This window comes from Nuphar pumila, chromosome 1, assembly GCF_984573655.1.
Source record: "Nuphar pumila chromosome 1, dmNupPumi1.hap1.1, whole genome shotgun sequence".
Classification (NCBI taxonomy): Eukaryota; Viridiplantae; Streptophyta; class Magnoliopsida; order Nymphaeales; family Nymphaeaceae; genus Nuphar; species Nuphar pumila.
Window position 1 is genome coordinate 35,366,857 of NC_143249.1, and position 57,097 is coordinate 35,423,953.

General features: G+C 40.0%; 1 protein-coding gene across 1 annotated transcript; it reads left to right on the plus strand.

The window, feature by feature from the left end:
- Window positions 1-20,559: 20,559 nt before the first annotated feature.
- On the plus strand, window positions 20,560-29,732 carry LOC149848670 (transcription factor E2FB-like). The gene is made up of 14 exons (XM_090012140.1): window positions 20,560-20,960; window positions 25,898-26,084; window positions 26,189-26,248; window positions 26,348-26,433; window positions 26,548-26,636; window positions 26,755-26,809; window positions 27,641-27,693; window positions 27,781-27,831; window positions 27,932-27,980; window positions 28,074-28,139; window positions 28,234-28,310; window positions 28,407-28,638; window positions 29,009-29,072; window positions 29,146-29,732. The coding sequence occupies exons 1-14, from the start codon at window positions 20,706-20,708 to the stop codon at window positions 29,289-29,291; spliced, it is 1,470 nt and encodes a 489-aa protein (XP_089868266.1). The 5' UTR covers window positions 20,560-20,705; the 3' UTR covers window positions 29,292-29,732.
- The last annotated feature ends 27,365 nt before the right edge of the window (window positions 29,733-57,097 follow it).

Below are 57,097 nucleotides of genomic sequence, written 5' to 3' on the forward strand. Positions count from 1 at the left end.
TAAAATATTTTTGCAAAAACCTTCTTCAAAAATGATTTTCGCGTATCTTTAACCAAAATCTAGGTAAAAGACAAATTTACAACATCAAGATCTATGGAGAAACACTAAAAAACATCATTCTATACTCATTATATATGCTAAACAATTCAATAAAATATAGTTCTAATTATTCACACGATTTTTGCTTTTTAGGGTTTTAAAACTAGTCTTTTCCAAATCATTTTCTTAAAATCGATCTTTCAAAACACCGTTTTGGGTTTTCAATTTTTTTTTCATGTAGATTTAATAACCATATATGTTCTAGGCATAAATTACATATATATCCAAGCTCAAGATCAAAAGAAGGGTATGTTAATGTATCTCGAATTCAAACACCATGAAATTAGAAATTTTCTACCGAAAACGTGTTTCTCACAACGATACTATCGCTTTTCTTCCACTCGCATCTCGCTCCAGGCTAGTTTAGATGTTCAGCAAGGTAGTTTCAGGTCTCTAATAGAGGTTTGAACTACCTCAAAGGTTAGGAGGAAGAAGAAGATGTGAGGAAGAAGAAATAAAATATACACTTCAATAGGGAGAGGGATAAAGAACTAACCTTATTAGTCCTCGTCATAAGGACATCTATTTATAGATGAGCTTAGGCAAGAGTCTCATATCTAATATATAAGGTTAATATATATTAATATTCTTTATTAATAAAACAAAAAAATAAATTATGAGTTTTGTCTCATTAGATTTTGAAATTAATTAAGCTAGAGAAGAAGGATGAAGACTTCTTACCCTGTTTAGATTCTAGTGATATAGTAATCTTTCAGGAGGCCTATAAACCAAAAGATTCAATAGAATTCAATGTTTAAATAGTCGATTCGATAGTCCTCAAAACTTATATCATCGTGGTGGTATTAGATTTAATCGTACACACATGGATCAACAAGAAAATTTAGTCGACACTGAAAAATATTAATTTTCAACATACAATTAAGTATAAACTTCAGTCAATGATAAAACACCTAAATCAACAACAATTTGGGTGCATAGATAGTCGATTTTGATGCCCTCAAAATGAGAAACATCAAGGTTGACTCTAATTTAATAGGTGAGCCACTAATCGACCAGAGTTTTTGTTGAAACAATAATGATGTCGTTTAAAGTGTCTCATCCTATGGGTCTAATCCAATGAGATTAGATCCAAAATATCTTAAGGTATATTTAATCCAGTCTATCCCTAAATTAATGGATTGAATCTAAAATATAGTCTAATTAATTTTAAATAACTAAATTATGAACCTTGTTCAAGTTGAAAAACCCAAAATAGAGGCTAGTCAATTTTAAAAATTACATTTTTTTTAACAAACCCATAACTAAAATCACCAAATCTGATCTCCTATGAGATCTATGACTCATAACATGCCTAACTAGAGTGCTAGTTAAATTTAAACTCTTGAATTTTACCTAAATTTAACCTGATTTTAACTTTAATTTAACTTGAAGTTCACTTAAATTTAAAAGTTAAAATAAAATTTGCAAGTGTTACAGGCACACACTCATTATCGTCTGCCGCTATATTGTCGTTGACCTTAATCTGTTGGCTCTCGGAGTAGGCTACCTCATCTTCATCTCTCTCTCTCTCTCTCTCTCTTCCTTCTGATTCTTGTTGGTGTTTTGATGGAGGGGAAAGCAGGGGAAGATGAGAAGAAGAAATTGACCTCCACTACGACAAAGGCAATAAGATCGAACAAGAAAGGAGGAGGAGATTTCCTCTGTCGGGAGGTCACCGATCTCCGGCAAACCTTTGCTACCTATATATAAGGGGTGGAGGAGTCCGACAAAGTCTCTACTATCAAGATACGATGGTGGAGCTCAAATCAAAGTGCAACAATGCTACCATAGGATGGCCGAATGGTGGAGCACCGACGAGTAACCAGAGATGATGGACCCCCCCCCCCCCCCCTCAGGCGGTTATGTCAGAACCGCCGGCAATGGCGGTGGAACCTACAAAAGAAGAGGGGAGAAAAGGAAAAAAAGAGGGAGAAGAGAGGGTGGTTAGGGTTTAGAAACATTGAGAACCCTTCCTTTTTAACACAATTTTACTTTTATGCCCTTTTACTTTTTCATTAATATTTTTTATATCCTCTTAAAGGGGATTACCAAACAACCCCTGCTCTTTCTAGTTTATTCAATTAGTGCCCTATGTTTTACAGAACAGAGGCCTTTGTTTTTGAAAAAATTCAGAAACAATCTCTCTTTGGAAAATATCTGAGACAAGGCTGTTGTCTCTGGTTGCTCCAAAACAACTCTCAATTTTTTTCTAAATTACAGAAAAGTACTTGAAATTTTCTTTAAACCATTTTTTTTAATATTTTGTTTTCAGGGTTTTGTTTTGTTATTTATGCCCAGAACTATCTTCTAATATTTCTGATTTTGTAGAAAAGTGTTTTAGGCTTTTGGAAAACCTCATTGTACTTTATCCAGACAAGTTTGGATCTATTATTTGATTCATGGATTATTTGAATGAGTTTGATAGTTGGATAAGGTAATTTTCATAGAATTTACATATATTAAATTTCTTTGTGATCCAAAAACTCATGATTTGTTTGGTTTTCTTGGATCCAGCTATAATCTAGATTAGATCTCTATCTTGGTATGGGAGAGGGAGTTTTTAACATGCATGTATTTTTAATCCTTAAATATTATGTAATTGCAATTGTTTTTTAATATCTTTTATAATATAATTCATGTTTTGGATCATACTAATATTTTGAATCTAGTTGAACATGTATGGATTTGAATAGATTCAGTTGAATGTTTTTTATAAAACATCATTGAACATGCTTGCACTATTATTATACTTGAATCATCATTGAACATGTTTGCACTATCATTATACTTGAATGAGTCATTTTATGAGTTTTTTAGGTTATTTTGGATGTTGAGCAAATAATTCAACATAGATCAAGCATTGAGAACTAGTTTGAAATTATTGTTTGACTCAGAGCTTATAGTGTGATATGAACCTAGTTATGATTTGATACATGTATAATTTAAATAGTTCGTTATTATGTTTTCTTATTGGACGAATCTAGTGTTTGATCTAGATAAGTATAATGTTAGATGTATTGTATGGGTCTATATTTGATCCAGATTTTATGATGAATCTGGATAGTACTAAGCAAGATATTTGGACATAATAATATATTTTGTATGGGTTTTGCTTTGACTCAAATAGTTCCAGATAAGTATAATGTTAGATGTGTGGTGTTGATCCATTTAAATTTATATAAATTTGGATTATGGTCAAATTTCTTGTGATGCATATTTTGCATAAGTTATTTAGGCTTGCATGAGATGCATTTTTTTTATGGATTATGCTAAACTTGATGATAACATCTCATCAATTTTGGATATGGACTCATAAAAATCCAATAAATTTGGATATGATTTTTTTGAGTAGATCTAGTAATGGATCTGAACTTATATTTTGACATACTTATTATTTAAGTTGCTTATTATTATAACATTGAAGCCTTGAAAAATAAATGAGCCTATCATGTTTGGCATATCCATATTGGATTTGGATTTAAGGACTTAAGTTTTAATGACTTAATACACATATTGCTTAAATGCAAAGCATTGGAAAAGTGGGAGTTGCATTATAATTTTACACATGCATGTAAATATATTTCATTTTCATATGATAATAAATAATCTTCATAAGTCATGCTTCTTATGGATGAATGCATGAAGGGATATTTTTCGTACATTAGAAGCTTATGTATGATATGCAACATAATATTATTCATGTCTTAGTAATATTTATAACTACTTGGATCTGGATATACTAATTCAAAATAATATGAGAATTTAAGCATGTTGCATGTGATGATAATGCACATGGATAGTGAGAGTATTGACTATGTTAAAATTTTGAAATTTGTGAGTATTTGCTATGTTTGGCAAATCATATTGTATATGGATCCATAAGTTGATAAGTATTTCACTAGTGTGCATGATGATGTCCTATAATATGACTATGAAAGAGTCATAAGAACCCCATGACTAACTAAGAAAGTGGGATCCAATATGATGTGCTGATTTAAATATGGTATTGCACATTAAGGAATAATTTAAATTTTGCATGACGTGAAACCTATGTGGTTATGTGAAATCAGTGCATGAAAGGTTAATGTCATGACTAAGCCCATACTATATGTAAAAAGAATTATGATTTATATAAGAATGAAAAACCACATGAATATATGAAAAATAACCTATAGCATGTATGAAAAACATCATACTTGAAAATAAAGAAAAGTGCACATAACTATATAGAAAATAACCCATAGCATATGCAAAAACCTCATACTCATACTTGAACATGAATGATGAAAAGATCTGCATGACTATATGAGAAATAACCTGTAGTACGTGTGAAAGTCTTGTAGTTAAAAATTGAATGATGAAAAAATTCACATGATTATGTGAGAAATAACCCATAATATGTGAAAAAAACATCATTAATATAACACAAGCAATTGTGCAAGTTTATTTGATGCTTGTTTTATCATGAAGTGTTATATATATAATATATAATGCACTAGTTGTGATATAATATAGGTCTTAACCCTGTATGGACAAGTGAGAGATGTTGGATCCAAGAACTTGATTCAATATAAAAACCAAATTCAGTGTAGATCCAAATCTAGTATGACCATAATGTCTCATGTGTGAAACCCAATGAGACCACAAACATTATTGTGGGGCACATATCTCTTATAATACCCAACACAATTGAGAATCTAAGAGCTGCGATCTTAGTGGTAAACCACACATCTCATTAGATTCCCAACATGTTTGGGAATCTAAGGGAACTGTTATGTTGGGGAGGCTACATTTACCAGCCGTACACTCTGTAAGAGGGGTTAGGTTATCTCTTCAGAAGCAGGCCATTAATCACCATCACCATTCTGATCTTCATATATCACGTACTCCTCCCTCACTGTGCACACTAAGGTCCAAGAATTCCAACATTTCTTCACCAAATAAGCATGCATGCATGCATTTTCAAAGAGGAAGAAAAGTTTAGGGCACTAACTCTATATTCTCATTCATATTTTGCAATACATATAACCCATTTACAAAATAAAACAAGGGTTGAGAACAACCCATCCTTATAAACAAAAAGTAATGTCTTCCTAGGCAACTACTGACAAATGACCATAATGCCCTTTATAAGATGACTTGCTCTTTCATCACTCGCTCTCAAGTTGAGGAAAAAATATCATGCATCCCCAACTTGCTGCTTATGTTTTGCAGTCTCGATTTGTTTGCACCCTTAGTCAATATATCAACTAACTGAAAATGAATGTGAATATAAGAAAAGGAGTAAAAACTAGTTTCAAATTTCTCTCTTATAAAAGCTGGTTTCAGTATGTTGTGTCTTTTATGGTAAAGTGGATCTTTAAGTTATTTGGATGGTAGTTTTGTTGTCATAAAATAAAGAGACGGGTGAATTAGGTTCAATCTTCAAGTACGAAAGACCTTTACTAAAAGCCTTGAGCCATCACCCTGTATTGAGATTCTGCGTACTTGACTTGGACACAATAGTTTGTTTCTTGTTTTTTCATGAGACTAGGTTCTCACCTATGCACAGTAACCCGAGGTAGATCTTGTATATGTAAGTACTCCGGCCTAATCTGCATTCACATATCTTGAATATCGAAATGACCTATGTCACATAAGTGCGGGTGTGAGTGTGCAACATTGTAGTTTAAAAAAACTTGGGTGCGAGGTTGCAGGTATATATTATATGTATATCATGTGTATGTGCATATTTGTATTTGTATTTATGTATATACTATTTATGCATATGTATCGCGTGTACTTGCATAGATGCTAAATAAAAAATCTACCGTACATATGGTTGCTTAGTTTAAAAAAAAAATTGAATTCACTCATCCCATTATAGTCATGTGTCAGGAGATACACAGACGCATGCCGGACTGATATAAGAGTGTCAGATCAATAAATTTTTTTCTATTTTTACTGGGAGAAATCACCCTAGATGCAGAGACCTAGCCGCACTGGCTGAAGACCATGTTGGTGTAAAACTCTAAGAGCTTACCCTTCAACCCCAAAGAGTCGTCAAGCTTCGGCTTACTCAGGGGATGACACCCATGAGATTTGAACTTAAACTGTCCATCTAATAGTCTAGCCCCCATCCCACTGCACCAAACCCCTTGGATCTAAGTGTCCGATCAATATTACACCAAGTGAAAAATCATAAAACCCAAAAACCTTGTTCCTACCCGCCTCGCTTCGTCTAGCATTTCTTCTCTGGCGCATTTTTTGAGTAATTCCCGATGATCAGTGTGACATTTCTTTTTTGGCTCATTTACAGACGATCTTCAGCGGTCAGCGTGTCGTCGCGAAGATCTCTCTCTCTCTCTCTCTCATTTTTTTTCAGAAACAACTGTTTTTTTCCTGCCGGAAAAAGGGGTCAGCCTACTGGCCTCTTTTTAGAACCTTTTATTCACCAAGTCCCTCTTGGAGTTTTTTCATGTTGATGCAATAATATAAATTTGATTGTTATGGCAATGTGAAAGAGGGAGGAGTTTCTTGTTGGTGGTTGTTTCTCTAGGAATGAACCCAGTAAAGGGTTCGTATTGTGGATGCAGTTTTTATTAGCAAGAATCTTGGAGTTACTCTTGCTTTCAATGTTGGAGGTGCATGATATGGGGATGGTACTTGGTTTTCCCTGAAATTTTATTTTAAGAAAGAAAGGACAATTTTTTTCTTAGTTTCGTGGGGATGGTACTTGGTTTTCCCTGAAATTTTATTTTCACTTGTTAAACTTCTATTTCTTTGATGTGGGTGTGAAAGATTTCCATGAAAAATAACTCTTTCAGATTTTGTATTTACTGTTGAATTTTTTATTGCAATCATTAAGATGTTTAACAGTCTTTGATTCACATGGGTTTGATAGGCATTATTGAATTAGCATCTTAGTTAAAAGAGGTCGGGGTAGGCCTAGGAAGACATGAATGGAGATGATAGGAAAGGATATGAATGCTTTGAACCTCACCGAGGACATGACATTGCATAGAAATGATTGGAGGAGAAGGATTTTCTTTTTTGGTTCATATAGCCGACCCTTATTGTTTTGGGATGAAGGCGTAGTAGTAGTAGTTGTTATTGTATATATATAATGGATAATGGGGGCGCCGGGTCACAGGAGTGAGATTTCTCTCTATGGTTATCCGTATTTTTCTTTTTTGGTTTCTGTATATCAAACGAAAAATATTGCAAGAGGTAGAAGAATGAGAGGTGGTGAATAACGTGGGAATAACGATGGTGATAGAGTTGAAAGTAAAAAAAAATACTGAAACAGTAGAGAATTACGTGGTTCGGCTTGCTCCAGCCTACATCCACGAGAAAGGCAACTTTTTTTTTCATCCATTATCATATGAAGGAATATATGCAGTACAGGATAATCTCGCCTGAGTATTATTGCCATTATCCATACTATCATCACAATCTTTAGTATGGATGCATAAAGACTCTTCGGCATGAATTCTGGGATCATAAGATCCACAATTCAAGAAGATTTGTTGATCGTTATCATTTTTACCCTTATCATCTTCACGACGATCTGGTCCTGACTGTAGAGGTTGGATATTACGCCCCCTCAAATTAGGGGGTGGGGTCCATAAGCCTAATTTGACCCGAAATGGAGCAAAGAGTTGCTTAGTAAAGGGCTTAGTCAAAACATCTGCCACTTGGAGAGACGAAGGAACAAATTTAGTGACAAGTTGCTGTTGGGCGACTTTTTCACGGACGAAATGATAATCGATCTCTATGTGTTTCATCCGATGATGAAAAATAGGGTTGATAGTCATGTGTAAAGCGGACAAATTGTCGCAGAACAGAATGGGAGCATGCTTCATGTAAAGGCTGAGATCCTTGAGAAGAAATCCAATCCAAGTAAGTTCAGCGGTAGTGGAAGCCATGGCTCGATACTCGGCGTCGAAACTGGAGCGGGAGAGGGTGGGTTGCTTCTTGGAGCTCCAAGAAATGCAATTGCGCCCAAGATAAATACAATAGCCAGAAGTGGATCGTCGGGTCGTTTGACAACCGCCCCAATCCACATCCGAAAATCCATATAGATCCAAGAACGATTTAGAAAGTAGCCAAAGCCCAAAATGAATGGTGCCTTTGAGATAGCGCATAATGCGTTTCACCAACTGAAAATGATATGTGGTAGGTGCATGCATGTATTGGCAAACATAATTGACACTGTAAGATATGTCATGCCGGGTGAAGGTAAGGTATTGAAGGCTTCCAGCAATACCTTGATAAAAATGAACATCTTCAAAAGCAGTGTCAGTAGCTGGAGGTTGTGGGCGCCCCACCATAGGTGTGAAAATCGGCTTGCAATCTGACATTTTTGCCGTGGCAAGTATGGCATAAGAATATCTTGATTGGTCCAAGAAAAGGCCCTCGACAAATCTAGAAACTTGTATGCCCAAAAATGATGTAATTCATCCAAGTCTTTCATGAGAAAATAGTGACTTATACGGTCAATAACATTGCTGAGGAAAGAAGAATTACTGTCATTAATGACAATATCATCAACATATAATAAAAGAAAGATGCAGCCATGGTCATTTTGACAAATAGAGAGCGAGGAATCAGCTGCACTACAATAAAAACCCATATTGAAGAGGGCTGAACTGAATTTATCGAACCAGGCTCTTGAAGATTGCCGTAGACCAAAGAGAGCCTTTTTTAACTTACAAACTGTGTTGGGTTGAGAATGATCCGTAAAGCCCGGAGGTTGTTCCATAAAGACTGGTTCATCAAGAGACCCATGAAGAAAAGCATTTTTGATATCTAATTGTCGGATTGGCCAGTTGTGAGCTAAGGCAATAGAAAGGACGACTCAAATAGTGGTAGGCTTAATGATGGGGGAAAAGGTTTCTAGGAAATCAATTCAAGGGAGTTGAGTGAAACCTCTGGCAACAAGCCTTAAGGCGGTCAAGGGTTCCATCTGCCTTAAGTTTAGTCTTGAAAACCCATTTACAACCTACTATATTCATGTGAGGTTCTTTCTCAGCTAACGTCCAAGTTTTGGTTGAGGTTAAGGCTTGCATTTCTTCAAGCATGGCTTGATGCCATTCAGGGTCTTTTAGGGCCACTTTATATGACTTGGGTTCTTGAGGAACGACAAGTTCGGCTAGAAAATACTTAGGTTTGGGCTTAGAAATTCCATCTTTTGGCCGTGTAGTCATAGAATGAAAGTTAAGGGGAGCAGGCTGGTCGGTATTAGGAGGAGTGGGTTGAATATCAATGGTAGTAGTTTCATGGTCTCTTGAGGTAGAATCAATCTCATTGGAGAAGCCACCATGAATAAATTCATCAACAAGAGCTGAAACTTCTAAATATTGAGGTGTGGAGGCAGCTCGACAATCATAGGAAGTCGTTTGGGGAGTCTCAGTGTGATGTCCCAAAATCTGAGTACCATTAGAATCTGAAAACCAAGGCTCCAAATTCATGAGTTGAGTCTTAGATCCGCAACTATGAAAAGGGAAACAATATTCATCAAATAAAACATGTCAAACCCATCCAGTGGGAACATGGAGGCACCAATAGCCTTTGTAGTGCTTGCTATACCCAAGAAATATGCATGGCAGGGATCTTGGCTCAAGCTTATGAGCGGTGTAGTCCCGTAGGTGAGGAAAACATCTGCTCCCAAAAGTTCGCAAGTAATTATAGTCTGGTCGTTTCCCGAAAAGCTTTTCGTAGGGCGAAATCATGCTGAGAACCCGTGTTGGAACACGATTCAAAATCCAAACAGCAGTAGAGAAGCTTTCAACCCAGTATTTTAATGGAACATTAGCCCCAATCATCATAGACAAAGCAAGTTCAACTATAGATCTGTGGCACCACTCTACTCACCCATTTTGTTCAGGGTTTTTTGGGCAAGAGAAACTATGATGTATTCCATTTGTTTTAAGATATTGTTCAAAGGCTTTGCTAGTAAATTCACCTCCACCGTCTGATTGGAAAATTTTCATATTTTTCTCAAATCGATTTTTCACAAGTTGATGAAAATGTTGGAAACAAGTGAAAAAATCAGATTTCATCTTCAAAGGAAAAATCTATATATACAGAGTGCAATCATCGACAATGAGAACATAATAGCGATAACCATGGAAAGAAGCCTCCGGGGCAGGTCCCCACAAATCATAGTGCAACTTTTCAAATGGGCTATTACAAATAGAATCAGAAGGAGAAAAAGGAAGGCAAGTAGACTTCGCCATATCACATGCAAAGCAAAGAGTATTTTTGTAAGAATTATCGGTGCTAGATCTAACAGAAATCAAATTATTTTTACTAAGAAAATCCACTGTATCCATGCTGATGTGTCCCAGATGTTGGTGCCAGGTATCCCGATTTATCACATGTTGCCGACTTGAGAAATGAGCTTGTTGGAGGACCGGTTCCAGCACGTAGAGATCTTCCTGCCTACGCCCTATCGCCATCACAGATTTCGTTCTCCTGTCCTTTATCACAAACTGATTCTTATAAAATTCAAAAATTAAGTCAGAATCTGAAGTTAATTGGCTAACAGATAGAAGATTTTTCTTCATCTCGAGTAGGGGTGGCAAAATCTGACACGACCCGCCAACCCGCTTCTTAGCCGGGTTCGGGTTTGGCTTAAACGGGTTCGTGTCGTAAACGGGTCGACCCGCCTAACCCGTTTTTGGTCGGGTTCGTGTTAGGGGTATGCCAACCCGCCAACCCGGCTGACCCGTTTAATAAACGGGTTAGGCGGGCGGGTCAACCCGTTTACCCAAACCGACCCGCCAACCCGTTTATTAAATGGGTTAACCATGTCGTGTCGGGTTACCCGTTTAATAAATGGGTCGGGATCGTGTTTGCCACAACCGACCCATTTAATAAACGGGTCAGGTTCGTGTTGAGGTATGCTGACCCGCCAACCCGACCCGCCAACCTGCCAACCCGACCTGATTGCCACCCCTAATCTCAAGGACCACAAGAACATTACGAAGTTTAAGATTTTTGTTTCCAACGTTAATATCAAGACTTCCAACATGAGTAATTTTTAGCCTCTTACCATCTCCAAACATAATTTTTTGGGGTCCATTATAAGGAGTAAGTCTAGTTAACATACCTGAATCGGCAGTAATATGGGATGTTGCCCAAGTATTAGGAAACCAGACTGAATCCTGATTATCAGAGATTGAAAGTGCCGCCAAAGCTTGAGGAGCATCGTTTGCCTGGTAAGTGTGATTAAAACGATGAAAGCACTTCAATGCTGTGAAACATATTTGACAAACAACTCCTTTCTCCTTGCCATAATTTTTGTTGTTCTGGCGAGCGTTGGAAGTCCCAACATTATTGTTGGTTTAGTTCCATTGGCGAGGGGACTGATTCTGACCGATCTGAGTAAAGCCACTGAAAAATGTTGATTTTGATGTCCCCCTCGCTTGTTGTTGTAATATCGACCTTGTCGTTGAGCAAAAAATGTCACGTTTGGATTGACAGACTCAGGTGACTGCAGATTTTTGAAGGTTTCATTACTCTGAAGGAGTGCCACCACTTGCTTGTAAGAGGGAATGTGAGGTTTCATCATGGATGTGACGAATGCCTCATATGAAGATCCAAGACCATTAAGGAGAGAAAAAACCATATTCTTGTCATTGACGGGTTTGCCTATAGTTGCTAACTCATCGCATACACCTTTGAAGCTAGTGATGTATTCAGAGAGAGACTGAGTGCCTTTCTTGATAGACTGAAGCTTCTGTAAAAGGAAGCACTCTCGTTCTTGAGAGTCAAGGGCGAACGCCTCTTCAAGAGTGGTCCAAACCTGCACTGCAGTTTGAAGGCCAACTATGAACCCAAGGACTTCCACTTCCTCTGAAGGGCTCCCTCTGATCCAAGCGCGTCGAAGACGATCTGATGTTTTCCAAGTCCCATAATCAGGATTGAGGCTCTGAACTCCAGCAACATTAATAATATGTTGGAATGGAACAAGAGTGGTACCATCTATGAAGCCCTGTAAATCTTGGCTCTCAATGAGGCCAAGAATCTAGGTCTTCCAGTGCAGGTAATTAGAGTGGCCAAGTTTGATGGAGACAAAATTTGCAATGTTTAACGTTGCTGGATATGTGTACTTGCCACCAGACGTAGATGAAGATGCCATGAAGAAACCGAAGAAAAGTTCGGTTATAGCTATGATACCATAAAAAAATACTGAAACGATAGAGAATTACGTGGTTTGGCTTGCTCCAACCTACATCCACGAGAAAGGCAACTTTTTTTTCCATCCATTATCACATGAATGTTTACATTTATATGCGGTACATGATAATCTCGATTGAGTATTATTGCCACTATCCATACTATCATCATAATCTTCAGTGTGGATGCATACAGACTGTTTAGTGTGATTTTTGGGATCATAAGATCCACATTTTAAGGAGTTTTGTTGACCGTTATCATTATCATCTTCACGACGATCTGGTCCAAACTGAAGAGGTTTATATCTGGATATAATCCGTCACTAACTTTTCGTCGGCAAGTTAGCGACGGATTAAATTCTGTCGCAAACCATCGTCTAAATGAAATTGGTGACGGCTTGGTGATGAAAATAATTCGTCGCTAATTTAAAACAAAAAATTGAATTATGAAACTCGAGAAAAATTTCTCATAATACAATTCATATAACCTGCTTATAAAAAACAAATACATATACATGTGAAACAAAATTAACACAAGTTCTAAGTTAAACAATATAATACAGTCTTTGACAAGTTATAATTAATTAAAAGTACGTCAAAAAATTAAATACATGAAACTAATCATCGTCAAGATTCAGGGTATCATCCTCTTCATTTTGTCGATCTACCCCTCCCTCCATACCTCTGTCAGCTCCTCTACGCTAATCATCTCCAACATCCTACAAGAGAACCAAATTGTAAATATTTATAAACAAAATATAAACAAAATGCTCATATGTGTTATAAAACAGTAAAAAACTTGCATATTAATTCAATCATGCTCATATGTGTTCTAAGGCAGTAAAAAAACTTGCATATTGATTCAATCATGCTCATATGTGTTCTAAGACAGTAAAAAAACTTTATATGTTGCTGAAAAAAGCATGGTCAAGAAGTTAGATACACTTGGATCAAATAGTACCATAGTTTATTTTGTAGTTTGTTAGCCATCATTAATCATCATATCTTGCCACCACCATTTATTGGCTCTTATCAGTGATCGGTAGAACGATTGTTTTTTACTTTCCTAATGTTTTACCTCAGATCCTTCCCATTATAATCCAGACTGCTGCTCATATTTGTTTTAAGGCAGTAAAAAACCATGTATATGTGATTCGATCATGATCATATGTGTTCTAAGGCAATAAAAAAACTTGCATATTGATTCAATTATGCTCATATGAGTATTTTGTGGCAATGTGGGAAGAGCATCTTAAGAAAACACTCTCACGTATCGAAATATTAAAACTATAATCAAGTCTTTAGAATCACATTTCTTCAGTTGACCAAGATACCAACATTCAGTTTCTCACTACTTTTGGAAGCTTTGGCATTTTGGTGATTTAAGGAAAGTTTGTTACAACTAGAGGTTGAGTTGGTCTAAGGTTTTTTTCTGGTTAAGCAATAGCCAATGTTCTTTACTACGCAAATTGCAAGAAAAAACATTTCATATAATGAGGGCATAAGTTTTCATTATGCTATTAGTTAAGACTTCAGCGATGTATCTAGTATGGGCTCCACCTCTACAGTTTTGCTTCCTATTAATTAACAAGAACTTGTGTTAACAAAGAGAAAAAGAAGAGAAATAACATTTGGAAACAGTCAATACAAATTTTCCAACATAGAAATCTCACATTGCAAGTGAAATTGTAGTTTATTCATACCATTTATGTTATACACGACATCAAAATCTGTTGTTTCAAGTGTGGTTCTAACAAAATCACAATCCTGCCTATCTCCTTTCAAATAGAACACCTACATAGTCGAAAGAACAGTAAAATGAATAGCAAGTACATAGGTCTAAGTGAGATCTAATATATAAGATGGTTGGTTGAATTTATACAATAAATTTTACAGGACAATTTGACCTGCATATATTAAATGTCCATTATCAATATCACAAACTAAAGATACCTTGGATGAGAAGTCTACATACTCATGGCCTGGAAGTTGTTGGGTGGTAGGTGCCTTACCCCTCATAAACAAGGTGATATAAAACCATAGTTTAGATGTTTGATGAGAAAATTGACACCATTAAAGTTTGCCTTGGACAAAAAACAATTATCATATACAAATTAAGAGTGTGATTTTTTAGGGAGAGTTCTCTTCAAAGTGAAACTACAAAAGCATAAAGACATTTATAAAGAGAATGGGCAAGCTCTTAAAGCCAATACCCAAAGAAATACATTGTATTAGCAATAGGAATTTACCTTCAACAAGCATAAAGCACAATCGAGCAAGAACATAGAAAATAATACCCTGCTGTCAATCAAATAGGAAGTTGGCAATGAGGAACTCACAGGAACAACACTAGAACTGTAGGCCAATGCTAACAATGGCCAAAATGCTGCAACAAAAAAGAAGGGATAATGCTAGAAATAAATGTGAGAGCATGTCCCGTGATACAATACTTCAATAACAACAATAAGTGGAAAAATTTCAATACTTGATGACCCAGAGTAGTCTTGAAATTCAGAATCAAGCAACATTCCCTATGAATCTATTGAGGAATCAAGTACATAAATGTAGCTTCCTATTAGGGACTGACTACTAAATATAGTGAATCAATTGTTCGATCGTTGTCCCTTCACTTATGACTGTCACTATGAACTTGAACTAAAACTATGGAGGAATTTACTTGAAAATTTACAATGAAAGCACAATATGGAATGGTCAAAAGCCGATGAAGAACAAACTACTACTATATGATAAATACACTAAGCAATAGCTTAAAGCAAAAAGACGTCCTACAAACCTGACCAACATAGGTTTCTATAAAGCTTACATTACGAAAGATCATGCTAAATAAAATACAAGAAATTTAAGCCTCTTGTAGATCAAGGTACGAAACAAGGAACAATGTCTCCATTTTATTTTAATGCTAATGAATTTACCAAAGAACAAGCACAAATGAGAGGAAATTTACATTGTTCTAAATGTGAAGTTTTCAGGGAACGATCCTGGCAGTGCACACAAAATCCCGTCTGTATCCAGTTCAAGTGGTCTTCCAAAATTTTCAACAAGCAATCGCGCATTCTGAATAATTTTAGCTCCCGTACAAGTAACAACTCCAGCCATCTCCATAGAATACCATCTGGCACCCCTGTATAAATTTACACAAAACAATTGTTTAATCATTATCAGACAAATGATACAAAAGAGGAAAAATTAAAAAAAAAAACAATAAAACATAGCCGTCCATACTCAAAGGAGGATGAGTAAAAATGTGAAACTATAACAAAAACATGGATAGCCAATAGAGAATTCAAAACTCACTTGCGCATAACATATCCATAGAAGGAATTAAGTATACACTTGTGAGCCAACTGAAGTGAATCATATAAAATCACCATATCCTGCATCAACCAGAGAACAAAGGTAAAATTTACCAAATAGTCTAACATTTAGTTCATCTCAAAGTATTACACTCACTTGTGCCTCTTGTATCTGCAACAAGTTTCCCTTAGCCTTTGCCTCTGCGAGTTTTCCCTTCCAAAATTTATTAAAACCTTTGTATTCATATCTTCTATCTCGAAAACTAACCGGTGCAAAAGAAAAGGTAAGTATACAGGTCCCTAATGTAAGAGATCAATATTTTGACACCATTTGCACCCAAACAAAGTTGGTTGGTTACTGAAAATCATAAAATCAGACGTATTTTATAATGATACACAAGAACTAATACTATGTAATAAGTAAGCAGCAAATCAACACCCATTATGACAGCCATGTTAAAATAAGTTAGTGAAGATTGTATCATTTCGAAGCACATTCAAGACATATACAGTAATGTAAAGATGGCCAAACTCACTAATTCGTTTGAGTATTTCTGGTTGCACACCTCAGTGATACTGTGATAGGATAATAAAAAAATTATATCAACAAAAGTGAAGAAAAAAATTTAGAACTCGTCAAAAAAAAGAATCTGACATTGAAATTAAATGGCGGTCCCATTCCCGCATAATAGAAAATGGCTTGAAATGACGAAAAGAAATGAAAGGAGGGGAAAATAGTAAAAAGACTAAAAAAATGAGAAAATTGACCAACGAAACTCAATGGAAACCATAGGGTAAAAATGAAGAAACGAAACCATGAAAGCCAAAAAAATAATGAAGAACGCAGTGGTGAATGAAACCCTAACCGAGAAACTGAAAAGCTGCAGAGAAAGAGAGAAGCTTACTTCAACTCACCGCTGGACGATATCCAAGACCTCATAAACAGGGAATTCCTCCTCGGATTCACGAAGATCGAGGTGTTTCACACACACGGTTCCTCCCCTTTGGCTTTGACTACCATCTCCACGCTCTCAGCCAGCGTCCGCCTCATCATGACCGACTCTGACTCCTCCTCCCTGAACGCTACCTTCCTGCGCCTAGACCCGTCTTGCCTCAGTGAAAGGCAAGCCTGGTCCTCGCGGCACCGGAAGGCGGACGAGAACCAAAAAGGCCAGAACCGAAAGAGGAAAAAGAGCCAGAAGAACATGGTCTGAACCACAAGGAGAGCTCGCCGAAGGGATTGCCGAGAGAAGACAGCCTACCGGAGTTTGCGGAAGACGGGGATGATGCGGCCGCTAGATAATGGCAACGATACACTTGCAGCCAGAAATACTCAAGCTCACCTGTTCAACAGGCATTTGTGGCAGAAATGAATGCGCAACGACTTGTTTGAACACACATTCTTGCATCCGACACTGAAGTCCATGGTCTTCTGCCGGCACTGCAACCCGAAAACCCCAAATTTAGCCCCAGAACTAACTTGAAAGTATAAAACAGAAACCACACAGAGAGAATGAGGGAGAGGGAGAGACTTGGTGGTGAGGACGCCGCCCGACTTGGTGCTGCCACCGGCGGAGGGGTCGTCGCCGTCGTCGAAGATGATGTGGATGACAATGGTGTCGACCTGGGGGAGGAGGGAGGCGAAGCGCCTAAGCACTCTATAACGAGAGAGAGAGAGGGAGGAAGAATTTAGTGCCCTAATTTGGCATTTTTAATAAAAAAGTAGCGACAGAATTAACGAGAAAAACTTTCTATCATCAAATCCGTCGCTAATTAGCGACGAAATATTTTTGCCGCTTATCCGTCACTAAGTTGCAACAGATATTGAGATGAAATTTTTTTTGTCGCCAATCTGTCGCTACTTAGCGACGAAAGTTTTTTCGTCCCTAAGTTCGCAAATATTTCGAAAGTTAGCGACGGATAGTTTTCTCTCGTTAATTCATCGCAAATTTGCGATGAAGAAAATCCATCTCTAATCACGATTTTTCTTGTAGTGGAATAACAGCCGCGATGGAGTTTGAGATGTAGTACAGGAATAAGGGGATAATTAAAATGATGAAATTGATGAATCAAGGAGTGAACAATGCCAAGTGCACTTTTTATAATAAGAAGAGAACAATGTTTGGTTTCTCTCTAAAACCTCCAGCATTTCATGATCAACAAAAAGATCACGAGCATACATCACATCCAAACCAAACAGAACAATAACTCCGGCAATTCAAAACCCAACAAACGAGAAATTAAAAAATAAACCGAATGAATGAACAATCGTTTGGAAGAGAAAAATGAGAAGAAGAAAAAAGGGAATGAGAGATTTCACCTTGGCATTGAGGATTCTTGAAAATAATCAGAGGGTGCTCTCATTCCAGTCATTCTCGACCGTCCACAGTGCTCGTTCAGTCGACTGCACAAACAGGGCAAGGATCAGGCAGCCACTGACGAAGATGAGGGAGCCGGTCAACCGGCCGCTGCCGGCGATGAGAAAGAGAGGGGTCGGCCGCCTGCGTCGAGGCGTCTGCTTCTTTTCTTTTTCTTTTTTTGTTCTCCCTAGCCTGTTTAAAAACAGGTTCGAACCAAAAAGATCTCGCGTCCTCAGCGTCCAATGTTTGTTAAAAAAATGTAATTTTCATATTTTTCGTTCACCACACATCAGAATTAGTTTCTTGAATCCGATTCAGTAGAGTAAGCAAGGCTGTAATAATAATCAGATCCAGATTCAGTATAGCTTTACGTGCAAACCTTAATCCATATCATAACCGAATCCAAAACCAACGGGCATCTAAATCTGCTGACTACCTATATACAATAAGCCGTTTAAGCTAGTTCGGTTCAGATCCGGTACAGATTCTTTAAAAAAAAATGCAACTCCAAGATGATATTTGATTTAAGTCTGGATTCAGTAACGCCTACACAAAGAGATGTAAATGGTTTGGATTAAGGTTGGACGTACTTTTTTGAGGAATCTGACCTAATACGATGGACTATTTGGATTCGGATGGAAAATGGCATGATCGAAGTCCGAAATTGACTTTATACATAAATTTGGATTTGGATATCTATCTAACCTGGACATCTTTAAGACTTGATAATAGAATCTCAAACAGAATCTGAATCTGATTATTAATTGGCCTTGATTTGGCTTATTGAATCCAACCAATGAGAGTCTCAGATATCTGATAACATCAGATCCGTTGACAGTTCCAATTAAGATCCGCAAATTTTTAATGAAAAAATGATAACAACTATTATTTTCCTGGGTATGGTTAATGTAATTTTTATGGGATCCAGATAAGTTTTTTCTTATAGTGGATCCAATTAGACTAGGGTCCAGTCCCGATACCATCATCTCGAATCAAGTTTGGGTCTGATTTTACCTGAGTCCAAACCAAATCCGACCCGTTGACACTTCTATTCATACCCAGTAACCCACGTGGTTAGTGGGGCTGGCAAGTTTGGCGGGAGGGTCACGGGGCACAAGCTGGCGGGTACTAACTATTTCGAAAGTCCTGCCGTTGGTAAATGACCAAAATTTTCTTACATCAAATAAAAATTACATAAATATCCTCAGGCAACACACCAAGTGAATGACCAGTTTACCCTCCGAAACCATATTAAATTCCTAATGTAAACCCTGAAAAAGACTAAGTTACCCTTTCCCTCCATTGGTCGCTAGAAGAGCGGGTAGGGAAATGACAAAACCACCCTTCAAATCTAAAGTTCGTATCAAACTCACGAGCCGCGTTTGGAGTTTGGGCATGACGTGAAGTCAAAGGCATTTTAACGTAACTTGCATCGGAGTTCATGAACTTGGTCAAGTCAAGAGAGGATGCCAAACATATGCTTCTATTTGAAGCAACATTTTTGAGAGGTTTTAGCCCAATTCTTTGTCTTCAATTTGCTTGGTTCAAGCTTTTATTTTAAAGGCAAGTTGGGGTTAGGCTGACCCCTACCAGATATCTCTTAAGCCCGATGTGGCAGATGGATTCGAACCTAGGCATTCCAGCTTGGCACAGGACCCCGTTTACCACATGGGATACCGCCTCGGTGACCACGCCTTTGAACAAACAAAAAAAACTTGAAATAGGCTTGAGTTGAGTTTGCTGGACTCGGTTTGCTTCGGGTCAACAGGAAGTGAAATTGCTCCTAGTCAATGCCAGTGACAAACTTGTAAGTTGCTTGGCGCGGTGCTAGATTGCGTCAGATGCCCCGAGTCGGGCCTTTGAATCCCCAATGCTTTGTTTGACAGTTTGACTTTTGACTCACCCAAGCTAGCCAGAGCTACCAACCACATTTCACCAAGATGCCAAACAGTTTAAACAACGTTTAAACGCCTCAAATCATATCGGTATAATAAATACAATGCGGAGATAATCTGAGTTTGAGATCCGAGCAATCAAACATATCTCAAGAGACAATTGCTCCAAAAGGAAAGCCCCCAAGTGCGAAAATGCTTCCCTAGAAAACCTTGATCCAGAGTGAAAACCGAGCCTATCATGGCAACAATCATACAGGTACACCCATTCTGCACCCGCACCCAAACCAACTCACTGCACCCAGAATCAAACTCTAGTGAACCGAACCCTCAAGCCAACTACCACCAAATGATCCCCAACAAGCGAAAAAAGCACCAAGGAAATGTGAAGACAAGCAATGGCAATCCAGAAATTTTCGCCCCAAACCGTGGTTTTTCATAACGAAAGAGCTAAAAAATTTAAAAGAAACAAAAAAGACCCGAGAATTACCCGCACAGTGATGTCCTCTCCCCCCCCCCCAAACAAAATAAAAAAAAACGAAAAAAATATAAATTTCTCTCCCTTTTCTCGCCTTCCCTGTTCCCTCCATATCTATCCGAACTTATTTCCCTCCTTCCCTCGTTTTCTGCTCTTCGCCTTTTTAACCTCTCCTCCTTCCAAACCCTAAAATTCCCTCCATTTTCTCTCACTCTCCCGCCCCCCCCGATCGGACCCCTCCGATCTCCCCTCTCCTTCCCTCCCATCGATCCCTCACCGTTGATCTTCTCCCGCTTCCTTTTCCCACCCTCCGATCTCGAATCAGGAGCCGGTCGGCGCCCTGAACTATCGATTCCCGGAAGGATGGGGGATCTTGGGAAGTCGAAGTCGACCGCTCAATGGACGCGATCCGATTGAAGGAGGCGGAGGGAGAGGGTTCGCAGCGGGGGCTTTTGATGGCGGAGCACCGCGGCCTTGGCCGCCTGCAGCGGCATCCTTCTGGGCCGATCGCGCAGCCTCTGAAGAGGCACCTCCCGTTCGCTTCCTCGAAGCCGCCGTTTGCCTCCCCCAACGATTACCACCGCTTCCCAGAGAGCGGCGGACCGGGAGCCTCGGCCGAGGAAGAGGCAGATGCGATCGTCGTGAGAACTCCGGTAAGCGTCGCGTCTCTGCTCGGAAGGAAATGGATCCTTTTGCGGTATCTCTTGTTTCGTGCGTCATTTCTTGTTTTTGTGGAAGAATTATCTCTGTGGATTTTGATTTGTTGCTCCTGTTGGATTAGGGTTTGCATCGACATGAATTTCCATCATATCTTAATGGTTAAGTAGCCTGGAATGCTAGATGAGTGCGTATATATTTATGTGTGGATGTTCTATGCTTCCATGTTTTGTAATTTTTGCGGTTAATGTTAATTGATAGATTGTTTTTCGTGTGTAGTTATGACCTTTTCAGATTTATAGGCAATTAAGAGGCAATGAGCCTGTTAGTGATGAAGTGAGCAGGAAAATGGAATTACAGACTCGACTAGATGTGTATCCATGGTGTATTTCTTCAATGAAATATGGGGAGAACATAGGTAAGAAGAAAACAATCTTCGTTTTCACTTCAATGGTGCAAATAACTGTCCGATTGATTCTTGAACGATGCAATTTATGGGTTGAATGGTGATTGTCTTATGAGTGTTGTGCAAGGGATTTGGTTCGTGTTAGTTGGCCAGTTTGGCTATCGAACTTTGGTATTTAGGCATATGTAGGCTTTCCTGCTGAATTGGACTCTTTCAAGGATAATAAGAACATTTTTAGATCGGTGATGATGGTTTATGCCTTTATGGTGTTCTGAGGTGATCGGAGAACTTTTGCTTATATTGCTTTTCTGGCTAAAACGCAAGAATTCCATTGTAATATTCTACAGAGTGCACTGATCTGGTGAATTATGATGCCTAATGCCCAAATGAATTTCAAAATGAGCAACATACGTCTATTGTGCAAAGTCCATCTGTCATGCTATAAGACTGGCGAGATTTTGATCTGAATCCTTGTGAGTATGATAAAGTGTAGTTGTGAACGGCATAGGAGGCATTGTGCTGTGCTGTGTTTTTATGGTGTTTCTTGGTACATATGTGGTCTATTTTCTGTTTCTTTGTTGCTCAAATGAGATCCACATATTTGATGCTTCCGATTGAATAACAGGTAAATACTCATATGGAAGTAATCAATGTTCTGTTAAATACATTACAGAATGTCTTTTCCGGATTTTCCATGTTAACAGGTTATGCAACATGTAGTCGATCAGAACAGCTAGGCCTCCAATCTAAACAACTGGGGTTTGATAGCTGCAAGAGGCTAAAAAATATCCTTGAGGTTTGGCTTATGCTTTGTTGAGCAAGAAAATCATTTAAAGCTTAAAAGCCCAGAGGATGTTTGTGGTAACAGCATTTCACTGATTATTGTATCTTTTATTTCCTTGGAAACATCCTCATCAGTAAGATGCCATTGATTGTCTGATAGTAGTTCTGATGGGGAATCATGGTTACAATAATATTTTTTAACTAGTGACAGTAATAAAGCATATTGTACTTGTTGATTTTCATGGGTCTTGATTGTGGCCTCAAGTTAACAATACTTGGGGAAGCTATAACTTCCGAGCTATTAAGTGCCTAAGATCTCCACAGACTTGCACTGGATGCCCTTTGAAGCTGCTGTTTAAGAAGGATGAGAAGGAATCTGCATACTTTAAGTCATTATTTCAGTGTTTCTTAGCTTCTATGAAGGCTTGGTAAATTATCTCATGGACACACACACACACACATACTACATATACTGTTTGGCAGTACTCTGATATCTTTGATTGTTATTAGAGAAAGCTTTGGTGTTTCTTCATACCATTTATCTATGTGATGGACAGTGCCAAAACAAAGATAGTTAGTTGACATGAGTATGTTGGATACTGTTGATGCCTTTATCGATCAGTTTCATTTCTAGGAACCTGGAAAGTGAGCCCTACATTGGCTTGTGGGTCTACCTCTCAGATTTAAAGGTATATGAAGAGCTAATAAATTAGTTCAGACAAAATGTTGACATTCTCCTCCCAATGTATGACTCATCTTAAAATTCCGAAGACTGACAAATCAGCCAGGGGTTTCTCATCAGGTGGTGGAGGGCTGCTTTGGTCAACATGTCATATCACTGATTGAGAGGCTTTTTATTCTGATTGTCACCAAGAATTTGGTTTCTCCTTTGAATGGGGCACCATAATTGAATTGTTTTCCCAGTTTCCATGAACTGGCAGATAACATCTCTAAATTTTTGTGGGTTCTTAAGGATGGAACCTGCTAAAGGATCTTAGCATCTACCATCATCTAAATCAGGGTTGCAGAAAGAGCCTAACAAAAGAATTGAGCCAAGGCAATTAATAGTTGTATGGATGTCATCTTCGCTACAGGAGAAAATGTATCTACATAATTGAAACTTGACTCAGAAATGTAATTTGCAAAGAAAACAGAGTTCTGTCGATCTGGTCACTAGCTTTTGATGATGGTGCTTAAGTGAATGGATGGCTATGAAACTACATCTAACCATCACTATTGTGGGAACTGAGATCTACCACCTTTCAGATGGATGAATAAATGTTCCTGAATCCTGACTATTGCTGTTATAGAGATCTTATATAACTTGTCTCACTGTATATACAAATTCTTCAGTCAGTGCCCATCTTGTTGTCCCAATCATTTTGGTGACTTATTTTTCAAGTTGGTAAATTGGGTTCATCAAGAATGTTCCTTTCACATAATTTACATCTCACTTGATTGAGGGAGCAAATATTGTGTCCTAGTGCATGGATCTTTCTGCCTGTTTCTGAGGATAAAGTTGGCTCTGTTAGTGTGCTACTTTTAATTATAGCATAGTATATAATATTCCTGATAGTGCTTGTCATTGTGGCAATTCGGGCAGGTTTTGACCTACATATGTTTTGTGGTCTTATTAGTTAAGCTAGATAGAGTCTTGTGTATCGTGTTCATATACATTCCAATTGTTTTGGGACTCAGACATCATAGCCACAACTATTTTTTGAGTGAAATCACAACCATAATTATTGGATACATTGAAAATTTTGCATGATCTTATCATGAGTTTTTATGGAATAATGCCAATCATATTAAACTTTTGAAAAATTGTCACTTTCTGGTATGTTATAAAAATGATAAGTTTAAATTACAAATGTTTTATCTTAGTTCCTCTACAAATTTAAACAATCGTCTATTTTGTTATGTTATTGCATAGAACATTGAACCTTTCTTCTTCTTTTTCCTTCATAGAGAACTACTGATACCAATATCAGTTTATTTGTGTGTGCATACACGTATATATGCACTCAAACTTTCTTTTTCAAATTTTCCTCATATTTTTGACACCAACACTTGTGTGTTGGTTATTTTACAGTTGTTACTTTTGCATGTTGTACTGACAAACAAATAGCTCTCATTAAGCAATTGATTCTCTAAAAAAAGTGGCAAAAGTAGAATGTGAAGTTCTTGGGGTACCAAATGCCTGAAGAGGTCAAAGCTTTGGTTTGAGTAGATGGTTAGATTAAAAAAGCCTAAGTGTGATTTCTCACTTTTGAGCTATTCGAGTAAATCCTGTCAAGTATGTCAACTTTGATAAGTCTGTTAGCCTTGACTCTCACCATCTCTTTATGGTCATTTATATTACTGTTTGACATAGTATCAAACTTTATTTGTGATCCATCAACATTTCTAAATAATCAACTGTGTTATTAGTAAGTTTCATTCTCTATCATTTTCCATGAATTGTGATTCTTATATGCTTGTCTATGTTAAATAATCTCATTGCACCTTGATGTCAGTTTAGTATTCCTCCTTAGCATGCCTGAAGAGTACATGTAATGCATGTGGTTACAAGTAAGAAGTATATTTCTCATCCTTACAGAAGCCAGGTGCTGTTCTCTTAGTTTTAGTAGGTCATCATCCATGTCCATACCAAGATAGGGAATGCTAAGTCCTGCATATAGTTGATCATTATTAGATATGTTTTACACTTCCTATTGGCTTCACTGACCTTAAGAAAGGTGTGAATGCAGAGTCTTCTGCATAGTTCATGGCCTTCATCTGATCCGGTGAAAACAGTTCTGGCTTATATGGTTCTCCATGCAACTTTCTACGAACATCTAAGTAGGTTTTGGAAGTGATATGCCTAGAGACCAAAATTCACATCTCTGAACCTTCTTCTGTACCCAACAAGCATGCATTTGGAGTTTGTAGCAATACCCATTTGTGTTAGTAACTTAGCATTTATATATTTCTTTTCTCAAATACTAGGCATTTTCTATTATTGAGAAATAAACCTTGCAGTCTCTGTAGATATGATTTTAATGAGATATGCATAGGTGACTATTTATTTCCAAATTGAATTGCCCATTCTATTTGAATTTTTCAACCAACTAACATGAGAATGCCAAATTCTTCACAAGGGACCTAGTCTCTCTCTTGAAATTTGGCATCGCATCAAATTCTTCATTCTAAAAAGTGTTGACTTTGTAGTTGAATGCTTTTATCTAAGTATACATACACGTGTAACTAGTAGAAACAAACTAGTTCCATCATGTGCTTCTTCTTGCCTGCAAGTATCAAACCAGCATGCTAATTTTGTTACTATTTACAAAACTGTAAAATTTTCTCTTGCTAGATTTTCTTTTTGAAACACAACTTTGAAGTTGATAATCTTTCAAAATGCGGTATGGCACCTCTGAAATTCAATCCATTCTGTTGCAAGAAGAGTTGAGGATGTAGAGTATCCAATTGATATTGCTATATTTAGTGAGATTGTGCTTTACCCTTTGGCAAAACTTCTTTACTGCATCTTCTTTTTGGTGTTATTCTGTCCAGAGTTGGACACAGTATAAGTATCATCTCCGTGACCTATACATGTTTAGACATTTTCAAGCATCAAACATGTTGTCACATAACCTTTGTGTTATATATTACAGATTATGTGATTCATCATTATCATCACTTATCTTTGTTCATACTGTTATTGGTATCGGCTTTGCTTGTAATAATAGTTAATTCTGACAGTTGAAACGAAAGGCTGAAGAAGAACTTGAAGCTGAATCTAGTGATTATATGACTGGTCAAGGTTACACTGAGGTGGTGAACAGTCCCCTGAACACTCCTATATCAGGAAAGGGTGGAAAGGTCTACAACAGGGGAAAAGTTTCAAAAAATTTGAAGTCTGGCCCTCAAACACCCATGTCAAATGCTGGTGATTGGAGCGATACTCTAATTATGCATTCTCTTCTTTCTTATTATCCATGATAATTTTTTCAAAATATTGTGACATAGAAGCTCTTTCTCCATTACTTGCAGGATCACCATCCACCAGCACACTAACACCTGTGGGGACATGCCGCTATGATAGCTCTCTAGGTAATCAAAGAGGTGCAACTTGAAAAATGTCATACTGAACTTTTTCTACTTGATTCTTCTGATTTAGATGCCTCTCATGCCACTCTTAACTCCATATAGGTCTTTTGACAAAGAAGTTCATCAATTTGATCAAGCAAGCTGAAGATGGTGTCCTAGATCTAAACAAGGCAGCAGACACCTTGGAGGTAACAACATTACAGATTATGCTATATTGTCTGCCTATGAGCATTTGGCAGTTGATTGCATCGTGCATGTTTAAGGTCAATATCAATTGATTACCATTATTTTCTGGCATACAGGTTCAGAAAAGGCGTATATATGACATTACAAATGTTCTGGAGGGAATAGGACTTATAGAGAAGAAATTAAAGAACAGAATACGTTGGAAGTAGTAACGAGCACCTCCTTGATAATCGAAGCTTCTGAATTGGCTTTCTCTGAACATTTTTTCGTTGCTATACTTAAATTGCTTAAAAGATCATTAACTTGATAAGAATTCTTTGTAGGGGACTAGATGCTTCTGGGCCTGGAGAAGTTGATGACAACATTACACTTTTACAGGTCTACAGATTTTCTGAAGTGCTCAAATTTTTTTATTCATCTTGTTCAGCTGAAATTGTTTTGAACTAAAAGCTAGTGGCGCACTTGGGCATTGAGTCAGTTTGTTTCATCTAAACTGCTGAAACAAGAGTTAGTATGGCTACTGGTGTAAAGAAAACTATATCACTGGGATATTCCAACTGTCATGTCATCTTATATACTGTTTCTAATGGAAAATTATACATTAATAACATGTCCCACACCCTTTTCGTTATGTTGTGACAGAAAAGAAGCTCTCTGGAAATAAATAAAAATGTCCTTCGGTGCAAGGGGGCTTAAATCTGGGCAGTTTTTTTTTTGAATTTATAACCTGAAAAAACTTCACCCGGCACGAAGACTTGGTTGCTCTGGCTCAGCCTGCCATACCTACAGTCATAGTGCTGGCTGCATAAAACTCTGAGGCTAGGATCCCTGCCCCCGGGGCCTATGCTATGCATTGTCTTGCACAGAGGGGTGATGCCCATGAGAATCGAACCTTGACTGCCTGTCTATCAGCCAAGGTCCCACCCCACTACTCCAACCCCCCATTGGGGCTAAATCAGGGCAAGTTGCTTTTTAGCCCAGTGGTGCTTTCCCTTATTTACTGAAATTCATCCCAAGTGTATGCCTTTAATGATAAGTGTGTGTACTTCCCAGTAGTAATATTGATCCTTGGTGTCAAGTAGGTGTTAATGCCTTATTTGAAACATTAAAATGATTTAGTTTCCAACTGCTTCTTTCTCACTGAATTATTTGTTTAATGTGATGAATCCAGATGCGTGCTCTGATTATATTATTATTGTTATTATGTAGACAGAGGTCGAAAACCTTGCCCTTGAGGAGAACAGACTAGATGAGCATATAAGGTTTGATTATTTACCTTGTTGCTTGGATCTTATTGAAGACAAAAAGTGCTGAAAGAAAAAAAAACTAACACATCCTGTTTGGGACAGTGAAATGCAAGAGAGGTTGAGGGACCTAAGTGACGATGAGAACAATAAAAAGTACTCTCTCTCTCTCTCTCCACATCTTGGCTCTAAATTAGTTTCTTCTAAATTGTGATGAATATTTTTTCTTGCAATAATTACTCTTCCAAATTCTCAGATGGCTTTATGTGACTGAGGAAGACATAATGGGGCTTCCCTGCTTTCAGGTAGATTTTTCAATGTTTTGCCACATAATTTGATGCAGTTTGGACTATGCAATTTCACTTTGACCTTAGATGCTTTTCCGTTTCCTTTTACAGAAGGACACATTGGTTGCAATTAAAGCACCTCATGGTACTACACTGGAAGTTCCAGATCCTGATGAGGTTGGTAAGCCAGGACAACGAAGTTCAGAGGACAAAACAACTTGGATTTCTTTCCTTTATACAAAGCTATTGCTATTGAAAAGTATGTGTGCAGGCTGTTGATTATCCTCAAAGAAGATATCGCATTGTTCTTAGAAGCACCATGGGGCCAATCGATGTTTACCTTGTAAGGTAAACTCTAAAAAAATTCTTTTCTATGCATTTCTAAATGTCAGATGGGAATATATTCAGATTAAGATTACAAACTTTTTTTTGCTTCTTGTTTAGTCAATATGTGAAGTTTGAGGAGGTGAGTGATGTTGCTGCACAACAAATACTGCCACCTGCCTCTGCTCCAAATTGGGCTGATACCGTTCCTCAGGCAGAGATGACAACACAAATGAAGATGGCGGCAGATGTGGGATCTATGCATCAAGACTTGCAAAGAATGAGTCCTGATATGACTGGCGCACAGGATTTTGTGGGAGGGATCATGAAGATCGTCCCCTCGGATGTTGATGTAAGTATAAATTAGTGGAGTCAATGTTAGAGTTTGGAAGACCTGTAGAAATACGATAAACATTTCTAAGCACTTGAATATACGAAGAATTGTATTTGCATTTGAAACTTCAACACAAACAGAAAGTGCTGTTGGTACCTTTGATGTATTACTTGCACAAATGTACTGCTCATAGTTGTTTCTGTGAGTAGGATTTGTTTAGCATCATTTCATTCATTCAATTTGGAAATAAGTCTGGCGTAATATACAGTTAACAATTATGATTACATTCTATATGAGGACATCTATTCACATGATAACATGACCATTGCTTCCTCCTTTTTTCATAACTTTTTCAAGTTTTTCACTGAATGCGACTTTCACTTTGCAGAGTGAAGATTATTGGCTGCATATGGATCCGGGTATCAGCATCACTGATATGTGGAAGACAGAAAGTATCCTTTTATTATTATTTATTATAATTGTTATTTTCAATAATTTGCTTCAAGTGCTTAACTCTTCTCACAGCTGAAGTTGGGTGGGATGGGATGGATAGAATGGAAACAGATGGGTTTGGGATTGGTAATGTCAGTTCGCCACAGCCACAAACTCCATCTTCTAGTGTTATTGAAGTGCCACACAGTTCGCACATATCCACCCCAACTAGGAGATGAATGAAAAGCATTGAACCAATTAATCTGTAATTGATTAACCTCAGCTTGTCCATTTGAGGATCCCAGTGCAGATGCATGCAACTGAGGAGGGACTTTGCTGCCTGTGATCTAAACATAATTTGTTTGGCGCATGCAACTACCTTTCTTTTGGGTTGTTTATGGAGCTGAGATGAACCCGTGGTCGGTTGGCTGTACAGTTCTGAGATATATTCCATCTTATATTTTTAAGGTGAATAATGAAAGATGCAGAATGAGTTGCTTGAAGACACCCTGAGAACTTCTCAAATTTCTTTCATCAGCTAACACTAACCAGTAATTGGGCTGGTTGATAGCACCAGTACAACTCAAGAAGCAAGAACAATGTGCAGTATGCTCGTTTGAAGATCAGATGCCCTTGAGAAACAGAAATTGGGTAAATGTACGAATCAAGTCACCTCAAAAGAGTCGAATATGGCATATGCTTATTGCCTTCTTTCTTCATTTGCCTTCTTTCTTATCCACCCTGCAACAATGGGAGTGAGGGCTACTGTTGGTGGGAACCTGATAGGAGATGCAGTTTTATGTGCAGCATAAGCAAGAGCGAAGGTACCAACTTTCTCTCCAGTCTCACCTGCTGAGATTCCAACCTGCACATGTTTTTCCTCGTTGAATTATGTAGTGTATCTCTATGCTGACTGAAGTGGGTGTTGCAGTATTACATGCAATGTAGTGTTTATACATCTTGTGTATAATTTCTGTAGTCTTTGTTAAGGGAAAGATAGAATTTTATAAACCTTTTGTAGCAAATGCTTGTACATCTTTGCCAGCGCTCACGAGCAGGTAACAGAGTCCAAAGGAAATGAAGGAGAGATTAGATTGGTGTTGCCAAGTATGCCCCTCCATACTTTGCCAGCAGCTCCGGTCTTGAATTTCTTTTCTCTACCATCTCCATCCTTGTCTTCAAGAGCTAAATATCTGCACACCGTGAAGGAAATAAAGATTTAGAATTACATGCAGAAGATGATGGTTTTCAATTAGGTGAACAAGATGAGGGGAAGATTCGATACTATTCTTGTCGAACCAATCTTCCATAAAAACGGGAGAATTTTTTTTTTGAAACTTCATATATTACAGAAGCTTTATAATGGGATGATGTTTGATTGGTAGGACTTCTAAATCATGGTGTGCCTTCCAAATGCCTGCTTCGAGACCGTACTTCTGGGCGACTTCAGAAGATGGTGAAGAATAGTGATGAGGATTGGAAGAGAGAATGAAGAGAAGCTTGGTGGATATGGGTAAAAGGGGAGGGATGGTTATCAAGGAATGGTAGAGAGAGAGAGCCGAATCAAAGATATCAACATTACGACAGGTTCAACAACCGTTGAAACCGACAAACAAGACAAAGAACACATAAGCCAAAAATAGATACAAAATACAGATAAAATCCGAGGTGATCAGTCCGGATCTGGGGATCCGGGGGAGGCCTTAGCGGCAAGTGGCGTTGAAGATCCGAAAGGCATATGCGTAACGATGCGTATACATCCGCCAAAATATAATTTACTAACTTGTTGAAATTAACTGGGGTCTGCCTGAAAATAGCATTGTTGCGTGACATCCAAACGGCCTACCAGGAAGAGAGCAACCAAGTTCTCCAAATGATCCGCCAACTTTTACATCTACGAACTGGCTGGGGTCCCCACAAGAGGTCTACAGCGAAAGACTCCTGGCGCACGGACACGACCGGTTTATTCTAGGTACCCTTAAAGATATCTTGAAAGACCTGACATTCTCAGAATAGGTGCAACGCAGATTCCTTGGCCCTCTCGCAGAGAACACATTTACTCACAATACAGAAATCTATAGACTTGAGGAAGCTATCTGTCTGCACCCGATCATGCCAAATAAGCCAAGCAAGGAAGCACTCTCTCGGAGGAGGACCTTTGCCCCAGATAATTCTCATCTGGAACCTATTCACACCTGCCGGAAGGAGAGAAAGGTAGGTGTCTTTAGTACGAACGGAGCCATTCGGGGTGATCGCTCTACAAAGGAACTGGCTCTGAGCGACGTCGTCGCCCTCACCACCCCACACAGCAGACCAAGCTTGAATCCACGATCTCCGCAGATGCGAAATGGGCGACCTAATTGCGTGCCGACCCCCAAACAAAGACTCCACTGATCCATATTTAGCCCGAAGGAAATTCGCACAAGGGGACCCCGATTGATGCGCAAGCCAACTTTGCTTAACAACCAGGACAATACTTCTTAACCTAGAGTCTGAAATCCCCAAACCCCCTCTATTCTGCGGTAGCCTTATCGTTTCCCAACCCACAAGGTGACATTTTTTATTGTTACCTTGCCCAGACCACAGAAACCTGGTCAATACTCTAGAGAGCTTCTTATTGATCCCCACGGGCATAAGGAGCATAGACATAATGAATTCTGGCATCGCATTTAAAACATGTTTGATGAGAGTAAGTCTGCCGGCAATCGAAAGGTAGGAGGCCTGCCAAGTCGCAATTTTAGTCTGAACCTTTTGGAGAGTGGCGTTCCAAGCAATTGATGGAATCCGTGAGAGCTGGAGCGGCAGACCAAGGTAGGAGAAAAACTTATCCGAAGTGGCACACTGAAAGATCTTCTGCCCAATGGCCTGCATATGCGGGGGAACATTGATCATGGAAATGCAACACTTATCATTGTTTAGCGAGAGACCCGACATCGATAGGAAGAAGAGGATGATTAGCCTGACTCTTAACATCTGTTCGATGGATCCAACGCCGAAAACAATCATATCATCGGCGTAAGTAAGAATATTGCTCTGGAACTCCTGAACTCCTAGTGGCTTAATAAAACCACACCCCACGGCCCTCTTGAGCAAGACTACAATGCCTTCAGAAACGACATTAAAAAGCAGAGGGGACAAGGGGCATCCTTGTCGAATACCACGCCCAACCTTGAACTGCTTACCACAGACCCCGTTAATCTGAATTTGGGATTGTGCATTAGTAACCAACTCATGCACCCAGCTAGAGAAGCGTCGACCAAATCCAAAGTTCTCCAACATGTGAAAGAGGAAAGGCCAGTGCACCGAGTCATACGCTTTGTGGAAGTCAAGTTTTAGAGTAAAGAACGGCCTCCCGCTGGACTTCATAGAGTGAACCACCTCTGTGGCCAAAATAAATGAATGTTGCAGCCGTCTATGAGGAATGAAGGCAAATTGAGCATCTGAAAAGATCTGATTAGCGACAGATCGCATCCTGGTAGCCAATACCTTGGCGATGATCCGATAGATACCTCCTAAGACCGAGATAGGACAGTACCGCGCTATGTCCACCGACGTAGCGTCTTTCGGAATAAGAGATACAATGGCCAGGTGATAGATAGATAGTAACCGACTGTTGCGGTGGAACTCAGCGAACATACTCAGAATATCACCCTTAACACACGTCCAAAAGGTGCGATAGAAGTCCACAGGATAACCATCAAAACCAGAGGCTTTCCACCCGGACAAAGCTGTAACTGCTGCAAAGATTTCGTCTTCCGAAAAGGGCACCTGCAAAGACTTGGATAACGCATGGTCGATGCAACGAATAAAGTCCGTACCCATCGACCCACCGGCCAAGGGGTTTTTGGCATAAAGCTTGATGAAGAAATCAGTCACCGCTGGTATAGAGAGAGAGAGAGAGAGAGAGTTTTGAAGAAAAATCCAAGGACTGGAATTTGGGGATATTGAGTTTTGCACCTCCAGTATCAGCAGCTGTGTGGAAAGCTGATGGCTAAGGGAAGGGAGAACTTGGTGAATACTCGTCCATGATAAAAGGATCGACATGGATTGTTCTTCCAAGGATAGTGGTTACATGAGCACGTTGGTCATATAGCTTGCATGAGGTACCATCTGAGTAATCGAATTAAAAAAAAGGATGATGAAATGTACCGTGGGCCCACAATTCCCAAAATAATGGCTCAACGGCAGTAATCCAAGGGCACCCTGCGTTCCACACTAGCGGGTCTCAGTTCATCGATTCCTTGAGTTCGTGAAGGACCAACCTCATGCATATCAGACTTATTTGAGACGATGGACCTTACCGAATCGGGTATTATTTGGCAATGTTAGAAAGCTCGATTTCTGAGGTTGAATCTTGCCACATTTTGGAATTTCTGCTTGTTCTAAAAAAAAATCTGGGAAAAAATGTCAGCATATATAAAATAGAAAAATTACAAATACACGTCTATCTTTTGAGAATTTATGAATACACGCTTGAGTTAGTAAACTAATTCTAAAACACCTGCCTCCTTAAACTGAGGCATGTTTACCAAGGTAAATACCACCGAGGTGGTATCCCATGTGGTAAGCGGGGTCCTGTGCCATGCTGAAGGCTCAGGTTCGAATAACTCTGCCACATGGGGCTTGAGAGATATCTGGTAGGTGTCTGCCTAACCCCAGTTTGCCTTTTTTAAAAAAAAAGTTTAGCATGGTAAATCATGTTTAAATTACAAAATTATTTTCCCATTTTATACCATTTTACCGTAATTAAAATAAAGGTTTGTTGACTATTCTAAAAAACAAATCTAAAAGGTTTTCTTGTCTATCTAAAAAAAAAAATTTCTTCCTCAACGTGACCAATGATCCTGCCATTGGAGCTAATCTTTTTTTTTATCTGAAAGTCTAGCTGGGTTAGCCCCACCGATACCAGATATTTCTTAAGCCCCATGTGGCAGAGGGATTTGAACCTGGGCCTTCAGCTTGGCACAGGACTCCGCTTACTACATGGGATACCACCTCTGTGGTCATTGGAGCTAATCTTTTCTCAGCATAAGTGCGTGCTTTCAGCCTTACCAGCGTTTGGCGCTCTCTCTCTCCATTCTTCCTCTCTCTTTCACTCTTCCAATCTAATGCAGCACTTTCGGTGGTAGCATCTTTATTTAGATGGGAAATTCTGCTCTTTAGTTTTGTTCAAAAAAGTAAAAAAGAAAAGAATGAGGTTTTAGTACTTTGATTATGACTAACAGTAACACCGAAATTTTGGGGACCATGCGGATGGGCTTGGTCCTGACAAGCCAATGGCGGGGTGGCCATTGGGAGCAAACATGTGGGTGATCAGTGCGAAAAATGAAAGCGGGCGCAAAATTTGCGTGAGAGCAGGTAATTGACGGGAAGTCAAGGTAAGCGGTTATCTGTAGAAGGGTTGCGAAAGGATGGCTGTGCAGACCGAAGATGGACGCGTGTGGCAGCTGCGGTGCTTGCCACCTATTCGGCTGCAGTTGGATGGCAGACGGTTGCTGTCAATGTGGTGGCAACCTGGGAAGACAGCCATCTACCCAAGAGAGTTAACAATTGGGTGAACTGTTAAATGTGGTGACAGCCTGGGAAGGCAGCCACCGTTTGAGGAAGTTGATAGTTTTGTAAACTGTCGAGTGTGGTGGCAGCCTGCATGGGCGCCACCTGGGTTGTTCGGTTGTCTTGTAATGGTTATAAATAAAGGACTTGCGAAAGTGAAAGGAAGCAAGTGCTTGTTTATGTACTTGTATATTCTTCTAAGTTAATGAAAGAAGGCCAAGTAGAGAAAATTGGTTAAGTCCCTTGTGCGTCCCTTTCTTGAGTGTTCCCAGAGTGAAACTTTCGGGTTCTTGCCCTTTGTGAATTGATGTTAGGCTGCTAAGTGACAAACAAATCTACCACTTAGGCCGTCCGCGGGAGTCTCTTTTGGGGACGAAAATTTTTCAGTGTGAGACTAACCACGGTAAATCTACTTTAGTTGAAGAGGTGTTTGAGAATTATTTTATTAACCTAAGCTTATATTTGTAAATTCTCAAAAAGGGCTAGTCTTTGTAATTAGTCCAAAACTTAGGCATGTTTTTTGTATTTTTTCTATAAACTATAAAAACACCTAAAAAAGGTATTTAGAAATACATTTGAACATTTTAGTAAAATATAGTAGTATCATAAAGACTGTTTTGTAATGTTAATATTGAGATGAAAACGTGAACTTTCAAAATAGGTGACATTTTCATGGAAGGACTCTTCTGCACTATGCAAACTTAGCACAAGGGGGTTTGGCTTAGTGGGATGGGACCTAAGCCGCTAGGCAGGTGGTTGAGGTTCAAATTCCATGGGCATCACCCCTTGTGCAAGCTGAAGCATGACAATTCCTTGGAAGCAAGGGGTAAGCCCACAGAGTTTTACGCTGCCAGGACAGTGACTGTAAGTATGACAAGCAAATCCAGCGAGTGGCTAGGTCCCTGATCCCCTCTCCATTTGCTCTTGCTTAGGAGAGATCAAAATATTTATCTTCTTATAGTGTATTTTCATGCTTTTATTTTGTTTTTGATAATTTAAGGAGAAAACCCCTCATCACTGACCACATATTGGCTGACCTCAGGTTGGTAAAACTCTTGAGCTCCCTCCTGCCCACCAGGGAGTTCAGCCAGCTTTGATCTTGCAGCAAGGTAGGCCACCTGTAGGTTTTGAACTTGTGATGTCTTGTCAACATGACATGCACAAATCACCCCTACCAGATGACTGCTGACTGCGGAGCCCCTGTGAGCTCCCCATGCTTCTATTGTTTTCGAGGAACCTATTTTAACAACTAATTTCTCCAGTCAGCTGCTTTTCCAAACGCGCCCCAAACTGCTGTACTGAAGCATGAGAAAGTGCAAGTAGTGACGGCGGTTGTCACTTGAGAATGCTTTTTCATTGAAGTCCTCTGAAAGTTGGCCGAAAATACTGATTTTGTGACCAATGATCATAGCTTTTGGATTCTCAGCTATGATTGGGCGTCCCCCTTGTGAGCACCTCTCTCTCTCACACACACAACACACACAGGCCACCTGCTGCAACTTGGGAGTGAATCATTTAAGTCTTATGTGTGAACCAATTACAATTAATCAATGTGTGAACCAATTACAATTAATCAATGGAGCTGGAAGAGTGAAACGTATTAATGTTGAATCCAAAGTTGATTCATTCTCATATTTCATTATGATTTTTTTAGATATGGCATTAATAAAAAAAATACTCCACCTGTGTATAACTGTTTAGTTATACACTGTCGGTCCCAAGGCCGGATAAAGAAGAAGGGTTGTGGTAGGCCAGTGACAGCCAGAATAAAAACTTAGTCACACTCTATGAATATGAACCAATATGATAATTTCGTTGGAGCGTTCCCTACCGAGCGACGCGCTGTACTCTATAGGCCCGGAGGCAGTGATAAATGGGCAAGGGTTGCTAGGTCGTCGCCCAAAAGCGATGCGTCACACCGACGCTCAGGTGTGGTGTCAAATAGGCAAGGGTTTCCTCACTTTGTTGAATGGGTGAGGGTAAAAAAAAATAGTTCAAGACCATAAAATTAGGTTAGCCACTTGGAACATAGGGTCTTTAACTGATAAGTTGGTAGAGTTAGTAGATGTTATGTGTAGGAGAAAGATTGATATTTTATATCTACAAGAGACCAAATGGGTAGGTGAGAAAGCAAAAGTGATAAAACATTGGGGATATAAGATTTGGTATACAGGAATAAATAGGAATAGGAATGGAGTAGGGATTGTTATTAGTCGTGAGTTTATAGATAATGTAGTTGAGGTCCGTAGGAAGGGTGATAGGATTTTACTTATTAAATTAGTATTATGTACGGATATTATTAATATTATTAGTGTTTATGCACCTCAAGGAAGTTTAAATGATTCTATTAAACGTCAATTTTGGGAAATTTTAGATGAAGTAGTACAAGAGATATCTTATGGAGAAAATTTTTTCATCGACGGTGGCCTGAATGAACATATAGGCATTAGTAGGGATAGAATTGAGAGTATCCATGGTGGATATGGTATATAGGAGAAAGAAACAAAAGTAGAAAAAAGATTTTAGATTTTGGTTTGTCCTATGATATAATCTTAGCAAACACTTGGTTTAGGAAGAGAGAGTCTCACCTAGTAACATTTAAAAGTGGGGTTAATACGAGTCAGATAGATTTTTTCCTACTTAGAAAGAGAGATAGGAGTTGTTGCATCGATTGTAAGGTTATATTGAGAGAAAGTGTAGCTACACAACATAGAGTCTTAATTTTAGATCTTAGAATTAAAAAATGTCGCAAAAGGGATAGACATAGGATAGATCCTAGAATTAAGTGGTGGGCACTGAAAGGAGCTAAACAAATAATGTTTGTAGAGCCGATAGTTAAGAAAATTGATTGGTGTCTCGAGGAGGATTCAGAATCAATGTGCAATAAGATAGCGGGTGGCATGAGAAAGATGACTAAAGAGGTATTGGGTGAGTCTAAAGGCGGTGCACTGCTAGGTAAGGATACATCATGGTAGAACGAGGATGTCACATTAACTATTAAGGTTAAAAGAGTGTTATAGAAATCTAAGTAAGAGTCATCATAATGAGAATTTGAAGAAGTATATGATAGCAAAAAAGAAGCTAAAAAAGTAGTTCGAAACACAAGGGATAATGTATGTAAGGAGGTTTATGACAAGTTGGATACCAAAGATGGCGAGAAGGATATTTATAGCCTTGCAAAGATGAGAGATAGGAAATCGAGGGATCTGGGTATGGTTAGATGTATCAAAGATGAAACACAAATGATTTTAGTCAAAGATAAGGAGATTAAAGAGAGATGAAAAGATTATTTTGATAAGCTATTTAATAGAAGTCATGTTCAGGATCTTGGAGACTTCTCCATTCCTTTTCATGAGATGAATCATGACTTCATGCGCAAGATTCAAAAGAAAGAAATTGCAGATGCTTTGAAGAAAATGAAATCAAGAAGGGTAGTTGGCCCAGATGATATACCTATCATGGCTTGAAAATGCTTGGGTGAGAAAGGTTTAGAATGGTTGAAAAGTCTTTTTAACAAGATTTGACGGACAAATAAGATGCCTAATGAGTGAAGGAAGAGTATTTTGGTGCCTCTATATAAGAATAATGGTGATATACAAGATTGCAAAAACTATCATGGTATAAAACTCATGAGTCATACTATGAAACTTTGGGAGAGGGTGATTGAGTATAGGTTGAGGAAGGTTGTCATGATATCGAAGAATCAATTTGGTTTTATGCCTGAAAGATCAACTATGGAAGCTATACATCTTTTTAGACAACTTATTGAGAGATATAGAGAGGAACAAAGATTTGCATATGATTTTTATTGATTTGGAGAAGGCATACGATAGAGTACCTAAGGATGTTCTCTGGTGGACAATGATGAAGAAATGTGTTTCTCTCAAGTACATTAGTATAATTAAAGATATCTACGAAAGAGTAGTAACCAATGTTCGCACTTGTGGAGGGGTGACAACCAATTTTTCTATAACGGTTGGGTTACATCAAGGATCTGCATTAATCCCTTTCCTATTTGCTATAGTGATGGATGAGCTTACGAGCTCAATTCAAGAAAATGTGCAGTGGTGTATGCTGTTTGCTGATGATATTATTTTGATTGATGAGTCTAGAGCTAGAGTTAATGCTAAGTTAGAATTATGGAGACAGACATTGGAAGCAAAAGGTTTTAAGTTGAGTAAGAGTATGACAGAATATATGGAATGTCAGTTTAGTAACAAACGAACTAGTGATGAGAGTGTAGTGAAGCTTGGTGAACAAGAAATACCGGTGGATAACTGTTTCAAATATTTGAGATCTATCATTCAAAAGTATAGAGAAATTGATGGAGATGTAAATCATAAGATAAAGGTTGGGTGGATGAAATGGAAAAGTGCAACTGGAGTGTTGTGCGATCGTAGAATGCCATTGCGGTTGAAGGGAAAGTTTTATAGGACAACAGTTAAGCCCGCTTTACTATATGGTACGGAATGTTGGGCTGCCAAGAGACATTATATTCAAAAAATGAGTGTAGCTGAAATGCGTATGCTTAGATGGATATGTGAAAATACAATAAAAGATAAGATTCGAAACGAGGAGATACGTAAGAAGGTAGGCATTGCATCCATTGAAAATAAGATGAGAGAGAATCGTTTACGGTGGTTTGGACATATTCGGCGAAGGCCTAATGATGCTCCAGTTAGAAGGATGGAGAAATGGAAAAATATATTAGTTAAAAAAGGTTGGGGTAGGCTTAAGAAAACTTGGATGAAGATGATAGGAAATGATATGAATGCTTTGAACCTCACCGAGGACATGGCATTGGATAGAAATGAGTGGAGGAGAAGGATTCATGTGGAAGACCCAGAATGATTTTCTTTTTTGGTTCATATCGCCAACCCCACTTGTTTTGGGATGAAGGTGTAGTTGTTGTTGTTGTTGCATTAATAAAAAAACATTAGGAGCGAGAGAATTTGACTTCCAGCTTTATTATTTTATCTTGATGTTTGAAGTAAATTGTTTAATTATTTAGTAGTCTACTCTCTAAATTATTAGCTTATTCAATTTAGAGTAAATTCAATTGATTCTTGGAATTATCCTGGGAATGCTATTAATTATTGCTACCAACAGATTTGACTTCAGCTTTTGTTGATCCTGCATATATACAACAACACAAATCTCCTTATCGTTCCAAATCTTGGACTTGAACTTGATAGTATTACAGTATAGGTAGTGAGATTTCACCCTATGTCAGAAAGACACAGACACAAACCTGGATTCGATTCAAGTGTGATTTGAATTTATAAGTTTTTTGAAAAATAGAATTTTCCAAGACGGTTTTTAATTATGTAATTATTAAAAAATATTGTTATGTTTTAATATATAAAACATATTTTGATTGGAAATATAATTAAAAACTGTTTATAAAGATTGGTGGAACCTTGCCCATAGAAAGTGGCGTGTTCCTGTGACAAATTCCAACTCTTAGGCCTCGCTTGTCTCATGCAGCTTACATAGGAAAGTGCTGAGCTGTAATCCTTTTTCACCATCAATGCAACAAACATCAAATCATCATAGTAGAAAAGTGCCATACTGGTACAAGTGATCCTCAACTTTTTTCACCACCTACCATTTTTTATATGCAAATTCATTCGTATACAGCTCTGCCTGATTGAGTAATCCATGCATTTTTTTCCTTTAAAACTTTAAATAACAAAAAAATCCATTTTTTATATGCAAATTCATTCGTATACAACTCTGCCTGATTGAGTAATCCATGCATTTTTTTCCTTTAAAACTTTAAATAACAAAAAAATCCATCCAATCCTTTGACATAAGAATCAAAGCATCCTATGTCAATCCTAGCCATCCAACCAATGCATCTGGATGGCTAGGATAAGTCCACACCTGGTGAAAATGTAAACCTATCCTAGCCGTTTGTTGGATCTCTTGGATAGAATGTAAGACAACCCAATCTTATGCCAAATTATGGGATCCGGACTCATAAATAACACAAGACACAAATTCTATGTGGTGCCTCTTTATCGATTCAACTAATGCCTACATCATGAATTCATTTTTCATGATTATTTCTTCTTTTTTGGGTATTCTGAAATAATTCACGATGAGGCTCAATAATGATGGGGCTAAGTTTGCTACAGTCAGTTGTATTTACAGTCTGACTTAGCAAACGTTTTTTTTTTTCTTCTCATATCTATGATGTGATCTATGTAATTTTATTGAACGGAACCTGCTTTTGCTTCACCTAAATCCGACTTGTATACAGTTTTTTCGTGATCCAAAAATCAATGGCTTTGAATGCACTGATTTTTTCTGGCTCATAAAAACTTTTTGAAAAACATGATCCAACGGTGGATTCCTACTAAATCAAGCATGCAGAACCCATCTATGAGATTAGATTGAGTCAAAACAACTGGTATTATGAGATTCCAATCTTGATTGTAGGTGCAATCGATTGTAGCAAATGCGTATCTGATAATGATGTCAAGATCAATATTGTCAGTATCGGTTGATACACATCTAATCAGTCTAAAACCGATATTGACAACATCAGACAAGATAATTAACTCAATCATGAATATGAGCCATCTTTGTAACTTACGTGTAAACTCTTAAGTTGATGAAAGGTATTTACTTGATTGGTTTGAACCTATTTATGGAGATAGATCGTGTTTTTGTTCATGAGTAAAAGGATCATCAACTATTTTTGGGCAAAATAATTTACTCTCGGCTAGATTGTCTTCTATGCATAGTTTTGAGCATTTTACAAAAGGCTGCCTAACTTATTAGCTATTTAAAAAAAGCTGCACAACATTTAGATTATTCAATTCTGCTACCTTGGTGTGTCAACATTCAACAGCCTTTGCAAAGTCTTATCCCATTCTGATAGCCAAAAGAACAGGTTCAATATGATTGCACAAATTTTGTGCCATGTAATTGCACCCGATCCAAAGTCATTTTGATGGGGTCACCCTCGAACGGTCAAGTGATTGAAAAAGTGTAGGGAAATTTACAAAAAAGCCACATAAGTTATCAGCTATTTGCAAAAAACTGCTACTGTTTTTCTTATTACATTTAATGTCAGCTTTTATGAGTTGCGATTCAAAGAAGTTTGTTTTTAAAACCATTCAGTTGACCTAACTTAACACTGTGGCTAAAATGCCTTGGGGGCCAGTAAACGGATCGGATCTTAACTGGACTCGGGTGGATCCAGATCTGAATCTGACTTTGAGGTTTTGATATCAGGTCTGGACCCATGTCCAACCAGACTCATCATATGAAAATCATAGGTCTTTAAGGTTTATATAAACCAGAGGTCCATACTCAGTAAAATATTTTTTACATTTAAAAATTGCAAATCCTAATTGGAACACCAGTCGGACCTAGGTCTAGCACGAAATTTTATAAACCCTGCCTACTCTGTACTTGGATAGTTATTCGGACCTCTTTCTTTGTTACCAAACCTTGACCCTATCAGATCCGATATGGGTCGATAGTGGCATGGGATAGCTAATACCTAGAGATGCCAACAGATTAGATGTATCCGACCTGTTTCGGAATCTGATTAGTCAGATTTGGTCAAGAAAACTGAATCCAATTAGTAATCACATTTGGGCTCGATTAAGGATTTTATAACTGAATCGGATTACATGTATGTTTTGAGATTTAGTATTAGTTTTTTTTCTCATCTGGATCTGAAATTCTAAATCCGAGTCCTATTAACAAATATCCGATTAGTCGGATTCACACAACCCGAATCTGAACCGTTTACATGATATCGATTGTTGCTTTTTCAGCAGTGCATGTATGAACCGTTTACTTGAACCCGACCCACCAACCCGTTTACTCGAACCCGACCAGACCTGTTTATTAAATGGGTCGGGTTCGTGTTAGAGACAGCCGACCCATTTAATAAACGGGTTGGGTTCATGTTGAGGTATGCTGACCCACCACCCGCCAACCCGACCCGATTGCCACCCCTATATATATATATATATATACTTACAAGTATATTAAAAATACTCACAATAAGTCAATATCTGACAAAATCATAGCCCAAACCAGTCCCATTGACAGTCTCAGCAGCCGCAACATGGTTTCTAATTGATCTTTCGCATCACCATAGGCACGTACTAGGTTTTTTATATATATATTTTTTAAAGGCAAGCTGGGGTTAGGCGGACCCCTACCAAAGTGGCAGAGGGATTGGATCCTAGGCCTTCAGCTTGACACAGGACCCTGCTTACCACATGGGATACCACCTCGGTGATTAGGTTTCTCATATCTATTTCTAGGTTTTGCTCTCCTTTTCTATCTTTACACTCCTGGAATTGAAGGGTTTGTTTGGAAAGTTGGAACTGGAGGAAATTGGAATAGTAAAAAGGAACCGACATTTTGAATTCCTATACTTGTTTGAGACAGTAATTGGTAAATTGTGAAAATATGAAGGAAATCTGCATACTCCAACTCCATTAGCTCTGATTCCTGTATAGAAAGAAGGCAGTTGACAAAACTTTTTCTTATGTAAAAGTTTTGATTTCTTTTGGAAATCTCAGCAAGGTGCTGTCAAACAAGAAGATTCCTCACAATTCCTTCCTTCCTCTGTGTGTGTGTGTCTGCGCGCGCACAGACGTGTGATTCCCTCCAAGTCATTTTCATCAGTTCCTCTCAAACAGAACTTTAGTTCCTCTATGAGCTAAAGTTAGGGTTTGCAAAGTGATGTTATTGACAGAAAGAAAGGGAAAAAGGTGTACTCTCCAAAAAGGTCCCTTAGAAAGTGGATGTGGAAATAGACGTGCCAATCACTTTATACTTATAAATTGTGGAATTCAGTCCAATTTCCTTCTCTTTTAATCTCAAACTTTCCTGTCACCTGGATCCAACACAGGCTTACGAATTTAAAGTTGGTCCCACAGATTTAAGTAGTGGTGCAACTAGGTTCAGTAAACCCGACTGATCCGATGTCTCGAACCAATTATACCCGACCCGAATGATATTGGTAGACTCATGAGTTTGGGTCAGATCCAAAGTATAGATCCGTAGTGAAAATGGGTCAGGTCTTGGTATTGTAAATGAAAACTGAAACCTGAATGGGCCCGACCCGATTATGTACTTGGACCCAAATGGTGCTCTATATTTTAAAACCGAACCGACTCAAACCCGAATCGAAACTTACCCGACCCGACTATATAGTTGAACTGACCAGTACCCAAACCTGCTGCTTTATACTCAATCCATATAAAAGTTTCTAATTGGTAAATATTATATATTCAATGAAGCATTTAAAGATGTTGATAAACTTAGAACTGATAAGCATTGCATTTTAGTAATCTAAACTTTAATTTATTTTTACGTGTACTTCCTCGTGCCCTTTTATTGTAGAAATTGTACAATTGAAGTGAATAATAATAATATAGAACTCATTGAATTTGATATATTTTTGAATATGATATATCATTGTTTTTTTGTTTCAACTTAAAATGTTTGGTTGTCATGATATATTCATTTTATATTCAGAATTTGACATTATTTAAAATAGTTATTAAGCTTTTATTTTGTTTGCATATAATTTTCTCAATAAATAATTGATTTCTTTAATTTATTTATTTTTATTGATGGATAATTAAGTCTAGAGTACTGATCCTATCAAGACCCGAGCTAAAACCTGCTAAGACCCGAACAGTTAATACCCGAACCCATTAACCTATACAGGTCTACTTTTTTCAACCATACTCAGACCAGAAATAAAACAGGTCCACTAAAGACCCAAGCTGTTAACCCATATGGGTCCACAGTTTCCAGATGTACATGAACACAAATCCAAACCCGAATTAGATTGAATCGGGTTTGGGTCTTACTTTTAGAACCGATTCGGAATCAGGTTTCATAAGACCTGACCCGAACCCACACCTCTAGGCATAAGATGCAGGTTTGACTTGCAAGTCGGAATTTTTTTCAAAAATAAGATATGATGACAGATTTTTTTTAATTTTTTTTTATCAATAGAAAACTATGTTGTTTGGATATTTAAATATTTTAAAATGTTTTTATTGAAAAAATAATAAAATACCCATACATACAAATTCCTGACCAAATCATTTGGTTGGCTGCATCACCAGGGGCACTTGGCTAAAATGGTATGTCCATGTGACATAAATGTCTCTTATATGGCTATTCCCAGCACAAAAGGTTCTGCAACCATAAGATGCCTTCCTCTTGGTTGTATCCTTTGTCAATGGTCAATGATTATAGAATGATCATTATAACCCGGGACATCTTAGCCACGGGGTGTAGGGGCGTAGTTAGGATTCATGTGGGGGGCAAATAGGGGTGTAGAAAAAAAAATTTGTGTGATAGTCAGGGGTTGGGGGCAGCGCCCCCAAATTTTTTTTTTGAGATAAAATAAAAAATGGCTACAATTATTAATAAAAATCTATTTCATATGGACAAATCAAACTATTTGCTGCAGTCAGGGCTGGGCTAAAAAATGGATAAAAATCTATTTCATATAGAATCAGGGCTGGGCTAGGACTGGGCTTTAGAAAAAAAAAAAAACTGTTTCGGCCCCCCTTAGCTACGCCTTTGACGGGGTGTTTGTTACACTGCCACCTAAGGGATCTCTCTCTCTCTCTCTCTCTTAACTTTTATTCGGAGAAATAGCTGATTAAAGACCTAATTGCACTAGCTTTGCCTGCTGTACTTATGATCATTGTCCCGACAACACAAAAACTTCAAGAGCTTACCCTCGCCCTCGTGGCGCGCAATGATGGCATCCATGAGATTTGAACATAGAGCACTTGCCTAGCAGCATAAGCCTCTTGTACACTATGGAGAGAAAGTGCTTAATTATTCATGCGAGTACGTACAAACCCATTTTAACAGGAAAGCTGCTTTTTTCATATTCTATCATGTGAGCCCCCAATACATATTTCTAATAGCCATATTAGTTTTTATTATAAGAAAGAGGTCGTATTTCTTATGAAAAATAGCTTCTTTCCTAAGAAAGGGCTTGAAACAAACACCCCATTTGTCAACCACTTGTTGAGTCTATGGTGGGAGAGCCATGTAGAGGACGGTTGTAAAGCATCTAAGTTGACAATTTCACATAGGAATGTCCTCAAACATGTGTAGACAAAGAACATGGTTCATGTGAATAAAAAGGATAAAACAGCCACACCTAGAGCAGTCCCATATTTAGCGTGTTTGAAAAGAGAGTGCTTGAGTCAATCCTAACCTTTTGTAATATTTTTTTTACAAGTGGCTGGGGTTAGACATACCTCTACTATTTATTAGGGATGGCAGTGGACTGGGCGGGGAACAAGGCCTCCACCCTCTCCCCGTCTCAAAATCCTGCCCTTCATTCCTGCACAGGTTTTGATTTTAACCTCCATCCTTGTTTCATGTCCTCTGGTCCAAATGGGGCAGGGCAGGTCCGTCTCCCTTCAATCCATTGTCATCCCCAAAGAAGGATTGGGAACGAGGCAAGGGCGGGCTGGCGGAAAGCATAAGTCCATCCCCTCCTCTATCTTCATTTCATGTTCTCCACCCCCGGTCCAAACAGGGCGAGGCGGGGCTCTGTTTTCCCCCATCCACTGCCATCTCTATCATTTATACAACCATTGGGATTTGAACTTGTAACGTCCCAACACTAGGGGTGGCAATCGGGTCAGGTTGGCGGGTTGGCATGTCAGCATACCTCAACCCGAACCTGACCCGTTTAATAAACGGGTAACCCGACACGACCCGCCATGTAACGCCCCGGATTTCCAAAACAAAGCTAAGTTAAAATTTTCATGAATTTCTTTTTTTTTTTTCATTGCAGCGGAACTTAGAAAAGCTTTTAGCAGCGGAATAAGACGATAATGAGTCGTCAGTTTTAGAAAACTCCGAGCATGTTGCAGGTATGTGGCCAAGCAACTCATTGACCACCAAAGTGTTCCATTTTATCGAAAACATATGTTTATTACAACACTACTGCTTAGGAAAGCAGTGTAGGTTCAATAAAAAGGAAGCAGTACAACTCTGTCTAGAGAAACCCTGGAACTTGATGCCGCCTTGCTCCGCATATCGCCACGCAGGTTCAACACCTGAAATCCCCATTAAACGGGGTCAGAACCACTGATGGTCTGGTAAGTAGGCAAACACCTATCTATTCAACTCAAGTAAATGCATAGACCACTCAGGGTCGCAGTTCGTAATACGACGCTCAAGCCTCCATGACTTAGCGTATATCGCACAAGCCTCATCAGGGCTATGAGTTGAACATCCACGCAAGTCGTCATGACTTCGCATAAGCCTCTTCAGGGCTGTGAGTTAGAATAACCTCTCAAGTCTCTACGACTTAGCCTTGACTTCCTCAGAGTCACGAATGGATGTCTAGCTCAAGCCTTTATGCTTGGCACATCCGTATCCTACGAATCTAAGGACAGCTCTCCGAGCTTCACTTAGTCGTACGGATATCAATGGGGTTCTTTCCCAATCGGTCCAGTAGTATACCGACCATGACACCTTCACAAAGGTTATGCAGGACTGACTCAACAACGTCATCCACTCATACATTCAAAGTAGCGCTGTACCTAAGCTAATGCTTTGTTTCGATAATTGCACCTCCCCCTGGGCTTAGGGGACTCATATCTGGGCGACAACGCGACGATCTGGGGGTTGATTATTCTATGTATTTTAGATACCCCAGAGGCCTGTTGACCCCATCCCCCTAGTAGGACGGTACAACATACCGGAAGAGATCCTTACTAGGTATCCGAATGCATTCTGCTACTGCAATAGTTGGGTTCAATCCTTAGATATTTAAGGATAACCACGACCTCCATACCTCTGAGTGACGAAGGCCATCAATGAACTCTATCAGGTTCGGGTGAAATATATGTCACTCAAGGCCGCGCCATCACCGTCTTCCTCGGTGAGAAATTCTGAAAGGGGCCTGCCGGTCTTACAATTACTTGACGAACATTGCATGCCTATAGGGCAGCCTTTGAGAAGTATGTACCCGACCCCAATCAACCACACGGCTTTCACCGTGGAACAAAGGTTTTATTCATATGCATGCTTAACTCTGCTCTCAGCACTTCGGCCTTGACGAGCACTTCACCTCTTTCGGTGGAAACAACACACTCCGGCTCAGCGGCCCTTACGAGTCTGGTTGTCTGATAATTCTCAATGAGCATGCACATGACTCGATCTCTACGGATCAGCTACTCGGCGTATTTTTACGCAACGAGCTCAGGACCTCGTCAAGGCGCTACCACTACTTTGGCGCAACGGCTCTTACAAGTATGATGCCCTTGCAGGTGTCAGGGAGACGAGTCATTCTGACATCGTTCCAACAAAGGACATCATTGTGCCACTTAACTGGTTTTGGCAGCTCTTCTGCCAACCATTCTGTCAACACCTTCTCTGTTCTACCGGCAGTGGTGCGACGAACCTTTCTACATTGTAGAAGGCGTTTCATAACTGGGTAGCACTTCTGCTACGTTCTTTCTGAGCCATTCTTAGCTCCTTCAGGAATTTCAGCAGCACTTCCTCTCTTTTACGGAGAAAGCGTGCGTTTCTTTTATCCATTTCAGCGGCATCTCCCCTCTTTGGTGGGAAATCGCTACGCTTAACTCGGGAAATGGATGCGCACCGTTGTGCGTACTTTGCATCCATCAAGGTTGCAGGAACCTTGGGCCATAGCTAGGCCATACGTAATTGATTTAGTCTTTACGTAAAGAGCATTTTGCCAAAAGGCGAAGCCTTTCCAATAGGGGCTTCATTCGTCAAGCAGAATCTTGTACGAGGAGCGGTAAGGGAATCGCATGGGCGATTTTGGAGTTGATCTCCGTTTGAACGCTCACTTACGCGCCATATATGTAATATAAGCAGAAGCCTGTGCTTTATACAGCGGCGGCGTAAAGAAATGCATATACTATTGTTCAGGGTGCGTAACTGAACGAAATATTCTACATATATAACAAAGCAGAAGCCTTGGCATCGTTCGACGCGACGGCGTAAGTAAAGACATTGCAGAAAGCAGGAGCCTTGGCATCGTTCGACGCGACGACGTAAGTAAATGCATAATCGGAAGTGCAGTAATCGGAAGTACAGAAAGCAGGGAGCCTTGGCATCATACGACGCGACGGCAAAGGTAAATTACATGGCCTGTGCGATATAAGACGCGTCGGCAGTATCAGCAGATATACACCTAGATCTGTATCCAACGATAGTTACGAGGCGAGCGAGTGAACACCGAAGTGTCCTAGAGGGCTCAACCAAGAACTAGGGTGAGATACTATTTTGAAGAACGCATATACTGCGTATTCGAACATATATATCCGACGATAGTTACGAGGCGAGCGCGTGAACACCGAAGTGTCCTAGAGGGCTCAACCAAGAACTAAAGCAAGATACTACTTCAGAAAGTATATTCTATATACAAACAGTCAAATACTTGAGAGAGATGGATCAACGAAGCGAACTTACTTCAAATCGTGGAAGAAACGGCTCCGGGTTGCTTCTTTGGCTTCGAGCCTTCCTTCGAGAGGTCAGACTAAGTCAGATGAAGCTGACTTAGTTGAGAAAGAGGTAGAGCAGGTCAAGCTACTCAACCTAAGTGGTTTGAACCTAACAGGGTTCAATCCAAGTCAACTGGGTTCAGCAGGTTCGAACTCAGCTCAAGTAGGCTAAGTCTGGGTTCAGAAATCCAAACCGGAATCTGGACCAAAAAGGACTTTGACTTTGACTTTAAACCCAACTAGGTTCAAGTCAAGTCAACTGGGTTTGGACCAGGTCAAGTGGGTTCAGACCCAGGTCAGGTGGGTTAGGACCAGGTCAGGCAGGCTCAGGCTAAGTCAGGCAGGCTCAGACCAGGTCAGGTGGGCTCAGGTGGGCTAGGCTAGGTAGGGGAGGTTTAGGAGAGAGAGAGAAGGCAAGAGAGAGAGGGGGTCGATTTTTATGAGAAGAGAGAGAGTGGGGAGGGCTATTTATAGCCCAAGCCCACCTCCTCTTGGGTTTTTCCATGCCCAAACTACCCCCTTGGCTTCTTTTTAATTCCAAGAGGTTCCTTGGTGTGGGGCCCACTTGGATATTCCATGGGATATTTTTGTGGGTCCCACCAGATATTTTCTGAGGAATATTTCTGTGGGTCCAACCAATATTTCCGTGGGTCCCGCAAGAATTTCGGGTTTCCGGCGATTTTTTCCGAAAAATTCTGAGTACGCCATTTTCTTCGTATTGACGTAACTAAGAAAGTTGGCTCGTACGAATCTATTGATTTCGTTTAGTTAGGAAGTTATGGCTTCCCGAGTATTTGAGCATATATTCGCAATTCGACGAATACCCTAAGTATAACTGGCTCGCAGGAATTGATTCGTTTCGCATTCTGAGAAGAAATGCTATTTTTACCGGTAAATGCCTCATGAATTTTATTCAGATATTTTCTGAAAAATTGCGGGTCTTACATCATTACCCCCTTAAAGGAATTTCGTCCGCGAAATTCAGTTAAGATTACAAAGTGAAGAGTTCAGGATATTTATCCCGCATATCTGATTCGGGCTCCCAAGTGCAATCATCGACTCCGTGATGTTGCCATCTCACTTTAACAAGTGGGATGACCTTCGTTCTTAGCACTTGCTCCCGTCGGTCCATGATCTCCACTGGCCTTTCTTCTACCGTCATATCTTCTCGGATGTCAATGTCCTCATGTTGAATGACATGAGAAGGATCATGAACGTACTTTCGAAGCATTGATACGTGAAATACATCATGTATTTGCGCGTATTGTGGTGGCAATGCTACTTGGTAGGCAGTCTCTCCGATCCGGCTCAAAACTTCGAAGGGACCAACGAATCTGGGGCTGAGCTTCCCCTTCTTTCCAAAACGAAACACACTCTTGGTTGGAGAGACCTTGATAAAAACCTTATCTCCAACCGCAAAAGTGAGTTCCCTACGCCGCTGATCGGCGTAGCTCTTCTGTCGACTCTGAGCAGTCAGTAGCTTCTTTCTGATCATGTGGACTTGCTCAGTATAATGCTGCAACACAATGGGCGAGTCCAAGGTTCGCTCACCCACTTCACCCCAATGGATCGGTGATCTACAGGGTCGTCCATACAAGGCTTCATACGGCGCCATCCCAATGCTAGCGTGGTGGCTATTATTATAAGCAAATTCAGCCAACGCTAGGTGGGAATCCCAATCACCTTTCCATTCCAGCATACAGGCTCTGAGCATATCTTCAAGAGTCTGTATGGTTCGTTCTGATTGCCCATCTGTTTGGGGATGGAATGCTGTACTGAACTTGAGTTTCGTCCCCAGGGCTCTCTGAAGTTGCTCCCAAAAGTGAGAGGTGAACTTCGGGTCACGATCAGATATGATCGAAATCGGCACTCCATGGAGTCTAACGATTTCCCGAATGTAGATCTCTGCCAATCGTTCAGTTGAGTATCGAGTGTTGATTGGCAGAAAATGAGCAGACTTGGTGAGTCTGTCCACGATCACCCATATTGAGTCATGTTGTCTCTTGGATCGAGGCAATCCAACGATGAAATCCATCGTAATGCCTTCCCATTTCCATTCTGGAATCTCGATCCGTTGCATCTTTCCACCAGGGCGCTGATGTTCGATCTTAACTTGCTGGCAGATCAAACACTTCGAGACAAACGTAGCCACATCACGCTTCATACCCTTCCACCAGTACTTTCTCTGCAAATCTCGGAACATCTTCGTACCCCCAGGGTGGATAGTATATTTGCTACTATGGGCCTCCTGGAGTACTTCCTGTCTTAGCTCAGGGTTATTTGGAACCCAAATCCTTTCTTCCATCCATATTCCTCCATCTTCTTTCAAATGGAAGAAAGTATCATCTTTTTCAGCACGAGCTTTTAATTCCAAGTACTGGGGATCCTTGAACTGTTCGGCTACGATGCGATCGAGGAACTCAATGTGGATCGTCAAACATGACATTTGGATTCTACCTGAATCAGCCAAAAATGGCTTCCACTTGACGAAATCCTCCATCAACTTCCATTGTCCGGTTAGGCTGGCCAGAGTGCCAACAGTCTTGCGACTAAGGGCATCTGCTACAACATTCGCCTTTCCAGGGTGATAGGAAAGCGTGAATTCATAATCTTTGAGGAATTCCAGCCATCGCCGTTGCCGCATATTGAGTTCTTTTTGAGAAAAGAGGTATTTTAGGCTTTTATGGTCCGACATGACCTCAAATTTCTCTCCATACAGGTAGTGTCGCCAGATTTTAAGCGCGAACACTACCGCGGCAAGCTCCAAGTCGTGGGTTGGATAGTTTTTCTCATGGACCCTCAACTGTCGTGATGCATAGGCGATTACTTTGCCATGCTGCATCAACACACAACCCAGACCTGTTCCTGAGGCATCGGTATATGCCACGAAGCCTCCCTGACCAGAAGGTAAGGTAAGGACAGGGGCAGTGGTAAGCCTCTGTTTGAGAACCTCAAAGCACTCCTTACACTGGTCAGTCCATTCAAACTTGACTCCCTTTTTAAGTAATTTCGTCATCGGTACGGCGATTCGGGAGAAGTCTTGTATGAACTTCCGATAATATCCGGCAAGTCCAAGGAAGCTACGAACCTCAGTGATATTTTCTGGCTGCTTCCAGTCCATCACAGCTTCCACCTTCGCAGGATCCACTGCGATTCCATCTTTTGAGATCACATGACCAAGGAACATCACTTTATCTAGCCAGAATTCACATTTTGAAAACTTAGCATAGAGTTGGTTATCTTGAAGGGTTTTCAAGACGATTTTCAAGTGCTCCACGTGTTGTTCCTTGTTCTCAGAATATACGAGAATGTCATCAATAAAGACGATGACAAAGCTATTCAAATATGGTCTGAATATCCGGTTCATTAGATCCATAAAGGCAGCAGGCGCATTAGTGAGTCCGAAGGGCATTACTACGAACTCATAATGGCCGTATCTCGTTTTGAAGGCTGTCTTGGGTATATCCTCTTCCTTTACTCTGAGCTGATGGTATCCAGATCTGAGGTCGATCTTGGAGAACACTCTCGCTGTTCTGAGCTGATCGAATAAGTCCTCAATCCGAGGCAATGGGTACTTATTTTTAATGGTTGCCTGGTTAAGCATCCGATAATCGATGCATAACCGAAGGGATCCATCCTTCTTCTTTACAAATAGTACCGGGGCTCCCCATGGTGACATACTTGGTCGGATGAACCCTTGTTCCATCAGTTCTTCCAACTGACACTTCAACTCACTGAGTTCAGCTGGCGCCATTCGATACGAGGCTTTGGATGTCGGCGCTGTTCCAGGTAAGGATTGAATTCCAAATTCAACCTCACGAAGTGGCGGAAGTCCTGGCAATTCCTCAGGAAACACATCGGGAAACTCCCGCACTACTTCCAAACTCTCAAGGGGTTGGTCGTTGGAATTTTCCACCGAGAGACTCAACAGGAAGGCCACACAACCCTTCCTAAGGTACTTTTGTACCTTAAGTGCTGATATGAGCTTTTTTTGTGGAACTGGTTTGGATAACCGGTATTCCATCTTAGGTAATCCGGGTCGAGATAGAATCACTCTGCCCTCGCGGCACAGAATCTTGGCATTATTCTGAGCCAACCAATTCATTCCCAGAATGACATCGTACTGTATCATATCGATCAGGATGGCATCAGTAGGCAAGTGTTGCCCTGCTATCTCAATATCCAATTTTTTCACACACCGGATACATTTGGTGCGTGAACCCAACGGGTTATATACTTCGATCATTTTATCAATCGGTTGCACCGAAGCGTGGAGTTGTTCGGTGAAATCGTCAGAGATAAACGTATGAGTAGCACCACAATCAAACAAGACGTAAGCTGCATGTCCATTAACAGGTATGGTGCCTTCAATGAGGTCACCGGTTTCGACTTGTTCAGTCGTTACAGCGTATACACGACCTGCAGCAGGCCTTTGTTCTACTCTAGGTGGGGGTCGTTGGACTAGTGTTCGTTGTGGTATTTGTTGAGAGGGTCCGGCAGATCCGGCATTCCTCCTCTGCTCATCAATAAGCTTCTTCCTGCATTGTCTTGCAATGTGGCCCACTTTGCCACAGTAGAAGCATCCACCTGTGTCACGTGGACATGGTCCTCTTGCGTGATTAACATGGCATTTTGGGCAGTTTGGGTTGGACTGCAGGTTGTTTGGAGCCATGTTCTGCCTTGGCCTTACAACTTGTTGAGTGTTGTTCCCACCTTAGAACCTTTTCTTCTGAAAGGGTTGTCGTGAACCCTGGCCACTTGAAAACATTCTCTTCTTGTTCCCACCATCAACTATGGGCCTTTTTGCTATGATCACTTTTGATCGCTCCCAATCCACTTGTATTTTTGAAGCTGCTGCCACAGCCGTTTGAAACGTTTGGGGCATGCTGGTGATAACCCGTGACCTTAGCCCTTCTCGCAGTCCATTGATGTACTTGTCGGCCCTTTCTTGGTCGGTCTCAAATAACCGGGAGCAGTACCGTTCAAGATTTTGAAATTTGGTGGTATAGTCAATCAGATTCATGCCACCCTGCTCCAATTCCAGAAACTCCATCTTCTTCTTGTTTCTGGAGTGTAATGGAAAGTAATTATCCATGAAAGCTCTCCGGAAGTCAGTCCAAGGAATGACTTCAACTTCCGAGAACTGGATAATCTTAGTGGTATCCCACCACTTCCGTGCGTTGTCTTTCAGCCTGTACGTGCCAAAGTTGGTCTTCTTTTCTTCTGGTACTCCCAGCACCAGGAAGGCACGTTCGGTTTCTTCGACCCAACTTTCTGCGAGCTCAGGATCGGCTCTGCCAATGAAAACTGGCGGGTCAAGCTTGAGGAACTTCTCATAAGTCACTCCTCCCAGGTGCTCGTTTCGTGGTGCGACTGGTTCTGGCCTCGTTTCACGGATGGCGGTAACCAGGTTGTTGAGTGTCTCCAACAGGAATCCTTGCGTATGGGACTCCTCGCTTGGTATGGTTCTCCTCGTCGTAGGAGCCATTTATCTATGCACACACAAGCACTTGTTTTTAGTTTCTCGATGTATATGAGGAAGTAAAAGCTTTATTTACTTAATATACATCACATTTACACAAGCATTGCCTTAAACAAAACGTCATGCCGCACTGGCAGACTTTAGGCAATGAGAAACTATATACATGAGTCTACTGACTCCAAAACATCACCAGTCTCTTTAAGACTTGGATTTCTTTGATGAAGACGAACTCCAAAAGGTCCATCTATTGCCACATGGCCTTGGTGCAGGCACTACCAGCTTCGGCTTGGGCGGCACTTCCGCACTAGCAAGCGAATACTGGGGATATATGAGAGACTCCAGTCCACTTTCCCAGTCAGCAAGATCAAGACTCTGGGAGTCTGGAATAATGATTGGCGAACAGAAAGAATCTCATATTTTGTTCCTGCCATTTAAGCTCGGCATATGTGATGCCGGATGGTAGCTTGGCGAGTGATAGACTTCTGCAGGGAAGTTCAAATCAAAATCCCTTAGCCTTGGTAATTCATCAAAAGATGTTGGGGTATGGTTGCTCCCAACACTAGAGTGATGCGGTCCACTGACACGCGAAGTCTCATCCCTGAGACCCTTTGAAGCCCGCCGACCCATATCGGCGGTATATTTCCTTTGGCATTCGTTGGCGGAATGCCCATCTTCGCCACAATATTGGCAGTCTTGGACTTCATACGGGCATATCCACTCATCGTGCATGACCTTGCAGCGATAGCAATATCCACGCGAGTCATGAGTTGCCATCTATACAAAGATGCACCCAGATCAGAACAAAAGTATAAAAACATATACTTACAGTGCGATATCGGTACCATGACGGATCTTGAACCAGGTTTCTCAGACTCATGCTCTGATACCAATTCTGTAACGCCCCGGATTTCCAAAACAAAGCTAAGTTAAAATTTTCATGAATTTCTTTTTTTTTTTTCATTGCAGCGGAACTTAGAAAAGCTTTTAGCAGCGGAATAAGACGATAATGAGTCGTCAGTTTTAGAAAACTCCGAGCACGTTGCAGGTATGTGGCCAAGCAACTCATTGACCACCAAAGTGTTCCATTTTATCGAAAACATATGTTTATTACAACACTACTGCTTAGGAAAGCAGTGTAGGTTCAATAAAAAGGAAGCAGTACAACTCTGTCTAGAGAAACCCTGGAACTTGATGCCGCCTTGCTCCGCATATCGCCACGCAGGTTCAACACCTGAAATCCCCATTAAACGGGGTCAGAACCACTGATGGTCTGGTAAGTAGGCAAACACCTATCTATTCAACTCAAGTAAATGCATAGACCACTCAGGGTCGCAGTTCGTAATACGACGCTCAAGCCTCCATGACTTAGCGTATATCGCACAAGCCTCATCAGGGCTATGAGTTGAACATCCACGCAAGTCGTCATGACTTCGCATAAGCCTCTTCAGGGCTGTGAGTTAGAATAACCTCTCAAGTCTCTACGACTTAGCCTTGACTTCCTCAGAGTCACGAATGGATGTCTAGCTCAAGCCTTTATGCTTGGCACATCCGTATCCTACGAATCTAAGGACAGCTCTCCGAGCTTCACTTAGTCGTACGGATATCAATGGGGTTCTTTCCCAATCGGTCCAGTAGTATACCGACCATGACACCTTCACAAAGGTTATGCAGGACTGACTCAACAACGTCATCCACTCATACATTCAAAGTAGCGCTGTACCTAAGCTAATGCCTTGTTTCGATAATTGCACCTCCCCCTGGGCTTAGGGGACTCATATCTGGGCGACAACGCGACGATCTGGGGGTTGATTATTCTATGTATTTTAGATACCCCAGAGGCCTGTTGACCCCATCCCCCTAGTAGGACGGTACAACATACCGGAAGAGATCCTTACTAGGTATCCGAATGCATTCTGCTACTGCAGTAGTTGGGTTCAATCCTTAGATATTTAAGGATAACCACGACCTCCATACCTCTGAGTGACGAAGGCCATCAATGAACTCTATCAGGTTCGGGTGAAATATATGTCACTCAAGGCCGCGCCATCACCGTCTTCCTCGGTGAGAAATTCTGAAAGGGGCCTGCCGGTCTTACAATTACTTGACGAACATTGCATGCCTATAGGGCAGCCTTTGAGAAGTATGTACCCGACCCCAATCAACCACACGGCTTTCACCGTGGAACAAAGGTTTTATTCATATGCATGCTTAACTCTGCTCTCAGCACTTCGGCCTTGACGAGCACTTCACCTCTTTCGGTGGAAACAACACACTCCGGCTCAGCGGCCCTTACGAGTCTGGTTGTCTGATAATTCTCAATGAGCATGCACATGACTCGATCTCTACGGATCGGCTACTCGGCGTATTTTTACGCAACGAGCTCAGGACCTCGTCAAGGCGCTACCACTACTTTGGCGCAACGGCTCTTACAAGTATGATGCCCTTGCAGGTGTCAGGGAGACGAGTCATTCTGACATCGTTCCAACAAAGGACATCATTGTGC

Bases quoted from the DNA above. Each gene is read 5' to 3' on its own strand.
- LOC149848670 (XM_090012140.1), top strand. From the start codon at position 20,706: ATGGACGCGATCCGATTGAAGGAGGCGGAGGGAGAGGGTTCGCAGCGG. The intron at 27,832-27,931 runs GTACTCTCTCTC...CCAAATTCTCAG, and splicing joins GACGATGAGAACAATAAAAA to ATGGCTTTATGTGACTGAGG. The intron at 28,311-28,406 runs GTAAACTCTAAA...CTTCTTGTTTAG, and splicing joins ATCGATGTTTACCTTGTAAG to TCAATATGTGAAGTTTGAGG.